The sequence below is a fragment of the Anarrhichthys ocellatus genome, unplaced genomic scaffold (assembly GCF_004355925.1).
Source record: "Anarrhichthys ocellatus isolate YVR2014 unplaced genomic scaffold, GSC_Weel_1.0 scaffold17, whole genome shotgun sequence".
Taxonomy (NCBI): domain Eukaryota; kingdom Metazoa; phylum Chordata; class Actinopteri; order Perciformes; family Anarhichadidae; genus Anarrhichthys; species Anarrhichthys ocellatus.
This window is the reverse complement of record NW_022280047.1, coordinates 2,654,936-2,724,103: the sequence shown is the minus strand read 5'-3', so window position 1 is coordinate 2,724,103 and position 69,168 is coordinate 2,654,936. Positions and strand designations below refer to the sequence as shown.

The following is a 69,168-nucleotide window of genomic DNA, read 5'->3' as shown; positions in this document are numbered from 1 at the left end:
GTTATACACACATATAATACATCTATCGATAGATTAAACTGCTTTGGTCATTTTAAAGAAAGAGAATGCTGATGTAATAATAATCTGGATACATTGCAGGGCAGAAAACTGAAACCTTGGACGTTGTGGGTTAGAACAGGCTTTGACAAAACTTTGGTTTGACGCTGTCTAATACTTGGTCTGTGAAGCACTGCCATTCACGCCAAGTTGGAGAAGTATGGATGAAAATGTGAGGTTGGATGTGTGTGTGTGTGTGTGTGTTCATTGTAGCATACTGTGGGGACCTAAAACAGGTAATACACACATGTTGTGGGGTCTGGGTACATTCTGGGGACCCTAAAGCTCCCCCCCCCAAAGTGTTATGTTGCAAGTACAGAAAGAGAGAGTAAGTTCTAGAAAGCACCAGAACAGAGTAGGGGCAGAGAGTTAGCTCTGCTTCTGTCAAATTCCTCGCAGCTGTCTAACGTCACCACAGACTCTTGATAGACAGCCCCAACTGAGGGCCCAAAATAACCCCTCAGGGCCCGGGCACCTACCAATTCATGGTTGGGGTGGGGGGAATTTCAGGACAAAAAGCTAAAAGTGTGACCACAAATTGAAATAAATGTAAGAATCTGAGAGAACGACAGTGCGTTTCAGTGGTGTTACTCTCAGACAAGGCTTTATTGACAGGACAAGACATTTTATTTCTCAGTGGACTACAGACACAAAACACCATCAACCCATGTTTCTGCGACTGTTGGTGCAGTTTAAGAGGACGGCTATTTTAGTACCTCGGGTGTGGAATGTGCAGTTGCCATTGAAGAACACAGAGGTCACAGATCGGTCTATGAGTACACCATCGCTGCATTTAGCTTCTCTCTACCACTGAAACACTCATCGGTTCACCACTGACTCACTGTTCATCAGCGCCTCAGGAACCAGTGCAGGATCCATGGAGAACGTGGCGATATTTGACGCACCTGGAAAGGGAAGGGGTCTGAAGGCGACCAAGGAGTTCTGGGCTGGAGACGTCATTTTTGCCGAGCCCAGTGTTGCAGCTGTTGTGTTTGACAGGTACAGTGTAAGGATGCCAATTGGGGATGTGGACGCTCAATAGTGAGGGTGCGCTCAGGTGTGGTCATTATGGGGATATTTGGGCTGATGAACAACACATTATCTTTAATTTCTTTCTGTAGATTCAAAATATATCCACAATATCTTTCAGTTTCATGTTTTGGATGTCCATAGAGCCTGGTTTTAATCTGGTTTGATACTGAAACAAGAGTGCTATATTCTCACAGTATGTCACTTCATCATCATCACCGTCATCATCATCATCATCATCATCATCATGATGATGTAATGGCATGTAGACAACATGCGCCTCCATTGTAGACAGCTCATACTCGGGAATATTGTGACATGACTGTAACTAAGGAAGTGCTGGTAACATGAAGGAACTTTATGGGATCTATTGGAATTATCTTTATTCAGTAGTTGTTCTGTATCAAGAAATTTGAGAAATTCAGCTAGACTTTACTGTCAGATGTGCACGTATTCCGAGTACAAATTTTGGTAAAGAAGACTAGGGACTTTGAGTTGAGAATTATTTGTGATAACATGATGTGATTTGAAAAATAATATAGAAAGAATTAAGTTTAATGCTCATCTGAAAGGTTGTCTTCAAACCGATAGAGATGTATATAAAAGGAGAAAAATATCTCACTTACAGAGCATTTGGGCACCAGTGAGGTAAAGCCAACCCGCGGAACTCTTCCATCCACGACTATCTCAACTATTATCTTTCCACACTTTTTCTGCAGTCTAGCGGAGCGTATTTGCCACAGCTGTTTCCGCACACAAGACAAGCTACAGAGGTGCGGCCAGTGCAAATTTGCTCATTATTGTGACCGGACTTGTCAGCGCGCCGGCTGGGCCGAACACAAGCAAGAATGTGGTGCCATCAAAGCTTATGGCAAAACACCGAACGAGAACATCCGGTAAGTGGAAGGAAAGGGAAATAAGTTGTTACATGATGCTTGATTGTTTTTTTAAATTTGTTTTTTAGTGTGTGTGTGTGTGTGTGTGTGTGTGTGTGTGTGTGTGTGTGTGGACAAAACACAAGTAAGGAACCCACACACTAACGCTGAGACATGTTTGCTACAGTGTACTATTGTTAGTCCGTCCTACCAAATTAGAAAAGAAGAGGCTGGTTTGGTGCAATGTGGATTTTGATCAAAACAACATGAATGCATAGAGCCACATTCAATCAAATGAGTTAAGTCCAGTCAATTCGATTTTTTATTTTTATTATGTCCGTAACTTAAATAACGTCAACAAACCCAGGCTACCTTTCTTACGCAGAACCAAGATGTTTTTACTAAACCTTTAGGCTAACCAAGTATGGCTAGTTTAGTTGCCGAAACATAACCAAGTTGTTTTTGCTTTGTTTCAATTTACAACCCTAATCATGTCTTTAAGAATATAATCCAAACAAAGATTCACATTTTCCACACAGTTTGATACATGTTACAATCCGACTGAGCACGTGCCTGTTTTCCTTTTCCTTTCTGTTTTGCTGCTCAATGGAGTGCCTGTATGCGCTCCAAGTAAACCCAGTTTCACAGCACTGTCCAGATGACTCCCGCTGCTGTGATGTTTCGCGATCCTCTCAGAAAGATGCTCCAAATCGTAATGACACAGATTCTATGCAATCTAGGAATATGCTATATTCCTAGATAATACATTATAGCAGATAGTAACCTTTGAGAGTCAATAATAACATGATTTGTATGCACAGTTCTCTCTCTATGCCCCGGCTGCCCCTAATGACCGGTGGCCACTTGTATCTGATTTTTTTGTAGTCACCTCTCTTATTCTTCTGTTGTTTTTGATTTTGTGGTCAGTTTGGTGGCCCGCATCATGTGGCGCCATGACAAAGAGGGGAGCGTGATGTCTGACACGCAGCTGACCACACTGGAGGAGCTGGAGGATCACATTGCTGACATGCAAGAGGACGAGTTGAAGGATGTAAAAGTGGACATCCACAACTTCCTGGACTACTGGCCCCGCACCAGCAAGCAGCACACGATTGACGACATTTCACATTTTTTTGGAGTGGTGTGTTTATATGCGTTATCACGTTATTGGCCATCCCTCATTTTCCCAAGTTGTATCCAAAATCAAGGGCTTTTTTTTTTTGAGACAGGGCAGCCTCTCAGAGACTAAAATGAATGCATTCAGACATCCTTGTTAACTCGCATTCACAAAACGTATATCTATCTGTGATATCCTGTGCTTAATAACAAGTAACAATAACACTTTATGCACCCTGCAGCTTAGATCGTGTAACGTATTGACCAGTGACTGACCTGATGGAAATGAAGTGTATCTGATAGACTTCATGAGTTGACAAAAAACTTCCTGAACAAACGTTTAAACAAGCCACCGGGGGTGGTAAAATTAAAGAGCTGCTGGCCCCAACAGGCCCCAGTTCTGGGGTACAATGAGACAATTTGTTGTTTCCAACCTTTTTTGTTTATATCTTACAACAAAGCTAAGATTCTTCAAATGTATCTCTATGAACATCAGTTGGAACAACATACTACCACAGCTGTAGTCTCCAATAACACTTAAGAGTAGATATTTTTTGAAATCCTCAACTTGCACAAGTTGCACAAACTCCTCCATTATTAGCTCTGTGTCCACATTAATATTTGCCCTCTTTCTCTCAGATTAACTGTAACGGTTTCACTGTGAGTGACCAGAGGGGCCTTCAGGCAGTGGGAGTTGGTCTTTTCCCAAATTTGTGTTTGGTGAATCATGACTGCTGGCCAAACTGCACCGTGATCCTCAACCACGGCAAGTAAGTACAACAAAATACCTCTTCAGTTTCTGTTTGTCCTTGAAAGAATTAGTTGTTTTTATTCAGCTGAACTTGACTTGATAAAAAATGTGAAACATTTTCAGAGTTGGTGTGCGTTTGCGTGCTGTTGTGTATTGTGTGTGAAATGTGTTTGTTAAGGTTGCATTTGGTGTAAAACTGCTTCCTGTTTGTCTTTCAGTCAATCGGCTGTGAATACTATGTTTCATTCTCAACGGAGGTGCGTTACCTCAACCTCAACCTTTTCAAAGTCTTATTTATTAGAGCACCATTGAGACCATGACATTATCAGCATATTACCGCCGTCATCCCTCCCACTCCGTCGATTATAGAAAATACAAGTTTTTGTCAGTAGTGACCTGTAGGTTTGATGTGACTCAGACTTCACATCAAAATGTCAACATGCATCTTGAATGCTCTAACCTTCACTTAAAGTCTGGTATGAGGTTTTTTTTGACCTGCTGAAAGCTCGTTTTTCAGTCACCGATATTTCTCTAACCGTTTGTCATGTCAACACATAGCTTCTTTCTCTTGCTACTGGTTTGTCACTTTGTGTGTTTTGTTGATGTGTGTTTGTAGCGTGCGTCTGTCCATCATCAAGAAAGTGTATTAGAAGCTTCTCTCATTTGTAACAACTTTCATTCCCATTAGTTCACTTCTAACACCATCTAACACCAGGCTAAAACATGGCAAAAATAACTTTTCCATGTAAATATCCCAAATCATTTCATTTCTAAGCCTTTTATTTTTCACACATTTTTTTAATAAATAAAGAAATCCCAAATTCAGTTTTACATCTTTGCAAAAAAAAAAAAATAAAAAAAAATGAATGAACTGAATTTTGCCTTAAGTGTGAAATAATCTTCATTAACATTAATTCCTTCAATCCTTCGACTGGATTGACTGAAAGCCACACTATGGAACTGAGTTTCACCATCAATCAAAAACTGTCAGTGAAAGAAACCTAAATGAAGTCACTTCTGCTTGCATTCAACTGCGTTCCTCTTCTTCAGGATTGAGCTGCGTTCTCTCGGTAAGATCGAGGAGGGAGAGGAGCTGACGGTCGCATACGTGGACTTCTTGAATTTGTCAGAGGAGAGGCGAAGACTGCTGAAAGCACAATACTTCTTTGACTGCACATGCGAGCACTGCAAGGGCCACATCAAAGATGACTTGAAGATGGCGGGCACGGAAGTGGACGGAGTCAAGGTGTGTGTCCGTCGATTTGAGTGAAGTGAGATAATGACTTGAATACTGCAGAAGGCAGAGAAGAGGCGAACCCTCTCTCTAGATTTAGTCCCACATGATAAGGACAGACGGGAAACATGAGGAGCAGAGCCGCAGTGACTATTTTAAGCAAAGATAACTCCTGATGTATTCACTGTGTGTAAGGGGGTGCATTTCTTCACGTGAGGTAGAGAAACAAAATACTTAATTCACTCAAAGGTAGAAACTGTATGTCAATGATCTACAACATACCATTACCTTACTATCTTATCCATGTACTATTTTATAGTCTACCACTATCAGAAGAGCAGTAAGATAAGAGTAAATCACTGCATTACACACCATAGCAAAGTGTGGCAATGAATGACAACACTTCACATGATCTGTCTAACATGAGACACACAAGCTTGTGTAGTGTAGATTGTATGTGTGGGTCCCAAGTTACATGTATGTATATATCATTCTGACACTCTGACCAGAGCTGTTATGTGTCTGATAATCACCATGATAACTATGAAGTGTCTTCTGATCATGTGTCAGAGGACATCTTGTTTGTTACTAGTAAGATAAACATTCACGTCTTGGACGTCCTTCAGCAGGTCAAAGGTCTTTTTAAGAAAAAAAAAAATAACAATCACTTCATGGGCCTAAAGACAAAGAAAACCTGTGATGTCTCTCATGTCTCTATATGACCCACCAGTGGCGGGCCGTGCATTTTACACCTGGGCCTTCTGTGCTGTCCTACTGCAGTTGAATAACCTAATTATGACACCACAGCGACGGTTATTATTTGTTTCTAGGTGTGTAACAATACACGTATTCGTATTATACCGTTCGGTACGAGGCTTACGAACCAAACAATACGTTTTAGTTATACTAGTGCATTTGGAAAATGTAGAAGCTTAAATTGTGGGAAATGTAATGTTTTCGGTGGACTGCGCTCACGTAGGAGACAACGGGCTGTGTGACCTCTCAACCCGGAACTAAAAAAACCAAAACAAAAAACAGCTGAGGCTACGCTAAACTAGCTAAACGGGAAAACAACAGCACACAAGCTACGAACTCTCCCCGCAGGTTTAGGTAGCTGTTGCCTACTGATTCAGACAAGAGCATGAGCCATTCAAATATTATTCACATCAGAGGGAACAATATTCACCATATCATAAAAACAACACCATAGAAAATCTAACAGTAGTAACGCTACTGTAGATGTAAAAACACAAAAGCAGTTCACTTATCACAGCTGCTGTTCACTTAAAGACAAAGTCCATCCTCCTTTCTTTGTTAACAAAGAGTTTAATACCGCGGTTGTACAGAACATCGGTTCAGTTCCAGCCAGAGCCAGAAAGATCTGATTGGTTGAAGACTACGACAATCAACAATAACTTCCCCATTTACTTAAACTGCAAAGTCTACATAGAGGACCTCGGGCCTCTCTTCTATAGAGACAGCATAGAGGTGAAATCTGATTGGATAAAAGCTCTCCTTAAAACAAGCTGTGCTGGAAGCAGCGCTGCAGGCTGGAAGCAGAGCAACAGAGGAAGACAGGAGCTGTGCAATGAGAAGATAAGCTAATGGGGAAAAAAATTGTAGTGTATTTATGAAAAATTATTAAATGATAAAATAGCTATAACTTTGTGATTCTGTCTAGGGCAGCAGAGAAGGCTTAGCTGGCCCTGACGGCCCACCACTGTGACCTACATAATTCAGCGAGAAGACTGTACATTTCTGTATAATTATTCTTAATGCTTTCATTGTCAGTGTGTTAATTCTTGATTTGTCTCCCATCTTCATCTCGTAGCCTACAGAGGAACAAGTGAAAGAGGCAACAGATTATTGCTATCAAATGCTGGAGAAGATGGACAACGCTCGACTAAGTGGCAACTACCATGAGGTATTGTTTTTAAATCACCAACAACACCAGATAAATGTTTGTTTTTTCTTCTTTTATCTTACTAGAGCTCAATCCTACTTTCCATGTTTTTTGAAAATGTATCTGTTTATTATTTTATTTAGGTGGTGAAAATCTGCAAGGACTGCATAGAGAAGACGGAGCCAGTTTTGGCTAACACTCACATCTACCAGGTGCGTATGTGGAGCACATTAAGTGAGGTGCAAGCTTACCTGCAGTTCTTCAATGATGCTGCAGACTACTCCCGCAAAATGGTGGAGGGATACATGTGAGTACAGAGATGTTGTGCAGTGTGTTGCGATATACATGCACATCTTTTTTTTTTTATCCAATAATAAGATTACGAAACACACTGACTGAAATATAATTTAAAAAAATAAATAAAACATCTTCCTCTGACAGGAAACTGTACCACCCTAACAATGCTGCTCTCGGTATGGCGGCCATGCGAGCAGGAGTGACTCACTGGCAAGGTGGGGAGATAGAGACTGCCCATGGGATGATCTGCAGGGCCTACGGCATTCTCATGGTCACCCACGGTCCAACACATCCCATCACCAAGGACCTGGAGGTAAGCTCCCCTTAAACCTGAAAGCTTTTCCCTGGTTCAGCTGAAATGCTTTTTTTAAGCAAAATGTAGGTTGTAGTTGGAAAATGACAAGCCCACAATTCTTTACTTATATAGTATAACTAACTCATTGGCAAACATTCAAAGCGCTGTGTCGTCCTTCCTGATATCTCTATAGTCGATGCGTATGCAGACGGAGATGGAGCTGAAGATGTTCAAGCAGAACGAGTACGTTTACCACAGTATGAGAGAGGCAGCTCTGAAGAACAAGCCAATGTCCATGATGCATGAACCCAGGTCTGTGGAGGAGGGAATCAAGAATCTCTTCCACCGGAGGAAGTAAAAAAAAAAAAAAAAAAAAAAAAAAAAAAAAAAATCAAGAATGAACCATCCCATTGTTTACTGTTGACAGTTTGAGTGTTGGTGTGTGAGTCTGCACATTTAGTCACAAGGTCATTTTGTTTATTAAAAAGATCTCACGTGGTACTTGTACACTTTATTTTCAATACTCCAAATCCAGTGGAAGCGCTGAAAGTAGCAGTATTATTTTTTTGAAAGTATGCAGTAGCTCTATTGCCATCAATAGTTTAGCTATACGCTCCTGAAGTCAGATACATTTTAACCAGGTAATTTATTACCAGCATGAAAGAAAGTTTAGAAGCCCAACCAGCTTTTGAATAATTGTTAGCTGCACACATGTAATGAAATGGGGATATTTCATTGAGAAAGTGGTTTTGTAATATACGTCTTGTGCCAAAGACGATTTAATCTCGTCAACCCAGTGGACTACAGGCATGTTCTTCAATCCCCGCTTTACTTTTTGCACCGTTTTCAATTCTGCAACACACTTACAAAACACCACACAAGGTTTCTCACATTAAACACTTTCAAGAACGAAATCTCATGCAATCTTTGGGGAAACAATTAAAAATGCTCCTTGAATTGGCAACACACAGATAAACAATTAATTGAACACAAGTCAATGTGACCCTCAGCACAAGAAAGACCTCAAGTTACCTCACGCGAACAACATTGCGTGTGCTGTGGAGGAGGCGATGCGGCCAGACCCCAACAGAAGGCAGGGTCCAAAACTAATTTCCATTGCAGGCATTTTACAATAAGCCATTAATTCTACTTCTGTCTGTTGTGAAAACATGCAATTGCAAAAATAAAACAAAAGCATTTTATTCAGATTTTCCTGAAATGCACCTGTGAGGAACAAAAATAAAAAGACTGTATGAAGTTAAGTCGGTGCATTTCTGCAAAATAATTCATACTGTACCATTGAATCATTTTGTTGCATAAGTGCCATTTTGAAAATGGGTGGTTTGATTGCAGCAGTTCATTTTGAAATAGGTTAAGATGCTCATCTCGTTGGCTTGTGTGTGAAGTGCTAAAACAATTTGTCATGTTCTGCAAGGAGTGGGGGAAAAAAAAAAAAAATAAAAAAAAAAAAATAAAAATTTGATTCGCAGCCCCCACCTACCTTGATGCACACTCATGTCATTAGCGCATGTCATCCTGCAGTCAAGTTTAAAGTGGCCTTTAGCCAATTCTAAACACGTCACCCTCACAAAAGGCATCCAGTCCCATGATCTTACAGCTCTCCTTTTGTTCCAGTACACAAAGCAAGCAATTTCAAGCAAAAACAAGCAATTTCTAAAAGTCCTCAGAAATCAAGATAGTGCTGCTTTTTATGTTACCGTTTTTATTATCCCATATTTACATGCGTTTGCTCGTCCTCTTGTACACAATGCTGCCAAGAGTCATAGTCTGGAGGGAGAAAAAAAAAGTCACATTAGAAATGTTTTAAGATTCATTCGATAAGTCACAAAATTCATGTTGTCTACTCACATTGACAATTGTGTTTCCATCCACCAGTTCTGTGACAGACTCAATTCCCTTCAGGCTAACCATCAGCTTGTTGCCATCACGCTGAACCACCGCCTTAAAGAGGCATAAAACAAGATCAATGTGCATGAGGATTAAGTAACATGCAATTTTACAACATTAGTTCAGGTTTCTGCATCCTTAAGTTTAGTGCACGCCTTACCTTGGCCTTCTCCCCAGTGAGCGTCTCCAGCTCCGCCTCTTCTCCTATCTTGAAGGTGTTGACGAGGACCTTTGAGCCGGTGGTGACGGTCACTTTGAAGTTGTCACCATCCTCCTCGATCTCAGAGATGCTCTTTATGTCTTTGCTTTTCTGGATGAGTTCGTCAGGGAGACCTCAAGACAGAAAAGCAACAGATTGAGAAACCACCCATTACAGTGATTACAAGATAAACATCACTAGACAAGTCAGCAAAACCATTTGATTGCATACATTTCTCATGTTCTGACTTTTTTTTGTTAAATAACCCAGTTCAAAATCCCAATGCAAACACTTTTAAAGCTTCCGGTCAAAAAACTGTGAGGAAAGAGAGTTGTAATCTCACCAATGGCCTTCATGAAAGACTCAAAGTTCTCCTGAGACTCCAGCTGGTACTTTCCAGAGAACGACATGGTTTCAGACAGTGAAGGTGAGAGAGAAGTGGTTGACTGCCTGTTTTATACTCTCAAACTCCAGGGCTGCAATCATTAACCACAGGTGTCTGAAATTAAGGCAACTCCCGCCCACTTCCGGATCCRCCCCTGCAGATGAGGACGGAGAGATAAAAGAGGTACTCAGTGACTTAGCTAAAGTTAAGTAGGTCTTCATGCAGAGGAGAGGACAAGTGCCCGTTACTTGGGGTTCACGCATAGAAAATAAATGTAATGATGTCATCCGAAGGCACATCTGATTACATGAGTCATACCCCAAAAGCTGCTGACTGGACATATCATTGCTGTCATATATTTGCAGCCTGGTAAAAAAACCTGCTGCAAGTTGTCACTGCTTTACACAGCGTGAACTGTTCTCTATATTTCATAACAAAGATACTTTACTCAGGTCACCAGGTTAAAGATAAGAAAACAGAGCTCTCACGGCTCAGACTAAAATGTGATAAAGTGATACAATCAAACACAATGTCAATCATCTGTCATCAGTGTTCCTGAAGGAAATTCGTCAACCTGCTGTGTTTCATTCATTTTTCAGCATTCACCTTTAAAAAAAAAAAACCCCAGAGCTTGTGGTCAAACCATAAATTTAAAAACAATGGATCAAAGGTGACTACCATACAAGATAACCGTCATAACTGTTGCAACAGTGATATTGTGTCACATGAGTTGTCACGATGTATTGTCACACATACACACACACACATCGTCATGTGAGGACCCTTTGGATTCACTCACAGTGGACTGTTACAGGATTATGAAAACATCTGAAAAGATAAAGACGGCTGTGGGCTTTGTACGTTTGGTGATAGTGGAATATAGTGTTACACTGCAGCCCGATAAGCTTTATGCTGATTTATCCTTTGCCACGTAGAGAAAACGATTCAGAGGTTTTGAAACTTCAGCCAAATTGTATTCAAGGTGCTCGTAATTAAAAGAAACAACGACATTTAATACTCTCTCAAAACTTTATTTCAACATGCAGATATCTGGATGACACTGTCAATATTCATCCCTTTTTTCATACATAAAAATATATTGACAAAGGCACTCTACAGAAGTACTCCAGGGAAACGAGCGAGGACAAACATGGGGGTACAACTATATGAACTACAACTACAAGTCCCACGTCGTCTCTACGGCTGAAGAGTTTCCCATGAGACCTCGCTGTCAGCAGCAGCTCATTGGCGAACTCGATGAGGAGAATTGAGGCCAGCCAGATGCAGGATCCTGAGGATGATGTCACTGGGGTCGCTTCCTTCGAATTGGCCGGTCTGGTCGTCTCCTTCCTCCTCGACGAGGCAGGATTGGTCTGTGGTGCAGCTTTCTGTGAAACAGTTCAGACAAAAACAAACAAAGTTATCACTGAGGACTTGGTCGTGTTATTGCAGACTTTACAATATTTTGTTATCAGGTTTTTTGACCCAGGGCCGTGAACTGTTTCAGAACAAGAGGGCAAACGATCGAAGAAAAGTTCACAGTGACGTCAACCGCAAAGACAGTGTGTTGCTTAGCTAATTGTACACACAGTGATTTGTTCCACTTAGCTGAAACAAAGCTTGTAATTCAAAATAACTACTAGAAAACCACATAAATCAATCCTGTATGGTGGAAAATAACAAAGTACATTTAGAATTTGAGATTCGTTTAATGTTACTTTATACTTTCCTCGACTGCGTTTCAGAAGGAAATATTGTACTCTTTACTCCACTACATAGTTAGTAGTTATAGATGCTTTACAGATTCAGATGTTAAATACCACTAATGAGCATATATATCCTAACACATTGTTGTGCAGTCTATTAAACCACCCAATAGTGTATGAAATAACTAGAATCAACTGTCAGCTACAACATTAAAATGCCATTTACATAGTAATGCAATGCAGTAACTACGATCTAATGGTATAATGAACAACTCTGATGGAGCCATTTTTGCCTTACTTTAATTAAGGTAATGTTGCTGATAATGACGCTGTAGTTTTACTCACTTCAGTAAAGTTTTAAATGCAGGACTTTTATTTTGACAGAGGGCTACTTTTACTCAAGTAAAAGTTCTAAATACTTCTTCCACCACTGCCCAAATATACTTCAGGACATCCTGACCTGCATCACAACAGAGTCCCGAAGCAGCGCAGCGTCCTCCCTCAGATCCACAGGGTCTCCCTCCTGCATGGCAGGGGGTGAGCAGGTAGTTCTCCTCCACGCAGTGAGCCGTTTCCGGGGAGCCCAGCAGGCAGCCGAGGCCCTCCCCGCAGCAGATACTGGGGCCGAAGCAGTGGCCTCTGTCTCCGGGGCCGCACGACATGCACTGGAGGAGGAATTGATTGATTATTATAGCTATTTAGAATTATGTGGATGCAGTTTAGCTCAGTGTAGAGCATTTAATGTGAGCTATGTGTCTCTACAGTGAAATTTTAGGTTTTTATTCCTTTTTTCTTGTTTGAGCATGACAGTTTCAGTCCAAACTCAGATTTTTTTTAGGTTTGATTCAAATAAAAGTGTTCTAAGAGGTACTTTGACATTTAACCAACAACAGCTTATTTAATCGTTGTTCCTTGTCTACATCAAAGGTGTAAGAATAGAGGGTGTTGTAGATCATAAAACCCTTTTGGGCTATATGAATAAAATGGACTTAACATGAAAAAAACCTCTTTGATTCTAGCAGACCTTTGTCAGTTTATGATATATTTACTATATATATTGGAAAAAGCAGCTCACCTTTCGCAGCGGTGCATCCATGATAGACCTCTTCCCACCGATAGGACAGTTAGAGATGTAACACGCTGAACATACAGACAGGAGAAAAAGTACGCACACGGACACAGCAGCTCCAGTCATTTCTGCTGAGAAAGTGGAAGAAAGAGGAAAAAAGAAACCAGTTACACTCAATATACCAAAACATCCACAGACCACAAAATCTAGACACTAATCTGCGGAAACAAAACTCACTTGTCGCTAAATCTCTTGATGTAGGTGCGGTTGATTTGAAGTGTTGCTTCCAGATGCTCCTAATGCTTCTTCTGTTCTTGGTGCCTCTCACATGTCTTATATACCTCCAGAGCTTCTTCTGAGAGTGACACAGAAACCCAAAAGCCACTTAGAGATCCTTAATGAGCCCGTTTTAGTTACTATCACCTCCGGAAATGAAGCTGACCACTAGGCCGCCCGGGTCAAAAGGGCCAGGCAGTTATGTGGCCTGGATCCCTTCTTGCTATTGAGAGTTATTACAGGAGGGCTCGTGGTGCGTGACTGTGCATGTTAGAGATGACAGGAAAGTCAGAGAGGTCAAGAAATGAATGGAGAGATGAAATTATTCGAAGCACGAGTGGATACGAGTGTAGTACAACTATCATTTTTTAAAAAGGAGATATATTATAAGGATTTTTTTTAAATCAAAGTGGCAATCTTAAAGATTTTCGTTTTAATAAATACCTGTTAAAGCACAATATCGCCAAAGGAGGTAACACAATGGTGATTGAGCCTATGGCCCACTGATGAAAGTGTAGCAATCAGTTCAATAAATCAAGTCATTAAAGGTCCCATATTGCCAAACGTGAGACTTACGTGTCTTTTTTTATCATAAAGCAGGTCTAAGTGCTATATAAATGATGTGAAAGCATTGAAACGCTCAGTCCATGTAGAAATACACAAAGCCAGTTTCCAGAAACTGTGTCTTCAAACGAGCCGTCAGGATTTCTGTACGGTTTTGATGTCACTCTATAATATATATCGACCATTTCACAGTTTTAAACTTAAACCTTCTAAATGTGGCCCGGTTTATTTACGGTTGCGGTTGAGATGAATGACATCAGCTGACAGGAAGTAAACATGGACCCAAGCTGTTGCCTAGCAACGCAATTCTGTTGAAACTCGCTAAAATGGCGCGTTTCAGACATACAGGTGTATTCAGACAGACAGTATGAGAAAAATAAAGAGTTTTTTGAACGTTAAAGCATATAAATGTGTTCCAGTAGAAACCAAAAATGCTCGTATGAACCTGGAAATGAGCGTGTTATGTCTCCTTTAAATTAATATTTAAGATGGGGGAAGTTGAAAAAAGCTGGTTTAAAAAAGGTCACGAGAAGAAGTTCATCTTTGCACCTCGGCCTAAACAATGATGAGGAAACACACACACACACACACACGCACACACACACACACACACACACACACACACTCGCACACACACACACACACACACACACACACACACACACTCACAAACACACACACACACACACACACTCACACACCTACAAATATTCCTTTCTATTGGTAAAGTCCTTAATTCCTCACAGGAATTGAGGCCCACATTGTCCAGGTCTGAGGTTAATTGGTCTTATGGGCTAATTAACACAGCTAATGATCGGCCACAGCCTATAAAAGACAGTTTCCCCGTTTCAATGATATGAGCTCAATTACTGCCGCTCCCTCCCGATCCACTAACTGCCACCTCATCTCAATTAAAAATTAATTCAAAACATTGTCTGTGTTTGCCAACTTCTCTGCCAAGAGAGGGGAGAGGGACATTGAGACGTGGACTGACATTACTTTCTTATTTGTTGTCATGTGTCACTCAGACAATGGGCCACTCTTGCCTCCTAGTGGTTGTGGTGACACATTTAACCTATCCATGCATTCATTTTCCTTCGTCTGTTACTGTTTTTATCTGTCATGCTTATGCTGGGGTGGACAATATAACAGGAACACCATACACAAGGTTCCAAAAAATTACCATATAGAGAGAAGAAAGAAAGAAGAACTTAACATCAAATGTTTCACGGAGGTGGTGTTTTCTCTACGTTATTGTGCAAAGCCCCTATGATAAACAATATGCACCACAACTGACTGACCATCAACTGTATCTGCTGCAACCTAAAATACCTGAAATACTTTCAGTGCTTTAAATCAATTCCATCTAAAACGAAAGATTTAATTCATCCTTACGTGTGAAATCAATCATTCCTAACATGCACTTCTTTAAGCTGTGTTAAGAGACAGACTGAGATCCTCTTCCATCGCTCCACTTCACAGCTGCTAAACATTCAAACTGCATTGTTTTCTTCTGCAACATCACATCTCGCCATTCCTCCGAAAGCTGTGCAAAAATCCCTATTTCATAGAGAAATGGAGATGTCTATCTAGTGTTTCCTTATTTTTCAGCAGGAAGGCACTAGGCTTGTTGACTTCCTCTCCCCTCCCTTCCTTCCTTCTCTCCGAAGGTACTCATCTGAAAAATGAGAACAAAGTGATTGTTCCTGTTCTCTTTCTTAAGTCACTTCAAATGCTATCCGTGAACGGGCGGCTCATTGTCAGGAGAGTTGCAGTGCGAGCAGGAGGGAGAGAAACGCAGGTACAGGTACAACAGCAGCACTTCAGCCAAACAGCATCACAGAAAACACACTCTGCTACACTCAACTGGTGAGTTCCACACACACACACACACACACACACACACACACACACACACCAAGACTTCGCTGCAGCCTCACACAAACACACACTTCCATGGCACTGGCTGGCATATGAGGAGGGGCTTCAGCTTTTAATGGATTGTTTGGAATGCACGGTGTGGCAAAGTGTAGCCCGGGGTCTCTGCACGCTTCACCTTCAGTGGGAGAAAGTGAAGAGGATAAAAGACCAGGTTCATATCTAGGGGAGCATTTGAAACAGACTGAAAGGGAATCATTGAAAATGTCAGTGTGCATCTGAAAGTGTTGCAGAATCTTTGGAAGAGGCAGAATAACATTCTTCTTGCATTCTATGTTTTCTGTATATCATTAATTTACATTCAAGTACTTGTGTCCCTGTAACTTGTATTTCCATTATTTATTGATATGGAGTGATATTCCTTGTTATAAGAGAGATGTTTTTTTGTTTTTGTGTGACACTGAACTATGTGAAATGCCAATTTATCTGTAATCTCTGCACTGATCTTCATCGCATGATTTCCCCAAACTTCATCATCCTCACTTGTTGTCATCATCATATTGTGAATCTGGATACATAGCTGAAATAGTCAATTAAGTGATCAGTCAATCGACAGAAAATGTACTATCCTGGTAATAGATCAATCGATTAAAGCATTTTTCAAGTGAAAAAAACTAAATATTAAATTTTTCAGCATCTAAATGAGAATCTGCAGCTTTCTTTGCATTTCTTTGAGGTTTTCGTCAGACAAAACAAGACATTAATGACAAGTTGTCTCTTTGGATTTTGAGAAATTGTAACTGGTATTTTCTGACCAAGCAATGAAACGATTATTTGAGATTGAATAATCTGCAGATTAATCGACATTGAAAATAATCCGTATTTTGTGTGCATTGTGGTATAGAGAGTGCAGTTGCAGCATTTGCATCAACCAACAGAGATACAACATGTAGCAGACAGTAAACTAGAACTATGCTTCAGTGCATTGATATGGATCTCAGTAGTTTCTCATTGATAAGCACTGAGCTATTTACAGGAAGAGAATAAATTGCTAAGCACATGTCAGATGTCATGCAGAAGTAAGACAGTTCCCTTCCGAGCGTCATCTTTTCACAGATGGCCATCATCTACACTAAAGTATGCACATACACATTGCAGTGGAGATGTTATTCATAGCTATGACATCTTAAACATTTCACAGTTTTAAAAGTATCAGTTATCTAATTGACCACTGACTTCAGGCTGCTCACAGAGATACAGATTAAAACATCACGTATAGCATTGTCAGTGGAGGAGAAAAGGGGAAGTTCTTCCTGGCTATCAGTGACAGAGACAAAAGACATGGAGAAGCGATAAGTGTGCGGGAGGTAGAGGTGAATGTTTCACAGATAACTTCCTACTTTCAGGAGAGGAGGAGATCTGTGAGAAAAAAAGAAGTGAAAGGTTTCAGGTTGAACACTGAAAGGTGTGGGTGCCCACACAAGACTGTGTGTGTGCTCAGTTACATACCTTCCGCTGAAACCTTCAGAGTTTCATATCAGAAAAAGAAGCCAGATACAGAATCTTTGGAGAAACCTCACTCTGTTTTGAGGCACTTGTACTTCACTTCTTCTTTTTTATGATACTTTACCCTTCCACTATATTGTACTTTTTATGTAACAAAAAGCTATAATTCATTTTCAGATTAAGTTTTTACATAACAAGACATGTGATGATCTTGAAATATACAATTGCTAAAGATTAAATCAGTGATTCCTAACTTTTGACCGAAAAAGGGATCAAAGAGGCATTTCCCTTATAAAATATCAGGAGGTTTACTTTAAATACATGTACAAGACCCAAAGGTAAAAGTATCCAATATTTCACATAAAAAAGGAAAGATATATCCCAAAGCAAAAAAAACTAAAAACGATAAAATGTCGTTTTTTGACCTATAAAACATCTAATCAACACCCATTCAAATGTAACTAGCTCGATCATCATTAGCGTCAACAGTAAATAATCTAATAATGTAATATATTATACTATATCAGCCTTGGAGCTCTTTTCCTGCAGAACGAGTACTTTTACTTACTCTACATTTACTATAGAGTACTTTTAGACATTGGTATTGCTACGTCTACTTAAGTAAAGGATCTGAATACTTCCTCCACCACTGTAACCACTTCTTGCACTCTTTCTAATGCAGAGAGAAGATGGAAACGGACAGAGTGAATTTCTCACCAGCAAGAAGGCCACTACTCAGAGATGAGCAAAGACAAGTATCTCAGCTGAGTTTCTACCTAAGCCCACCTCCACTCTACATTAAGCCCCCCAAATGCTCCCCTCCCAGATACCCCAGCACATCACCAAGCAAAGACAACTATGGCGCGTTCAGCCCCCCCGCCTTCTTTCTTGGTCCGGGTTACACCCAAAGGGAAGGATCCCAAAAACGCAAAAGAACTCCTCTCAAAATGGACGGCCAAAGAGGTGAATCTCCCGACAGAGGAGTCGAGGAGGCAGACAAAAGCAGCAGTAAGAAGACGGTGCACCTCTCTCACATCCCCTTCTCCCTCCCACCTCGACCCATTCCCTCCCCATCTCCTAAGCCCATCCCCAGTATGATCGAGCTAAACACACTGCATCTTCATCACAGATCGCCAGGTATGAATCTACCTGTGCAGGTGAAACAGGAGCCTCTCAGTCCTTCCCCTGTTTGGCCTCCCTCTCCTCTCCTCCTCCACCCTCCCTACTTCCCACCTCTCCACCACAGCCTCTTCCCATACCCTTTCTTCATGCCCAGCCCCGTCATGCACCTCTCCCCTGGTTCTTTCTACCCAAGAGAGGACCTCCGCCCCGGGCATCGCGGCCGTGAAGGACCCCCTCGGGGTGGGACGACCAGTGCTGAAAAGCTCGGCCTCAACGTCCACGTGGATGACAGTTATTATGTAGACATGGGTGGAGGCCAGAAGAGATGGAAGTGTCGCATGTGTGAGAAGTCCTACACCTCCAAGTACAACCTGGTAACACACATCCTGGGGCACAACGGCATCAAGCCACATGGATGCCACCTGTGTGGGAAGCTGTTTAAGCAGCTGAGCCACCTGCACACACACCTGCTCACCCACCAGGGTATGAGGCCCCACAAGTGCCAGGTGTGCCACAAGGCCTTCACTCAGACCAGCCACCTGAAGAGACACATGATGCAGCACAGCGATGTGAAGCCATACAGGTAGATGTGTTACTGCAGCTGTTTTTGTTTATTTTCAACTGTCCTCTTTTGAAGCTGATCTTTCACTCACTTTGCCCGCCCCTCCAGCTGCAGTGTGTGCGGTAGAGGCTTTGCTTACCCCAGTGAGCTTCGCGCTCACGAGCTGAAGCACGACAAAGGACAGGAGAACGTTTGTGTGGAGTGTGGGCTGGATTTCCCCACGCTGACCCAGCTGAAGAGGCACCTGACCGCCCATCGCGGCCCCACCTTGTACAGGTGAGCACAAAACTGGTTCTTCCCTTTGCTGAAATATCATAATGGTTGTATTCGTAACACAATAGTTGGACATTTTGGAAACAAAATGTCCAACTATTGTAGACACCACTCATGTCTGTACAAGCTACAGCTGGCCGCTAGTTAGCTTAGCTTAGCATAAATATGGAAATGGTGAATTAAGTCGCCTGGCTCAGTCCAATGGTAACAAAATGTACCACATGATATCCTGTAAGACAACCATGTGTTAAATATACACTTTTATTACTACATGGATTAAACAAGTAACATTTAATATTTTAACTATAGATAATAATAATAATAATAATAATAATAATAATAATAATAATAATAGAGATGCTAGTAAGCAGATTTTGTGACATTTGTTTAGCTGTTTCTCCTTGTTTTCTGTCTTTGTGCTAAGCTAACAGGTTGCTAGCTGGAGCTTCATATTTGCCGTACAAACAGAGAGTGGTATCGATCTTCTCATCTATTTCAGAAAGCGAACACATGTTGAACGACTGCTTTAACAGTTAAGATCTGTATTTGTCTCAATAAAGAGGTTAACCGTATAGGCTACATGTTGTTCCTGCAGGTGTGCAGAGTGCCAGAAGACATTCCAGTACCCGAGCCAGCTTCAGAACCACATGATGAAACACAAAGACATCAGACCGTATATCTGCAGCGAGTGTGGGATGGAGTTCATCCAGTCACACCACCTGAAACAGCACACGCTCACTCACAAAGTAGGTTTCATTAGGAGGACAAATATAAACACAGCATTTTGTCATTTTTTGACAGCTGTTGGAGGCAATCGCATGGATTTTTGGCACCAAACAGAGATATCAATTTTGCTGTCAAATCAAGACATTTCCATTATTCCTTGTGCCCATTTTGGGTAGTGATGGCACCAATATTTTCGACGTTAGCCCAACAGGTTGTTTTGGCAACTGTCTCAAAACAATTTTCCCTTAAATTCTGGCTTCTGAAGCTATTTTTAACCCCTTCACATCCAATTTCCATCTTTATTTCCACATTAGGTGCATAAAAACGTGATTCCACACTGTTTGACGTATATCAAGTATGTTGTAGTATGTGAAGCAGTACGATGTTTACACTGAGTTACTTATTGAAACCCAATACTTCTGATGTCTAGTTGTCATTTTATACACATTTCACACACAAAACAAATGTTTGGTATCTTTGGAAACTTTGGGATCGCCACAAAAAAATGGAATAAAGATGTTAAAATAAAGATCAGTGGGGTTAAACTAAACTAAGATTTTAAGCAGCAGACGGACTGTTGACCACATTTCTCAAGCCGCTATCTCTACATTCTCTCGTTCTTTAGGGGGTGAAGGAGCACAAGTGTCGCATCTGTGGTCGTGAGTTCACCCTGTTGGCAAACATGAAGCGCCACGTCCTCATCCACACCAACATACGGGCCTATCAGTGCCAGATGTGCTTCAAGAGTTTTGTCCAAAAACAGACTCTGAAGGCTCACATGATCGTCCACTCGGACATCAAGCCCTATAAATGCAAGGTTGGTTTTGGTTGGCTCTTTGCGTCTTGTTTTGGCCTTCAATTCCTCTTTCACTCACCGAGGAAAGGAATAGTTAGCACACATAGTTAGCTTAGCTTAGCATAGATACTAGAAACAGGGGTAATCACCTAGCTTAGCTCCTTCCAAAGGCAACAAAACACACCTATTAGCACCTCAATTCGTTAAATTCATACAAAAATCCAACTGTAAACTTAATACTTGTGGTGTTACGGGGGTTATGTGGCAGATATTGTTACCTTTGGACAGAGCCAGGCTAGCTCTTTCCCCTTGTTTCCAGTCTTTCTGCTGGTTAATCTTAATGTGGTTAATCTTAATGTGTGAAAATATTTAGCTTGATGTTAAGCGTCTGACATAATAATGCTATTTATTTTTTTCATCTCACTCTCGGCAAGAAAGCAAATAAGTGTATTTCACAACATGCTACTCCTTTAATATTTAATGCTGTGAGGGGTTAGGATATCGGCATTGAGACTCCAGGTGCTACCTTTATTGGAAACATAATTAACCAATGTGTATTCATTGATAATCACAGCCAAGCACCTTTAATATTCAGTGGTAACTGCTATTTAAGGATTTCTCCACTTTTCTGGAGAGTCTGGACTGAGACGATGACCAGATAGCGGAGAGGCTTTTGGCAGGAGGAGCCTCCTTGTCCATAGGAAGGATATTGCCGCACAAAGTGCCTCTCTAACAATGGCCCCCCAGCCTCCCCGGAGAACAGGGCCCTCAAATAGATTTCATCTTGCTTTCTCTGCTGCTGGAGGGAGCTTCCTGTTTTCTCACGGTCCTCTTGGACAGTTTACAGTCCCTCTCTCCTCCTGAAGGAAAGGACCACCCTAATAAAAAAGAATGCAGAGGAAGGACAGCGCAGGACTTGCCCTTCCCTGTTCTCCTCCTGGCCCTGTCTCGATGTTGCTTCCTCTCTCTTTCTGTTTTTCTTGTGCGTGTGTGTGTGTGTGTGTCAGGGAGTGAGAGAGAGACAGGGAATACAAAGAGGAAAGGAGGAAAACAAGGATAGGAGGAGGGAGAAAGGGTGTGTGTCTTTGTATATCTGACTGCCTGCACATTCATTCATGATTGCGTAGCTCAGTCTGTGCAAATCTAACACAGGACATTTGACAGAGAAAGAAAAACAATAGGTGGATGGTGTTGGCCTATTGTTTTTATTTCCCCGAATAGTGTTTACGACAGGCAGTGGAGGAAAGTAATCAAGTACTGTGTTTGCATGCTATTTTGCTTGTGCTTCACTTGTGCATTACCATTTTGTGCTACTTTTTATTTCTACTCTACTGCATTTCAGAAGGAAAAAAATTAATTTTTATTCACTCAGCTACATTTATCCGCCAGCCAGAGTTACTAGTTACTTTATACTACTTTATATACAGATATAAGTTTGTTATACAAAACATATAATGAGCCTTAATATGATCATTTCTCATTGACTAAAATGGTATATAAAGTAGTCAAAATTAGCCGCACCACAACCAATCATCAATACGTAATAATGTGTTACGATAACACACTTTGAAAAGGGCAAGTCTGGAAACGCTTTCTGGGCGGTAGTTAGATGAATTTATACAACTCTCACGTCTGTATGGTAAATGTGTAGCTTGAACCAGCAGATAATTAGCTTCGCTTAGCATAAAGACTGGAAACGGGAAAAAATGCTATTACCAGCGGAGAACACAGGAAGCTGCTGCAGTGATCAGCTGAATTTTACGTGAGCCATGTAAAAATTTGAAGTTGCTTATATGGCTCCACATACTTTTCTCCCTTTGTCTCTCAGCTTTGTGGTAAGCAGTTCAACAGGATGCACAATCTAATGGGCCACATGCATCTCCATTCAGACAGCAAACCCTTCAAATGCCTTTACTGCCCGAGCAAGTTCACGCTGAAGGGAAACCTCACCAGACACATGAAGGTCAAACACGGCGTCATGGACAGGGGGCTGGATGAAAGATGTAAGGATACACATGCTGTAGATGGATTATTGATTCTCTTTTTTTGCCGCAAAAGTTGCTCGATGTAATCAATCATTTCTCTGACTTCAGTGTTTAGGCGAAGAGGGCGATTCTGCATGTCCACTCCCATGGGCCTCCTCACCCGCTTCAGCCAAGAGGAACCGTTTGACCTTTCCCAGAAGCCCCCGGGCCTGCCCGGCCTCCGTCTCTCCCAGTCGGATGGCGAGAGCGTCCCTGGAAGCTCGTGTCAGGAGGAGGATGAGGAGAGTTTGTACAGAAGGAGCCAGTACAGCCCCGAGGTGGACCAACATGAGCCAGCAGGCGAGGACCAGTACATGGCTGAGCTGGAGGAGAGAGGGCAGGTGTCTCCGGCTGAGCTAAGGCCGGAAGAGAAGCAGAAAGAAATGTGTCAGCAGAGTTTAGAGGAAAAGAGGGAGGCAGCAGCAGAGGGACACTCTGGAGATCCCAGAGGTGACCAGGCGCACCCCTTACAGTCAGAAGAGACATCCGAGATGGCAGAACTAGAAGTAGATCACCAAGAGCGAGACGAGCCAGAGCAAAGCAAACAGCAGGTGGACGGCTTTTGTGACGCAGCAAGCAGACAGGAACCAGAGTAGATCAGAGACAGGTGGAATAATGAATCGCTCGCGCATATGTGAATTAATTAGGAGTTACGGGTCCACGGAATGAAGAAGAGTAGTAACAGTTCGACAAAGAGTGAGAAGAAGATGCAGGTTTTAGGGAAGACTGTTTTTTTTTTTTTGACAGGAAAGTGAAGTAAAGTGTGTCTGTGTCTAACTGAAACTAGATTATGTGGTTTAGTAGCTTAGAACCAAAAAAGAAAGATGAACATATCATGGTTATTAACAGTGAAGCGACTGAAATACAAAGCTGTGAAGCGTAACGCATGTACAGAACATATTATACACTGATTAATAGTCACTGACAGAGGGTTAATGTGCATTTATGAGTGGATAAGTATGATTATTTTTTGAAAGTATTTTTTTTACAAATAATTTTGCAATATTGACTGAAATATGCAATTTTGCTTAACTTTTAAATTTATAAATCTATGATGTCAAAATCAAAAATTGGGCTTGTGTTGGGGTTATTTTGTTTTGTTTGTTTGTGGGATATTGTGGTTTTAACAGATACAGATATGACAAAACTTGATTTTCTCAAATCTTTGGTGTCTTTATGAAATAAACTGTGATTTAGTTTTTTATGTCTAATGTATAATTTTTTTTAATCTACATGTTTTAATTGTATGGCAGTGTAATGGTGAAATCATCTGGATGTGATACTGCTAATGCAAAAATAAAAGCTTGGACGCATGAACCGGTTAAATGAAATCTGCTGTTTGTGCTTTTAGACACCCTATAAACATGACCGTTTTTTAAAGAATATAAAAACGGCCGTTGAATGTCAACCTTCTCCGTCTGACACGTACTTTACCAAGCAAGAGGCTTGCCTTTCTCCTCCTGCTTCTCTTTCAAAGCAGAGGAAGAGGAAGAGAAAACACCTCTCCCGTTCTCTCTTTTAGGTTGTGATCAAACAGAAGTGACGGACACAGTGGGTGTCCCAGACAAAGGCTTCATATGTCTGTATGACTCCGAATAAAGCATTGTTTCTGCTCTTTGCAGAAGCCTCACTGAAAACAGAAAATTCTCCGAATGAAAGAATTTTTTTATGACAAAGAAGATACATTATCATACAGTGCATCTTTTGTTATATTTCATGAAGTAATTTAGCAAACTGTCATTTATTCGCTTTGTTTCAAAACAACACTGAGCTCACTGGGCTGTGGTGTCACATTATACCTCACCCTGCCAGTTCAGTTAAACACTGAGCCATTTCTTGTCAGATGAAATGCAGAACAGCAGCTTCTCCATTTCTACCAGTGAAGACCACCGCGTCCTGCAGGGCGAAACTGCAAACAGTTTGAGGAAGTCCTCACATCCTCCTCCCCTTTCCTTTCCTCACCTACACGTTTCAAATCCAGACCACTGGCTCGGAGAGGAGCCCCCAGTTTGTTATCAACTATCTGGAATCAGCTCCTCTCAGCAGCATCATGTTGTGCAATCACTGGGGAACAACATGTACATAAACGACCACACCACAGAGACTTCAGGAAGGATGGCGTGTCACAAGGTAATTCTATCCCTCCTGTGTGTGTTTAACGAACCGAAACTTTGGAGATCACAAGAATGCAATAGACCCAGACACACAGGAGAACAGGTAGATACCGATGGGAACATGAATCCTGTGGTGAGAAGCAGTTGATTGTTCTGCTTTGCAAACACACAACAATCATAACCGTGACAAGATGGAAAGATAGTATCATTAGGAAAAAGACGAATTCAGATTTATGAATCAGTCATTTTAGGCACCGCACAGAGATTAATAAAATCATTTAAACTCAAACAAAGCTGTAAATAAAGTTCACGTGCTGTGGTTGGCCTTAAACACATCTAAAAAATACTTAAACCTCTGTTTTACAATTTTGTTTTGTAATTAAGGCCATAACCTTTATATGCATTTGCCATTATGTGTTTTTTTATACTACACTTAGAGGCGAAGAATAAGCATAATTTATATGCTGTTTGTTTTCAACTTATCTGCAAATATATAAAACTCCAAATCAACATGATTAGTCAGCGTAATACGGTTGATACTCTTATTTGATTGATTGGGGCGACATGTGATGTATCTCAAGCATAACAACACGGTCACAGGCAATAGAGTTCTTATTGCTGGAGAAAAGTACCCCAACAAAATGACTTGTTATCATGTGTTTTTGTGTCACATGCCTTTCTGTTTCACTCACCTATCCAGATACGCTATACTATGTTACCCTATGTGATGCTAAGACTGTGAAATAAAAAAGGAGCGCTTATTGTATTCATATTAGTTTGTTGCACTTGTATTCGTATTGGTTTGTTTCTACACTGTACTTTGGCTCTGGTTTATGCTCTTAGATGCTCGTTTAAAAAAGGAGATGCACTTCTGACTTCTGGTGACTAGTAGTTCTCTTGAATACCTATGTTGAATACACTTACTGTAAGTCGCTTTGGATAAAAGCGTCTGCTAGATGACTGTAATGTAATGTAATGTAATGTAACTGAGATACTGAAAACAAATACATCTGAATTCTTTGCATCACTGGACCACGTCCACAAACAAACACCTTTTCAGATGAGGAGAACAGTGTAGGAAGAAGTTTTAGATGGGATTTCTGATATACGTATTGGCTCCAACAATACCAACAAGAGGTCACAGCAGTGCACCAACGAATCACAACAATAGAACAGAATAGAGAATATTTCTGAAAAGATAGCTGTATCCCCACTTGTGCGTGTAGAAATGTTCATTTCCTGTCAATTCTCTGTAGTGCAGGTCGTGGAGGAGCTTCCTGTTTTGCTGGCAAATGAGAAAACGAGATGGTGCTGAAATTCTTCCACGTTTTGTTTGACAAAACTGTCCCACCCGAGTTTCAACCTGTCACCTCCTTTGACCCACAACCAAGAAGTCTTGCTGTAATTATAGCTGAGGGCCGTCATCATCAAAAACAAAAGCAATGAACGAGAGGTGAGAGGACAACAGGTCACAGGCCATGCTGGACACAGAGAAATGAATATACGTTAAAGGAATGTTGTGGAAAATAAAACAGCTCCACTCCCAATTTAGGGGGCCATCATCCCTCATGCTTTACTTTGAGGGTGTGATACTATTCCAAGGATTGTCTGCAGTCTTTTAAACATGACTGCATTCATCTAATGTCCTGATAAGCCTCGAGAAGCAGTGCTCCATGATGCTGAGTAACTAACAGTGGCTTTCAGGGCGAAGTGAAGCTGCTCTACTTCTTCCTCTCCTGTTTATATAAACAGCGCCCTCTACTGTTGCAACAGCTGTACTGTACTGTGTTGAGCTCTAATTTAATTTATATTCAAGAGATTTATCTTAATATAACACTTTATCCCCCCCAGCCAACCAATTTATGTAAGCATTTCACTGATGTCAATCAATCGGACAAAAACTGTTCCAAGAACACTGTTTGTAGAAAATTGAAAAAAGGATAAACGATTTGTAAAAAGAGTTCCTTCATCCCTTCAAGCCTTCTGAGTTGAAAAGATTTCGGCTAAATATAGACTATAACGTTCTTGTTATTTGAAAAGGGAAATACTAATGTGATGTTGGACCTTGTGGTCTGTGGGCTATGAGTATTTTATGCATATTTTCACATCCATAAAACAAAATAAACAGGCTCCAAAGCCAAAACCTTTCATCTGATGAGGCTTATTATTATCATTATCAAGAAATTAATTAAATAATTTGTGTCTTTACAACGTTATTCGTGAATAATCATCAACATACGTTTTCGTTGCAAATGATTAATACAAATATATAAGGTAAATAGGCTATTTCCGCTGTGTCTCACTTTTGGTATAACCCTCTTGTGCCAATTTGAGGGAACTATCAAATATCCCCCCGTCCCAGCTAACAAATGGTATCGTCCAAACATGGCAGCCTCCGTTTGGAAGCGATGTGTGACTGCAGCTGTCAAAGTTAAATGTTTATCTCCGTCTCTTTCAGGTAAACACGTCTTGCATCCGGGCACAATAAAACCATAGTTTAATATGATTGTATTTCTTTGTTCACCTTCTATTTCTATGGCTTTCATTGTCGTTGTTCTGATTATTTCGAAGCTAAATGTCTCCAGTTCACGTCGTTAGCTAAATGTAGCTAACGTTATAGTTAACAATCTGAGGCTTCAGCACGCGGTTTGCTGTTGTTGAGGTCTCCTAAAGTAATGTTAGCCAGCTTATAGACGTGTAGTGTTTGTATCTGCATGACCTGGTTGACTGCTTGTCTTCGCAGCCAGGAGATGGATGCTCTCGGCAGCTTACACAGATACCAAAGTGTGGGAGGCGCGAGAGAAGGATCCTCAGAACCTGGGTAAGAGAGAGAACCGGTCCAGACAACAATAACTAGAGGATAGAGGATAACGTGGATAGAGGTCAGGGTGTGTTGGGCAATATCCAGAAGAACCTAATTCATATACAGAATGTCATTAATTAACAATGTGATCCTCAATGCTCAGCACTATTCAATATAATAGTTATAATAATGATGAAGACAATAATAGTGTTAACTGCATTTAAAAAGCTATTTCAAAACAAGTTATAAAGTGTTTTACAATAAAACCAAGCAAGATATAAAGTACTCAAAATGGGTTCAAGTTAAGTTGCACTCGGTCTTCCAAATTCAGGCAAAAGGAGGACACGTTTCTCTCCTGCATGGGATGTTTTTTAGTCCTAAATTATGAATTGTAAAGGATGCAGAATGCTGAAATTTGACTTCGGTAGTTTTTGGGTGCAGACTGAAAGTATTGAAAACTCTCAAGTGCCAAAAGTTGGTATTTAATACCTGGTCACTCAGGTGAGATGACCTCATTGTCTATTCTGTGATTTTATTATGTTGCCCGCTGAGGATTGTGTGATTAGTGATATTTTATATAAATAAAATTGACTTGACTTTTGTTCTTGATCTGATATTTTCCAGATTTTCTAATCATAATTTTACCAATTCTAGGTTTTATTTTTAAGCAAAGTTCTAATGTAGTGTAGCTAAATATTGTTAGTTTATTTTGTGTTAAGACAAAATGAAACCCTGAAGTTGTCGTTGACTTGTTTAAGGGGTTTTATATTATCTGTATCTGGCTTAAACTCAAGTACTGTAACAGCACCAGTACACATGAAACGTGTAGCTGACATACATCCACATCCAGAAGTATTGTTGTAGGTTATTTCATCACAAAAAGATTGAAGACATGTTTGTCGCATGCAGCGGTCGAACACGAATCGTTACTGTGTGCACTCGATAAACACAGGGAGGCAGTGTAACACTGCACTGATTATAAACTGTTCAACAGTGTGGGTGTGATTAAACACAGCCATACAGTACAATACACTCTGATGAGATTGCATAGAACATGATGAACTTGTTGTTTGTTTGTTTTCCTTCCAGCTTTACTGGCCGCCACTATGGACAGGACATACGACAGAAATCTCCCAGTTAGTTCTCTAACTGTGTCTCGGGTAAGCTCTAGATTTACATCGCCTGTATTTCATTTGTCTGTGGTCAACCTGTCACAGATAAATCAACAAATACGTTTTCTGTAACTCCATATTTTCTGTTTGTGCATCAGTTTGTTGACAACATTTCATCTCGAGAGGAAGTGGATCAAGCGGAGTACTACCTTTACAAGTAAGAGGGATCATTTTACTCTTTCCGCATCCGTTTCTGCTGCTTCCTTGGTTTTGCGTGGTACTGATGTTGTGTGGGCTTTTCTTGGAATGAATTGTCTGTTTGGTTTTTCAGTTTTGGTTTACGTTCAGTCACATGCTTTTCTTTGTTCGGGGCAACCCCAGACCTTTCCTGTTTACTCCTTCCTCTGGAATCTGCACCCATTCTTGTGATTATAAGATTTAGTAAATTTCCCAATCGCACCCTTGTTTCCTGCACATTTATTTTCATTTAATCGGGTGAGAATTGAATAACTGCCTTTCCACTTTGGGAAGCTTGTGAATCATAATCATTATATTTAATAGATTAAACTGTCCTTCATGAGATTTGGCTCTTGTATTTTGGTTACTAGGGCTGAGTTTTTAGGATAAAGCTTTTTCTGTTTCAGCAAACAAAATAGTTTGTTATGACATTGAAATGTGGTCATTTTTTATCTTGCACATTAATAAAGCTGTGGTCGAAATATAAAAAAGAAAAACCTTCTGTTTTTTTTTCATCCCTCCAGGTTTCGCCACAGTCCAAACTGTTGGTACCTGAGGGACTGGACCGTTCACAGTTGGATCAGGCAGTGTCTAAAATACGGGGCCAGAGAGAAGGCGCTGCACACAGTTAAAAACAAGGTACACAACACATTATAATCCCTCCTCATATTTAAAACAATAAGCTGAACACAGAAGACTCTTTGGTCAGTGTAAAGGAGGCCCTTCTTTATAATCAGAGATGAAATCTGATCAGAGGCTTCTGATCGGGGCCGACAGCTGCAGTTATCTAGCAGTGTGAGCGATCACAGATCCAATCTTAACCACCCAGATGCATTTTCAAACTGATCTGAGCAGCACAAATGACGTCAAACATGTTTGACATTTTCAGCACAGCATGTGTACTGTTCCCGAATGAGTCTTAGTATCTGGGAATCACTGAATTATTCTAAAAGCAGAGACATATACTAGCCCATTACATGTTTGCAATGAGGTCAAACGGAGCATACTCGGTCAGTCTGGCCGCCTCTGATGTTGCTTTGATCGGTGTCGTGTTGCTGTGAGATAAGAGGTCTCGATGTCAGTGACGCATTCGAACCAGCAGTTGTGTTATTGTGTGATATACACTGCCTTTACCAAATCATCAATGGTAAACACAGTCAATGTTCTCGGATAAATAATGTAAAAGACCGTGTGTGTGTGTGTGTGTGTGCGTGTGCGTGCAGGTCCAGTATGGAATATTCCCAGATGACTTCACCTTCAACCTGCTCATAGATTCTTACATTAAGGATGGAGACTTTAAAAGTAAGGCTTTTTTAAAGCATGTTTTCAATCAAACATTTGGAAAGAATAGACGAACTGAAATAAAATACAATCCAAACAAACACATTCTTGTTGACATTGAATATTTGGAGGAGTGGGAACAGTCTGTCAAATCACTAGAATCCGATTTCAAACATGTCTTTCCTTGTTTGTAAAAGACAGAGGTGAAGGGAAGCCTGACTCTTTTTTTCTGCAATAACATGAGAAAGTAAACAGTATATAGGTTTTGGCGAATAGTGAATTCACATAGTCGGTATTACAGTGTTTTCAGTTGCATGTTGAAGTTGTGATTACATCAGATAAAATCATGAATTCACTGTTTATAATTGGAAAAGAAAAAAAAACAGCAATGAATTGATCCACTGTAGCTAAAGTCTGATTTATCTTAATTATCTTTGTCATAAAACTCCAAAACTATCAAACACACCTGTGAGTCACATTTAAGTCACTAAGTACTTTCTGAAAATGAAACTGTTTGTATGCACATTTTTATTTTGCGCTTAAAAAACCTGAGGAAATGTCAACAGATAGTGGCAGTTCTGTGTGGACCAATAGGGAGACTAACTTATCCTTTTTAACTTCGCAAAAGGTGACCCCACCGCGCACTGCAAGAACAGCGAGTTCAAAAGCATTACATTCAATCTCATTTTAATTTATAATAACTAAGAAGAACTCCCTGTAATATTTGATTTAAGGGAACAAAGGAATTACCTGAAAAATAACTTACGGTATAGAAAGAAAACAACAAAAGTGTCATGTGGAAATGACGTCATGTGTGTTGTTGTAAATGTACAGGTGCGTGCTCTGTGGTTGAGGAGGTGATGCTTCAGGAGGCCTTCGACCGTCCCTCCACACAGATCCTGTCTCTGTCCGCCTTGGCCAGTTACCGAGCAATGAGGCCACAGCTCACTGTGAGTGAAACGGCGGCAACTCATCAGCGTTTGAATGTCGCAGCGGAGCTATCGAACGTGTTCCCTGATAAGATGCTTACTCTTGTTCCTCGCTGTGTTCAGGTGTCAGAGGAGCGGGCGTTGGGGGCGTCGCTGCTCATCTGTGGACTGCAGCAAGACAACACTGTTGGCCTCAGCGCTCAGCTACTCGGCAATGCTCTGCTGGGTGTGTAGATGAATTTCTTCCCTCGCGGTGGTGGTGGTGTTTTTTATGTGATTCATCTCCTGTCCTTTCATTCTGCAGTTTGTTTCATTCATCCTCCTCCTCCTTCCCCATCCAGGCAAGGTGGAGATGTTAGAGGGCATACATGCCGTGTTCAGAGGGATGCCTCTCTTCTGGGGTCGTGGATATCTGGGCCGGACCCTGGGTGTCATGGAGAGAGTGGCCGCTGCTTCTGGTGACGTCAAGCTGTCCAAAGACACAGTAAGGGCTGAAAATCAAGTTCAAAGAGTGTGTGTGTGTGTGTGTGTGTGTTTACACAAAACAAATCATCAGAAAGAAGAAAATTTCCTGTCGAAAAATTGACGTTTTAATTAAGATCTTGTTGATTATTAAGCTATTTATCATTTGCTTCACACAATCTAGTGGGGTAAGCAGCTTTTAAATTTGGGGAGTAGAGAGCACTGGTTTCAGATCAGTTCCCGGTGTCAACAGAGACCGAGTTGAAGTAATTGGTATCAGGAGAAAATAAGATTGTTGATGCATCCTTAATTGATTCATATCACAAGTGGCTTTGGAGCAGGGACATACATATTTTTGTCTTTTATAATGAATATATTAGAAACTCTTCCTGGATTAGTCCTTGTTATCGATCTTCTCCTCTGACTGTGGGTTTGACATCAAACAAACATGTATTCCAAAGTGTTAGACTGTCCTCAACCTTCTTTCCAATAGGATCCTGTGTAGTCACACTTCTTAGCATTACACACACACACACACACACACACAGTAGAGACAGTTGTTACTCTCCAGGTGGGGTGTATAACACAGACAGTCTTTATCTGCTAAGATGAACCACACATGCTGTCATATTGTTATTTTTACATATTTGCACCAACGCACAGTCGGGTGTGGCGCCTCTAATCCGGCCTGTGCTCTCCAGTCCAATAGCCCAGCTTTGTCCACGTCTAATGAGATTTTGAAGAGCCTGGAGCACAGAAGATGTCTGTGAGAATCATTGCAACAGGAACTAAGCAGAGTGTGTCAGACATGGGCACCGCAATAATGTAGACAGAGCAGATAACACCGTAGGACAGAGAGGAAATATTACATCTCAAATGAAGGTGCGGCCGCCTCAGGTGACAGTTAATCTTACTTCTTCCCAAGATTAAGAGGTGAGGTGTTCGGCCTTGTTCGTCATGACTCCTTTTCTGCAATCTTTATATAACAAACTGCATCTTGCTAAAATATGTAATTTTTTATACAAGTAATTTAATTTAAATCAGATAAAGTCTTTTCAGGCAGTAACGGCTGTTTCAAAACTGCACTTTGCATTGATTTTGTGAAGATAAAAAAATGAAAAATAATGATCTTTCTGTATTCTCATCGTTCTTTTTCATTATTCTTCAGCTGGACTACGTGAATGACTTGCTACAGGAACTGTCCTCTACCTCAGACAGCGACTCCTCCGGAGCGGAGTCAGCAGGTGAGGAGGAGGAGGAGGAAGAGAATGCCAAAGATGAAGATGATCAGGCCGAGCAGGCTAAGCTAGCGCAGTATGTCAGCAGATTCAAGGTGGGTGTTTGTTGTGAACAGCAGGCGTGCTTTTGTTTTGTAGCTCCTGAATTTACATTAGTTTTCCTGGTCAAGGCGAGCCGGTAAACATGTGATAAACAGTGTTTCCTGACATGACTGAGGTTGTACGTGTGTGGGTAGCATACTAAGGTTGTTTTTAAATTTAATTTGAATGAAAACATATAATCAACATTCATAGTTAAATTACTGTGTGTAATGATAAAACAAAACAATGATCAGTGGTGTTTAAGATATTCACAGTGCGTCACTGTTACCTATTCTTGAGATGAGACTTTGTAGCCTAAAGCAATGTTCATGCCAGCAACAGCTGGTTGGGCCATCTCCATGTTTTTGATAATAAAACAATGGTTTAGCAGCATTCCCACTGATATTGTTTTGTCAGCTTAAGATTGTATCCTGCCCTGCTCTGTTGTCAAATGCAGAGGGAAATGTCTGGGTTTAAAAATACCCATGTAATGACTGAGGGATGGTTTCGTTGGTGGCTTTTTGGAATAACATTAGTGCATATTGTTAATAGCGGTCAAAAAAGTCAAAGCGTTAGGGTCTTTTAATATCGGACTGGCCAGGACTTAAAAAAAAGTCATATTCACAGATGCACAGGTCTTACAACATGTGCAGAACTGAATTATGCAGTTATGTTTATTTATTTAATATGCCACTCAAGTTATTTAGCTGAAGCAATGAGGTCCCCATTTGGTGCTTCAACGTCTCTTTGTTTCCCTGCCTCTTCAGGAACTGAGCAGCCAGCTGGAGTCTCAGGGCAAAGTGGACTCTGCCTCCTTCCAGGCCTCAGTGGCCGCTCTGGCCAAGCAGAACCTGACCGCTGCGGAGAAACCCGACTTGGAGCAGTACCTGAGCCGGGTGCAGGCCTGGGGGGCCGAGAATATGCAGCTGATCAGGAGAGAGAAAGAGATGAGGGAGAAGGCCGAGCAGGAGAAACAGGAGCGGTTAGCCGCCAAGGCTGCAGCCCAGCAGGCATAGAGACCAGACGTGGATGGGGCTGAATCAAGAGCTCTGAACTGTCCATCGCTTATGCACATTGAAATTATTTAAAAAGTTTTATGTGTATAAAATGGCAAAATATCTCTCTCATGTCACTTTTGTATATAACAACTACTGTGTGCTTATGCGATAATTATTGCTCTGTTTTTATAGTATTAAATGGGGCAAATATAAATATATTGTCAAAATAAAATTCATTTTTGTTTGAGTCAGTAATTGTCTCACATTTATTGTTCTTTCTGGGATGATATCATTATTGCAACGTATGCACACATCAATTGTTAAGCCTGATGGTCGGGTGACCTCATGTAAGCAAAAAGATCTCACCATCACATCCTCCAACTCCTTTTTCCTCCGTGTGTGTGTGTTTGTGTGCGTGTTTTCGATGTGTCCACGTGAGTTTTCTCACGGGATTGAAAGTATTGCACTGAAGAATTTGCTGATAGCCAATCTAGAGAGAAGCAGATTATTTGCATGGAAAGGAATGCATTAATGGCCCAAAACATTTTGTTCACAAAGGAAAACAAATCCTGCAGTCTAGCTCCTGATACCTGTAAGACAAGACACGAAGTGCGCATCTGTGAAAAAAACACGACGGTGCAGCATCAGCTAAAGCGCAACAATCTGTGCATATTAACCGGCAAGTAAAGCCTGAGTTGTGTATGGACTTTGCTGAGATAATAGATCTTTGGAGAAGAAAATGCTGTTGTGGTTGTGCACATAATGCATTCATTCCACATTATGTTTGAGCTATTCAGTATTCAGGACATGGTCTTGGGAAACAGCCTGGTATGCAGTTGGGGATGAATGAGCAGCACAAAATGCTGAAACAAGAATGCTCCTTACCGACTGCTTTGTTGAGAGCAGCTCTCCACCCATTGTCAATGTTTTCTTAAGTTTAATTTAGCCATTTAATATCATTACTCATATTGTGTCTCTTTTGGATAACATAATATGGAGGGGTCACTTCTATCCACCTTTTTTGTTTTCTACTTGACCTTAGAATCAGCACTAATCTCAACTCAGCGTCGACGTAGTTTACTCGCTTGGAGCCAGTTGTCTGTATTTTGGGCTGTAAATTACTAAATGGAGATTTACACATGACTAGATTGAAGCATAGTGTACGACCTTTTTAAATTATAGAGTTACGGAGGTTGTATGGAATATGGTCAAAGCATCTGACCTGCTTAATAACAACGAAACTGGCAATTTTATAAATCACATCTTACAAAACAACTACCTGACTCCCAAAATGCTAATAAATGGCTGAATGATCAAATAATGTCAGTTTATTTATTCTAAACTATATGGACAGCCTTACCACTAGCTCTGAAACATATTACCTAATGCATGTGAAGTCATTGCTCCATTCAAAAAGGGTCGGCAACAAGTTAAGTTAAATATATTTTGACCTGCTACAACTGTAATATTTGGAAGTTATGTTACAGCTTTTGATGCGACAGTGACTTCCTGTTTACATTGTTTACTGCTTTTTGCTACAGATGTTTCCTCGCATCCAATTTACACATTACTAATGTCTTTATGGCTTGACTGCAACCTAAAGTGTAATTATGAAAAAGAAAAAGCAGCACTATCTTCTCAGTCTCCTTACATGAATTCTTTCATCTTATACCAGCTTCACTCCACAGGCCATGTTTTGTGTCATGCTTATCTCCCACTGTTAAAGCTTTGACTGTGTAAAATCTGTGGACAATGAATTAGCTTTAATCCGCAGTAGATACAAAAAAAGAGTCCTTCTTCATCCTCCTTTGTCCTCAAAATCACTGGTTTAAAAGTAACACAAGTGGGTTTTTTTCGTCAGTGATTGCGGGTGTTTGAACAACAGTCAAACAGGTGTGCTAACACCACTGATGAAGTCAATCAGGTGGGAGGCGATGAAAGGAAAACAAGTCAGGAAGTTTGACATCCACATCAGTGGTTATCTGATGCCCAGAGCCTTTTAAGGGTTTTTAAAGACCCGTGTGTGTTTTCATGGAAGGGAGAGGAGTGGTTCGTAAGGGATATGTGTCATGGGTTATTTGACATATGTAAATATTAGAAAATGTGGAGGAGAAGAGGGGATGCATTAGACATGATCAGTGTTGAGCCTGGATACTGAACATCTGCTACTGTAGATAAAAAACAAAAAAGGTGTATCTCTACCAGGGAACCATATTTGTAGAATAAAGGCACTTCATCTGGTAAGAGAATTCATAATAAAACCAGCACATCCTCTAATTGTTTAGGTTCAGTACGTACTATCCTCTCTGAATAATACTTTGTACTAAATGCCTAATTTTACACATTTTTTATCTTTGTCATGTAAATACAAACTATCTTTTTTTCCTCTCATTTCCTCTCCCTTAAGTCAACATGATTCGGTTCCTATTTTTGATTGTGTAGATGTGATTTATATCTGAGTTTTCTCCGTCTGTCCTGTTCTGTAAAGCAGATTACAGGATTAGATGCTGCTGCTCGTGTTGCTCTCGGCTCCAGAGGAACGTGTTTATTAATCTTTCATTATTCCTCAATGTCAGCTGCTTCATGTTTAACATTTTAAAGAGATAAGTGAAAACAAATAATGTTTCATTTATCTGTCTGTTTGTTTTGAGGGTATCTGTGGCTTTTATGCTTCCTGACACATGGTGTATTTCTCACATATTAAACAGTTGTAAATTAGGCTGGTGAGCAGCGGTAATTAGAAATTTGATTTATTTGCTGTCTGATTCATTTGTTATTTTGTGATCATCAGCTGCTATATTAAAATATAATAATACCCAGTTTTTCAATTGAAAACAAAAGGCCAACTTATAAAACTTAAAACTTAAATAGTTTTTTACACCTTATCTCTACATTAATTAACCTTTTACTTTCTGTAACTTTGTAGTTTGTAGGGTTAAGCAAACAATGTTGAAATCCCTTCTCAGTCAGTAATAGTTATGATAAAACTGTAACTGTTATTTTCAGGTTTGTCGGTTCAGTGTTTCTGTGTTTGATATACAATATATGTATATCAAGACTGTAAGAGCCATATTATGTAATTGGTTGGGTTTACTACATAAATACTCCTTTGCATTTGTGATTATCTGCTGCATGAACTGCTAGTGCATCAGTTGCAAATAGTCACAAAGTATGTAGGGTCAGGGTGGCATGGGAAACATTCTCCTAAATCCTGGCCGCATAAGCCAAAGCTGTTAGTATGCTCAATGTGAACTGCTTGTTTAAATACATGCTCCTAATGGCCTCACTTAAAGGTGGGGTGAAAAGCCCAACCTCATAGGGAAGGGAAGGATGTAATGTTGCACTCAGTTACATGAAAAAAGGACAGAAGCAATTGTGTGAACATTTTCAACAGAGAGCTTGAGAGAGAAGTTCAAACCCTCCACACGTCTGGACAATTTTTGCACAAAGTGGGCCTGGATGTCAGACTGTCTGTTACAGAAAGTTACAGAAATAGACCATAGAACCATAGAAATAGAATAGGATGCAGCCCCCATTCTTGGGGAAAGTATGGGGGGGGGGGGGGGGTTTCAGATTAAGCATACTGATCCCTTTAGTAAAGACAAACAATGGTCTCAAGTAGATCATTACAAATGTCAAGTACAAAACATGTAATGGGATATTTGCTCAATAACTGACACTCATTTGTCATTTGGGAAATCTTTGACACAATTTAGGCCTACATCTGCACTTAGCAGTTACTGATAATGTAGAATTTGTAGTCTGTAACTGGAACTTTAGTTGTTTTCCTGTAACAAATACACGTTTTTCCAAAGACATATGGTGCTGCTTGACATTTCCAGTATCTCTCTCAACCTCTGCCCACTCAATGCCACGACGTGTGAAAGAGTATTGACCCAACGCTGAGGTGATGTGGCTTAAACACGTCTGAGTGTTTAGGGATGACGCAGCCGTCAGGCAAGACATATCACAGCTGTCCCACTGGAAGCAGCACTGCAGCTCTTGTGCATGACACTGATACTGTCATGATCAAAATGTTTTCATAAAAGTCAATCTTGTGGGAAAATACACCCACCCGAAAAAAGTAGTCCTCATTTTCTCTGACATGATGTGGAACATGTGGGGATCGCTGATGAGAAATTGCCAGCAGGAGTTTCATTGATGAAAGCCGGAGCAACCAGATAAAAGATAAGACTGAGTGCTTCAAGACAACAATGTGATTGCTTGGATTTGTCCTCAAAGAGAAATTATCTTCTAAGATATTAGCTGCATATGTATACGTGGTTAGGCAGCCAACAAGATGTATGATTAATCAGTTTAATTGTTCTGCACATTTTAGCTTGTGTTTTTAATCGTAGACATGAACAAGATTATTAACACTTAAAACATTTTCATTAGGAGCTTTACATGCATGAATGGAATTAAAAACAATTAAATATTTCAAGACTATACAAATGGTAAAAAATGATAGACGTAAAATCGGGCATTAATGAAATACTATTAAGTCTTCATAGGAATTACAACACAATAATTGATCTAGTAAATATAGTGCACAGAGGAGGCTTATCTATTGTAAAGCCGATGGGTTCCGAGATCGCTTAGAATGTTTGATAAGCAACATGTTAGCTTCAAACAGCTAATATAGGGGCTACACACAGAAAAACAATGGTTCCTAAATGGTTCTTTAAAAGGATTTGTGGTTCCCCGAAGAATCATCACATAACTAAAGAACCATTTTAACTATTGGATGGTTCTACATGCTTGTCATATGGTTCTTTGGGATAAGAAAGGGTTCTTAATTCATGTTTGTGTTATTGGATGGTGTGGAATGGTATACATTTGCAAAAAATACCTATACCTTGCCATGATCTGGGGGTGGGGTAGTTAGCTGGCAGACAATATTGTTTTATAAATATATATATTCCAGAAATCGGTTCCTTAAAGAACTATTTATTCCTTGTAAGAACCATATTTAGCTGAAGAACCATTTGAAAAGGGTTATGGACCCATAAAGTACTTTTTCGAAAAAAGTGCCTCAAAGAACCACTTTCTGAAGGTTATTTTACGCACCTTTGTGGGTTCTTAAAAGACCAGTTTAAGGAAATGGTTAGAACCTTGGTCTGAAAGGTTCTTTGCGGTTCTTCTATGGCATCCCTCATTTTTGGTTCCAGATGGCACCTTTATTTTTCTCTGTGTAGCCTCAATGAGCAGTGATCTGGCAGAAAAAGTAAATGAACAAGTTAACAATCACAATTAACAAACAGTGCACCTACAGATAATGCTACAACAAGGATAAAAGATGTCTGTCAACATTTGCTTGCTCACAGATCCGACCAAAGTCACAGTTAAACTGTAACTGATTTTGACCTTTGCCAGTAGCGGTTGCTACAGCAACAGAACGTTACACTGAAACCAACTGCTGGCCGCAGAACAGATGTAAACAGATGTTACTGAGGCTGCAGGTCATGACATGTAATCTATGTCAGTAATCTGGAGTTGTTGGTTTCCTTGCATATCGATGAGTTGGCACATTCACAAACAGGATCCAGTGTGTCCAAAACTAATTCACAAACTCAATCGTTAGAATATAAATGAGCTGATTAAATGAGATGAGATTAAATGAGATGTGTTCTGCTCACATGCTTTGGTTTTTGGCTCTTTGGAAATAGGTTTGCAACATTTTCCTTAATTTATTCATCATCAGCAATATAACATCCTTCCTGCTTTTTTCCATTGTGCTCTAATGGGCAGCGAGGGTCATCTGGTCATGTACAGATTAGCAGTAAATGTCCTTAATTTGGCTTTGAGTTTCTGCTACCTGTTAATGATTGCCACAATAATGTCTGCAACCAAATGGTCCACTTGTATACAGCGGTGAAGGGGTTCACAGTTTGTCCAAGGAGTCTGAACAGTTTGGATGGATTAACATGTTTGAAGCAACTTTCCATTATGCTGCTGTTTGACTGTTGCTATGATATGCATCATACCCTCTTTAGGGATAAACCGTCCTGGTGAAAGGTCGTTAATATTAAATGCAAAGTGCGTAATAGTGCCCTTTGTCATTTTGACTTGAATGAGCTTGAGCCTGCTTCTGTACTGTGCCAGGCTTTGCAGTCCTGAAGCCTCAAGGGTAAACCTCTCTGGGTTTGATGACTTTGTGTGAACAGAGATGTTGACATTAGAGGGATGTTTTACGCTCAGGTCATTCAAGACATTTACAGCGGTTGTATGCGGTGAATCTATATCTTCAAGGAGTTAGAGATCAGATATGATTACATTTGATGATTTAGACTCAGCAGCCCAAACTAATTAATGACAGTTTAATGAGATGCTTGCCGTGAATAATTTCAAAAAGCAGACAAAGCGTTTCTGTTGTCATCATGTTGGCATCACATGTCATACTCTGTGCCAGTTCAAACAGTTTACATCTGATTCTCTTTGTTATGCTGAGTGAGATCACATACGGATGTTATCTACAAATCTACCAGACCCCAGAATAAACACGTCCAAACTCTCTCTAAACTTTCCACTTACAAAAAGGCTGCCGGCAGAGTGTCAAGGACAACAACTTTGGGGTTATTCTCCAAAATGTTGGGAATCCCAGACTCAAGTCAAGAGGGATGATAGTAAGTAAAGTAACTGTCAAGTGCTTCATTGAAAAGTACCAGTTTAACGCCTGAGAGAGCCTTGAGAGCCTTGAGAGCCTCTGTGTTGCATGTCTTGTTCGTACTTGACAATGTATAAGAGTCTCCTGAGTGAAGATACTACATATATTAATATTCTCACTTTTTTTCATTGTTTGTGCACGCATTAAAGCGTCAATATTTTATAACCTTTTAAGTTGAATCTTACATTCAGTTTTTCGGTTTATTTTGTAACATCTGCCTCTTGGGACTACAGATGAAAAATAGCCTTTTAGCTAACTCTGGCGCATTTACAGCAATGTTTTTATTAATGTGCACTGTCCCTTATCAAATAAACCAATAAATAAAAAAAAATAAAAAAATAAAGCTTGAAATAGCAATGTGGACAAAGGTGTTATCTATATTGATGATCAAGGTTCATAATAACAAGTGCTGTTGACATGCATTTGTATTTCACACACAAAGCAACCACCTTAAATAACCAGGCCAATGTTTTTGTATGTTTTAACCCACATCATTTACTGACAAACAATTTCTGAAGCAAGGTTGCTTTTATTTTATTTAATTTCTTAAAACATATATGTTTACACATTCGTGAATGAGTGTTTTTTGCAACTTTCCAGGTATTTGCTTTGTTTGTTTTTACCACAACATGAAAAAAGATTGATTTCTATTATTTTTGGCTTTGGAAGCAACTCACCTTTTAAATGACGAGTTTGACATTTTGGCAAAGCTCAATATTGAAGCCGCACTCTGTGTAAATATGTCGCTGGAGCCAGCAGCTTAGCTTAGCATAAACGCTGGACCAGCAGATTTTTTTACAGATTATAGAAAAGATGTAAGATGTTTGTTAGTGAGCTTTAGAGGTGCTGGTATATGTGACTTAGTTCCTTTAGAAAAGAGCCAGACTAACTCTTTCCCCTCAACAACGTGGAAACATTATCAAAGTGAGACTGTTGGAACTAGACCGCTCATATCATGTCTGCTTTTATTGTTGTGAAAGTTTAAATCATCAGCATGTATACAAGTCAGTTGAAATGCAAATTGTGCTTGTACAGAGTCCGTTATGTCAGTTATTAAATATGTGGGTGTGTACAGTAAAGCTGGAATGAAGACAGTTTTCTTTATCCCACAAGCTACCGAATGTGTCCGTACCCGTCCGCAGACATCATGTTCGACTCTGCAGGTAGCTGTTGTTTTTTTAAACAAAAAGGTCTGTGGCACACCGTGATCTCAGGCAATAAACCATGGGCTCAACCCAGATGTTAAACCGAAACACAGACGCATTGTTGCAAGGGAAACTGTCTAGAGGCACACCTAAATATTGTGGCAAATCCAGTATGCCACATTCCTGTAATTGCATTTCTAGTGTTCCTGCCTTGGTTTAATTGTCTCTTGGTTGTAAGAAATAAAGTCAAATCCATAACAGCTATCACGAGGATATAAGAATCAATAGAGCCAACAAAAAAAACTTTCCAGGAATGTAGTCATGGTCCACAATGTAGCAATTGTTTGGCACAGGAATTACAGCCATGGAAGAAAAAGTGTGTTTTGGAAGTTGTTTTTTCTTTTCTTTCTTTAAACTACAAAGTATTACCAGAAAAACAAATGCCCAAACAGGCTGTGCGATTGTCTGTTCACAAAACATAGACTTGAATTGTATTTGCGATTCTTTTAGCAGTTGGTGGGGGTCATTGCAGTTTCACCACGCTGCAGGTTATCTGACTTCAACAAACAAATCCAGGAAAAGCACATTCATGTGAACCCTAATCTTTCAAATCTACTTACAGAACATTCTGCGAGGATTGAAACCAAACACACACATACAGAACAACTCAAGAGGAGGCTGAAATCATATTTCATTCATACGCACAGGGTGGTAAACACATTACATAATGGCTGTTTTTCAAAGGGTTGACACGTTAAGGCCAATCATGGTATATTCAGTCGACACTCTGGCATGCTTAAGAAAATATTGTTTCATTATTTTTCCAAGGCTATACTACGCCCGTAATCACAGGGAGTTTCCTCCTTTTCTATGTTTAAATAAATGCCAGAAAGTGGCAACAAAGAAAACAACAAGTGTGTTTTCCAAGAGCACAGGGTCAGCCTGGTGGGCTGATGTCACGCAGCAGGGCTCAGGGTCTCGGTTCCTCAGAGTTCAACGGGAAAGCAGTCGCAGTCTACGTTGAGGAAACTGTCTGAAGTGGTGTGAGTGTTCTTACTGATGCAGATCTGAACTTATTGGAGTTATTCAAAGTGTTGAAATCCTACTGATTTGACAACAAAACAAAACATGCTTTTTCGCAATACAACCGACAGTTGGCTCGGGGTTGATTACATCACACACAGACGACAGACGAGCTCCAGCCACAAGTGTCCCTCGCCCACTGCTGACATCACCAGCACAGATAAACCCCACCCACCTGAGTTTGGTGATGTTGGTGGTTTTGTTTTTCAAAGCAAGTCTCCTGAGCGGGAACTGTCATTCTAACAATCGTGGAAATCAATCACAAGGGAAACAAACAACAAAAAACCAAGAATGGAGGTGGTAGACGAGCTAACAAGCTAATCTGCGTGCATGTTTGCTGCTTGCTAACTACTATTGCAAGAGCTTCTTGGTGTTTTTCACTCTTTTTAAAAAAATATTTCATTTTAAACAACAAGTCAAATGTCAGTTTTAGCAGCATGGTGTTTTATGAATAATTTATGAAAACATGCAAACCCTATGGTCATTAGAATCAGACATGATCAAAATAAATAGCTCACTGTTAAAAACATGTTTAAAGAAGCATCAATCTAAATGGTGCTCTCAACCTCACAGCTTCTTTCTGATCATTCTGTGGAAGAAATCAGGTCCGAATGTCTGGACGAAGAAATATCTGATTCCAGGAGCTTTTTATAAAGAGATCTATGCCACACAGAGTGAATAATCACATGTTTTGTTTTTCAGTTAAAGTCACAGAGACACTGGTGTCATCGCCCTCTCAGCAGGACAGCGTGTTTATTTTCTCTCCCATAAATGATCGGCACCAATTTCATTATGTTGTTGTCATTTACATGAGCTTTTACTGAGACAAAATGTGTTAGAGGACTGGATTTTAATGGCCTGATTAAATGTTCTTTTAACAACATGTTCATAGAAACAGGCTCTTCAATTTTGTTTTTCTTAGAAAAAATAAATTCTGAGCAGAATAGCTGACAGGTTTATGAATATATTTGCATGACATTTGGTGAACAAATCCGAATAAGAGAATAACCGGGAACAAATGATAAGTGGTTTGACTTTTTGTTGATTTTTAACCATAATTATGGAGAAAACAAAGATCCCAAATCAATCCTATACCAATGAGTTTCATAGTCAGGAAATCATTTTAGAACAACTATACCTACATTTTTCTCTTTGGGTTTTACAGCAAGTTTTAGTCGTGTCTTTTATATGAATCATATTTTAATATCATATTTCTATTTCCTACATTTTCTTCTTTATTGTAATTTATTTCACCTTGCTTCTGCAAAGATTATTCTTCATATATTTTAGTTTTATCCTGCTTTTTTGTGCCACTTTTAAGATTACAGGAATGTTTGGTTCTAACAAAGAACACATTTTCGATCTGTGGAATTATCAAACTGTTGATCATTATTGCTCCAGAAGCCTAAACTAGTTGCCTAAAATATAATGCAAACATAATGTTAATTTGACAATATGGTCATTTTAAAAGCACACATACACTTGTAAGATTTTTAATTGTCTTTTGTGAGATTTTTTTATTTCAAAATGTTGTGTTGTCATGTTGTGTTTTGTTGTGTGTTTAGGTTAACTTCTGTGTGATGGTGTTGCAAAATGTTTCCAAGGCCTTCCCTGCAGCAGCTTACGAGGGTTGTGGAGAGAAGTGAAGGGGAGGGACTGAACCCTGCAGGAAACTTGAAGGCAGAGCCTAATTTCAATGAAGCCACCGGTGTCTGTTGGCCGCCTTTATCTCTCCGACCTGGTGAGTGAAATGTGCTTCTGTCTCGCACAGCTGAGGATCTGTTGCCGTAGGTAACGACAGCAGCAGCCACGATGCTCTGCCGGGAGGAGATCTTTTTTTAGAAGTTGGTTTTAAGAAAAGGTGCAATCTGTTCCCCCCTGATATTTAAAATGTTGCCACGGTTTGTTTCACGTGCAAATAAGTTTCCTGGTCTGGACTGGACATACTGGCGTTAAGAAAAATAGTTTCACTAGTCTTGAACTGCATTTGAAGGACATAACGATGAGTAATCAGTCGATGACAGGGAGGACCATGGTCCCGACCATTCCGTCTATTATGTTCATTTTCGGGGTGGTTGGGAATGTCATCGCCATCGTGGTTCTTTGTAAATCTCGCAAGGAACAGAAGGAAACCACGTTTTACACGCTGGTGTGTGGACTGGCAGTCACGGACCTCCTGGGCACACTGCTGGCCAGTCCGGTCACCATCGCCACTTACGTGAAAGGATCGTGGCCAGGAGAGGACCCGCTGTGCCAGTACTTCGGATTCACCTTGCTTTTCTTCTCCCTGTCGGGGCTCAGTATCATCTGTGCCATGTCGGTGGAGAGATACATCGCTATAAACCATGCCTACTTCTACAATGACTATGTGGACCAGAAACTTGCGGGTTTGACCCTCCTGGCGATCTACATCTCCAACGCGCTTTTCTGCGCCCTGCCGATTGTCGGCTTTGGACAGGTGAAGAAACAATACCCGCAAACTTGGTGTTTTCTAGAGTGGAGGAGCAACAAGACAAGCGATGCCGCCTACTCATATACGTATGCGGGTTTCAGCTCTCTTCTCATTCTCGCCACTGTTGTCTGTAACGTGCTGGTGTGCGCGGCTTTGATCCGGATGCACCGGCGCTTCGTGCGCAGGACGTCGCTGGGAACCGATCTAGGGCGCAACGTGGAGCCGCCAAAGAGAGGACGCAGCTTTGGACGTCTGGCCGGTGCAGAGATTCAGATGGTCATTCTGCTTATAGGCACTTCGGTAGTGGTGCTTATCTGCTCCATACCACTAGTCGTAAGTTCTCCGTGCCCTGTGGGCTATTTCTGTCCTTTACGCACTGATCTTTTACTCACTTTTTGTGTGGACAAAACACTGTGGTCATGCTTTTTGACCTAAGTTCAAGTGGATGATTAGAAAGCAAAGTTAGAAGATATTAGTGTTGTACTTAACAGCCTTTTCTTTACCCTTTTTTAAGCCACTACTCCCATACTCTTTTGTCCCTTCTATCCATTATGCACCTTTTACGCAAGGCTTTTTTAAGCAGAAAGGTTTTTATTTTTTTAACATTGAATTTGATCCAAATTCCAGTGGGTAAAACGTTCAAACATATTTCTATTTGTAATTGTTTAACTTTTACCCACTCTTTCTCTTTTAGTGCTCCATGTTTTCATTATGCTTTTCGCTCTTCCTCTAATCTATTCAATCTGTATTCTCTCTTCCTCTGCAGGCTCAGGTGTTTCTCAACCAGCTGTATAAGACTCCAGTGGAGCTGAGGCTGGACAAGAACCCTGATCTACGAGCGATACGTTTCGCCTCCTTCAACCCCATTCTTGACCCCTGGATCTACATCCTGCTCCGCAAGGCTGTTCTCCTCAAGCTCATTGAGAAAATCAAGTACTTATTTTGCAAGATGGGAGCACAGAGGCAACAGAAGCCGGGGAACTTCCACTGTGTAGACACAGTAGACACTCGGCTCTCCTCGGCCATCTTGAACCGGGACTCGCACTCCCTGGTTTCCCACGACCTGCGAGACTTCACCAGCACCTCCCAGACCTTCCTCTACCTGCCAGAGGGAAGTGAAGTGTACAAAGGAACCTGCCACAAAGCAGACGGACTCTCTGGTTCACGACCTTCATCCGTCAGAAACTCACAAGCTTCCTATTCGTTCAAGCAGGGCAGCGTTGAGGTTCAGAGTAGAGAAGGGACAACTCTAATGAGGGAGTTTTCAGCTCTGCCATGCCCAAACGACCCGGCACTCCAGGTGTCATTGAGCGCTGACACAGAGGAGGAGAAATGCATCTGACTTAACTCTGAACAAGGAGAAAGGTTTGCTCTGAGGTAGATTGTCTTCTGAACGACTCCTCCAAGAGTGAGCTCTTCAACCTCTGAAAAATTGGGGAAGGCACATAAAAATAATAACTGACTCCTCTTGTGAAGTCGGGCACATGAGGCGAGAAAGAAAGAAAAAACTTGAAGTGCTGTGACCCTCCTGTTGTTCTCTGTTTCAGCACACAGCTACCTCAAGTGATGACTGACTCTGACCGTGTGAGCAGACTTTGTCATTTTGCCCAAAACAGATGTTCTAACAGAGACGAGCCACTTCTCCGTGACTCAAGTGTCAGCGATGGAAAAGCTATCCTTCCTAATTTCAGCTACTTTCTTCAGTCTTGCGTAAAAACCTTGACTGTAAAGGAGATGGGGCCAGAAATTTTGAATAATCGAGTCACACGCTTTGTGGTCACTATGGTAAATGAAAACAGTATTGAATGTGATCCTTATGAGTAACACTGGCATGTGTGCTGCCATTGTAAGGATTGCTTTTGTTTGAAAAAAAACTCTGGTGTACAGCTCTTTTTGAAGAACATGTTGTGTTAGTTCCATGACTAATGTACAGTGCAGTATTATTATGTGGTGAACACCGCGTTTTTGTTCCTGGGCCCTGGAATACACACACACACACACACACGTCATCTCAAATTATAAGAACTTTGCTTCCATAGTCATTAACACTAGCTCCAGAAAATCAGTTGGAGTACTAATATGAAGACATTTCACCTGTCGGCTTGAGAAAAATGGTGTTCCAGGTGGTCGATGTTGTGTAAAATGTTGTTAGTAAAAAAATGATTCTTCTCTAGGAGAAGGTTGTTATCGATTAATCACAGCTCTAAAAGGGATTATCCTAAGTATTTGTTTGATCAGAATGCAAGCTCATGAATCGCAATCTTCCAGCACTAACATCCAGAAAATCAGGACTTTACAGAATGTTTTGTATCAGTTAGGCCAGTTATTTTCATGTGCAGTTATTCTGCTGATTATTCTCACGCAATCGTTTTATTGTCAAGTCAAAATCACAGAAAAGGTCAGAGAGGACCTTGGCGTTTTGTGATCCTATTCTGTGCCACATTTTTTCCAATGACAGAGTTCCCCTTTTTCATGTCTCGTTAGTCAATTGACACCTTGAGCTGCTGTCTTACCACTATATATATAATAGACTGAACTTTTGAACCCACGTTTGTTTGAGCTTTTCCACTCAAATGAGCTTCATGTCTTAGTTTCAGCAGCTTTGAAGCCCACAGTCTGCTTCCTTTTCCCTGTTATTAACTTGGCTCCAGATTGTTGCTTCATGTCGCGGATCACATTCTTGCCTTTCTTGTTTCTCTTGTTGCTGTTAATTCTAGACAATCTTGTTCGTGTGGATAAATGGTGGGTATCGCGCTCCTCAAGATTTTACGGTATAATGAGATTTGGTTAAAGTTTGACAAACAAGCGGCCTATTAAACAAGGTCTTTTAATTTATTTTCTAATACGGTCTTGAAATTATGCACTTTATTTTGTATTCCTTTTATATTGTGATGTGGAATTAAACATGTGGACATATAGTTGTTGTTGTATCACTTTTCATATCTGTAAACATGAAAAGATATGTGGTCTATATCGTGAAGCTGTAAATTCAAGTCCATGCCATTGTTTCACGCAAACATGACCTTTTGCATGTCATCATATATTATCAACATAAAGCGGAAGTTCATAACATGAGCACCGTTTCCCACACTCTCTTTTTCCTGCTATGGTTCGGTGAGATCATCTCATGACCCCCATTAGCACAGAAGAACAGGCTTCTCCACAGTTTCTAGACAAATAACCACAAGTTTAACACTCTGGGGTAAGGTTACGTCAAATTTAGATTTTTCTAAATGTAAAAGCCTCTGGATCTTGATTGTGTGTCAAACAGCTAATGCCAGACACACAAAAAATCTGAGTCTTAGTCTGAGGAGGAACAAAATCTGGGTCTCAGGAAGTAGACCTGGCCCGAGAGAGCTTCTCTCCTCAAACAATAAACACAACCTAGGCTCCAATTCATTGCAATTAAGCTTAAACAAGCAATGCAGTGGCTTAGACAAACACATTGCAAGAGCAGTGTCAGAGTGTCCTCCAGACTCTGTGAACAACACACATTAATTGAATGAAAATGTGATTGTACAGTAGCGGGGACCCAATGATCCGTGGAACAAGCCCTCCACTGACCTCAGCTCTTAGAAGCAAGTCTTTTCTTTCAATCAGCGATAAATTAGGATTATTTCTGTTGGAAATGTTAAGGATAGAGGTGGCGATGCAGAGAATCCTGAATCATAAACAAGTTGACAGGAACGTCGTCACGACGCTGGAGGAAACCTGTGAAGCTGCTCTCCATCGTCAGGGTCTTTCAGTGACTCCCTGCACCCTGTCCCCTCATGTGCTCACTGACAAACAGCAGAAAACACCTGCTGCTCCTCCACGTCTGCTGTCACACTCGGTTGAAGAGAACACTAGACAATCCCAGTCTGGAAATGCGCTAGAACCAAAGCAGAACTGATGCAGGAGCTGATAAATGGCATGCTAAACGGTGGTAGACAAGTCATGTGCGTCTTCCATCAGGTGATAAAAAAAAGGAAATGTGACTAGGAGAAAACATGATTCTCTGGTGTGTGTTTGTCTCACATTAGTGCCAAGATCCTTCTTTGTCTGCACTACGATCATGGAGCAATATGATCGGAGTGATCTAATCAAAACAACAAGGCCTTGTTTCGTGAGAGCTTAACTGGTCATTTCACCCTCACACACCAAGTAGATGGTTCTGTTTTAACTTTCCCAGGATCTGACATTTATTCTGACAGTTTTGATTGGGACTATTTTTTCTGTTGAAAGTAGAACGGTAAAGGACACTGGTTCTGAGGTGTATCAAAATATCACCTGTCAACATTGAGAGTTTGGGCCATTTTGCTTCCAGAAGACATCTTCTTAGTTAGACTAGTGGAGAGAAAACATCCAAAATACACATTTAGGTGTTTATTTTACTATCCAATTGCGTCTGTACATTTCTCCCAATTTCACCAACAGTTAGCATTAGATAATATTTGCATATTTAAAGAGAAAATGTTGACCATTCTTATTTTTTGTCTCTTTTAAGCGACTTAAAGAAAACACACTAAATTGCTGGAGTGCAAGTAACCTCGGAGCAGGTACGGTTGTGTCTTTCCTGTGTGTATAATACTCTTTTGTTGCCATGTCTTATGATACACTTTATAGTTTCCATATTTTATTTTAATATCTAACTAACCAGGTGAGTCTAACTGTAGCTGGAAACCTGTTCTGCAAGGGAGGCCTTGCCAAGCTGCAGCAACAAATTACAAAAACACAGTCAAACACAACACTTTTTTTAATGTTAAAATCTCTGCTTTATAATCACATTTGAATCTATTCACATCTTTACTTATCATTAGTTATCTGTAGCTCAGTGCAGCCTGGCCGTGTGTTCGGTCTGGTACGGGACGGCAATGCGAACAGCTCCAGGCAAGGAATTAGTCACCCTGCTGACATCGTTAAATCCTACACAAATATACAGTGTGTAGAGCGACTTATTTCAAAGGTTTTAAAGCAGAATTTTGCACCAGCAAGTTCCCATGAAATCAGCAGCCAATGTGTGACTTTGATCTCCGCTGTTACATAACACCCAAGCAACTAGGAAAAACTTAACCACATGAGTTGACCTGTAAGACAGCAAGCCAATCAGACACAGATATATGGATCTTTAAACAAACTTATTGTACATGTATAAGCCTAATGTTTTTTTTTGCTTTGAGAGATTGTTGTAGGAGATAAAAGCGTTACTCTGATTTCATGAAAAGCATTGTAGCATATGGTGGTGGTTGAATTCAATATGTGTGTGGTTGTATTCATGAGGGCCACATCTATCAAAGTGTTCAGTCCACAGTAGGTCAAATCAGTTCACTGAATCAGTAAATTCATATCAGGTACATAACTCTCTCTCTTTTGTATTGTGTGTACAGACTATTACTTAGGAAAAAGGCCGTAGGAGTCCAAATGAAACAGTAACCATTGAAATCAATGGGCACTTGCTGTGCTCCTCCAATGCTTTCGGTTCAAATCTAACCAGTGATGTCAGTTATTTTTCATCCTGTTTATTTAATGTTTTCTGATGTTTTTCCTATGTGACAAACTTTATGAATACATTACACCTTGTTTTGTACAAAAAGTACAAGGAATTGTGTGCCAGACTGTTGTTTGGCCAAGCTCAGTAATTCCTGGAAGTTTCAGGAAATCGCAATTTATATTTTGGTATAAAGGTGCATAATATGAGTGTAGCGGCAATCTTCCGTCCGTCCGATAGTCCACATTACCACTACTGTTACAGTCTGGGTTTGGCAATAAGCTTGACGCGTAATGAATCTTCGTAGGCAGTAGCTTCATTTAAAAAGGTTTACTCAACAAAATAAGGTTACAATATACATTCTTTGCTCAACTTGTCACAGCGTTAGCACAACGGTCAAAAAACTATGTTGCTCCGCAGACTGAATAACCTCAACTGAGGGCTGTTGGCTGTGACGTAGTAAGTAATGCAACTAAAGGAGCATTTCCACATGTTTGTTACACAAATCACTTAAGACATCTTATCAAGTCTCATATGGCTCTTACAATGAGATTGTGAGCATTTCTATTGCCTTTCAATGGCTCTCAACATGGCAATGCATGCGCAGGCGGCTCACAGCGCTAACAATGCAAACTATGGCGAAAGTGCTGACAGAGCTAACAGTGCATCCCTGAGGGGGAACCGGAGGGTGGGTGGTACGCATCCACAACCATATCGTTAGTCAGGACAGTGTTAGCTGCTGTAACCGCCGTATGAGAGCAGTGCAGAGCAGCGGCCGTGAGCTAGCCAGCAGGGCACGCTCACACGCACGATACACTAAACGCATGCGCGCTGTTTCCTGTCTTTATGCAAAGCTAACTAGCTGCTGGCACTATAGCTCCAGACAGAAGAGATTTGTATTGATCTTCTCATCTAACTCACGGCAAGACAGTACCATTTCCCAAAATGTCAAGCTATTCCTTTAATATTCATTTAATGATGATGCAGCACAAATCGGTGAAAAAACAAAGACAGTCACTATAGTAATCATTCAATGCGGTCATAACAGCCACCTCATCAGACGGAGTAGAGTAGTTTTAAAGGTGTTGGTGTCAGCTTTGAGCAGTAAACATGATGGGAAATAGGGTAACCACATGGCTTCGGGTCCACAAGGAGATGTTCCAACGGTAAGTCACGTGCTCAAACATACGGGAATCCAGCAGCGTTTCCCAGCTTGCACCGCTGTCCCTGCCAACTCAGCTCCTTAGTAAGTAATTCTTGAAGCACTTAGCTTTTTTTTCTTTACAGCTGCCTAGTATAGGAATGTTTCTCCTTCTTTTTCTCTAATAATCATTATCCCCTGTGATCACCTAATACACAAAGGGTAGAATTCCCCCTCATCGCACTGATAATCATTCATTTAAACACAGGTTAATTTGTCGGCAGAGCTTCTCCAGATGCAGTCATTTGAGCTGCTGCTCTGCCTGGGAATCCGATTACTGCGCCTCACTCTGAGGTTTTCTAACAAATGGTTCACTGAAATAATGTTGATTTTATTAATGCTGCTTATAACCTGATTTGTTTTCAGATTTCAGCACCTCATAACTCAAACCCGGATGCTCTGCCAGGTGTGACTAATGTATGAAACCAATTCATTAATTACACGATGTACGAGCAGGGAAGCAAATATGGTTATGAATCATAGGGTATTTAAAAGCACGTGCTGCACTAAAATTATAATATACTACAAATCACTGGGTCAGAAAACGGCCGCAATGCTGGATTTACTTTACTCATTACTAATCAGTTTTTTAATCCAGTGTTAATGTCATTTTTTTACGACTGCTGGGTTTTGTTGTTTTTTTGAGCCAACAAACCTGAAAAACTTTCAAATGTATGTAAGTTGTGCAAAATGATGTGCCCATTAAAAACATAACATTGACATAACATTTAAAAAGAGTGTGGGAATGACCCAAAAGTAATCCAAAACACAACGCTAACACTGGGTCAAAGCCCATTGGTTCTGGATGGTTTTCTATGGGAACTGGGTAAAGCTATTGCTTTGCCTTGGTGCTATTGATTCAGAATGGGTCAATTTTGACTTTTTCCATCATACTGTGATTCATAAACCAAATTTGCCACAACTTTTAACCCTTGTAAGTGCACTCTTTTCCTGTCTGATACTGCTGCAAAGTTTTATGTGGGCTATTTGAAAACAGCCCGTATCTTGTCAGTTGGGCCTCTGAGCCGAGGGCATGCATGGGAACCTCTAGTCAACTAGAGAAACGTGATTTAGTGGAGGGGTCATTTAGGCTCCCAAGATAAAACTACAGGCTGTAAATCAGCTCTCTATGGCAACCTGAAATGTTTTATGAAGTCATTGACTTCAAACGAGCAAGGAATTAATGGGAACAGTATGTTTCAAAGCATTCAAATTAGCAGACTATTCTGAATATTAATCATAATTATTGTGTGTTGCATGTGTGTGTTTGCTTGTTTCCATCATAAAGAGGCCTTGCCTGCACAACTCAGGTTTCTCCCACGTGTGATGCTTGAGTTCAGTTCCTTGCACCTCACCAAAGGCTCATTCCCACCTGGACCGGGGCCACTAATTGTCGGTGGCGTGGATCCACATGAACGTAGGCGCTTTACCAGTGCTTTGCTGGGAACGGAGAACAAGTGCGCCTACATGCACACACTATACTGTATCAGATGTCGCCGCTGAGTGCACTTTCTGTAATCCAAAAAGTACCAAAAGACGTCACGATGTGAAGGAGAGCAGATGTGGAGCGAGGACATCTGTTTTGGATCCGTGTCTCTTTTGATGCCACCACCCCTGCAGCATTTGTGTTCTACACAGACTGACTGACATGCCCCAGGCTGGGCCGCGCTCTATGAAGAGGTACTAATTATCTCCCAGTTTTGAAATGACAACAAACAACTCCACTAATAAATCACCCTGAAAGTGTTCCATCAGATCGAAGTGTTTCTTCTATACTGTACATTTGCCAATTTAGATACTGCCCAGTGACGGATAACTGTATTCTGTTAACTGAAGCATTATTCTTGAGTAATATCTGAGATTTAAGTGTTGCTCCAACAGCTTGTGCAAATGTCCTACATATTGTTTTATCAGATTGTTTTGGGGAATAATGATCTGTTTATTCCACTTGCTTTATCACCTAAAGTGTCATTTCCAACCATTTAAGGTACACTGCAGGTGTTTAAAGAGCTAGTTTGGTTGAGATAGACCATGCTATTTGACTTTACTTGTGGAACAGTGTACAATACATTATTATTAGGATAGCAAAGACCTAATATATTTTTTTAATCAAAAGACAAAATCTTTTGTCTGGCTCATAAATAAAAAAAATCATCCGACAGAGTGAAAGAAAAATGTGAGGTTATCTGTTCTGACCCCACTTGGATTACAGTGGGACTGCAGGCATCTTGCTTTGAGAGAGTCATACCCTTGAAGTGCCCGTATCGTTCTCGGTCTAATTAGAAACTAAAACATAACAGGAAGTTCACACTGAGGGTTGAAAGATGGAGATGAAATAGCAGTTTGAAATAGATACTAAAGCTTATATAATTCTGCTCTGCTTCAAAGGCTGAGATATCATTCTAACTGGGGTTGAGCATGGAGGCAGACGTTTACAGTCTTTTATCTTTTCTTTTCATTGGTCAAATCATGAACTTTGCATCACAACCTGCTATATGCTCTGAGTGTGAAAAGCAAATTGTGATTCTTTGGATTCAGTTTTTAGCAACAATTTTCCATGAAAGTATAGTTGCTATAAGTGGCAATGATGGGAACCAAAATTGTTGGAGAAGATTATCTGCTATCCAAAAAGTGTTATCAACATTGTAAACCCAACAGTAATAATTAAAGCACAGAATTGCACTTACTCCATAAATGATAAGCAGGCCTTTTAATATATGGACTAGCACCAGACTCACTTGAAGTTATTGTTTTCTGATTGTTAAAAACTTCTGTTGAGATCGGTTGAGAAAAACACAAAACCTTTAAAGGCCCTACACTCCCACACAGGTGTGTTCAGTTACTTTGGCTGTCTCCTGTCGGGCCAGTGACAGAATTTACACTTTTTCCATCGATGTTGGAAGGAACAAGATCTGCTGGATGCAAAACAAGTTGTTGCTGTATAGAAACCATAAGTATAAAGTGGGGTCTTATAATGACATCCCGTACAAATCCCATGAAGGTGTGATATCATGTCTTTGTAACGCGATGTACAACTTCTGCAACTTCTTGTGTTCAATTTAGTGGTAAGATTTGAAAAAGATGTGTGTAGTTTTGTGGCCTTCAGTGCCCAGGGGACTCCCTTATTTCCAGCATAGCACCTTTAACTTGTGTTCTCACTGAGCATCACACTCACTTCTCACTATCACCTGTTGAACAGTAATCATACTATCACCACTAGCTGCGGCCTCTTTTTCTGTGTTGCATAACCACAAAGACAACTTACTGTGAGAAGGGACAAATCGCCTTGTCAAATAAATCTGTTTAGGTTTCACCACGATCTGATCCCTTGGTCATAACATTAGTTGACCACAATCGTGGACTCGGAGGCAGAGCAACACGGCAGAGACCGTGTTCCTCACGTATCCATGCTGTGTCAATCTATTTCCCCTTCATTTCCTTCTGTGCGTCCTTCGTGAACTCAACGACCCTTCCAGAGTGTTTGTTTGGAGAGTCTTTGCGGAGTGTCTTCCGTGTCGCCGAGCCACAGCTATGTTATCACAAAGTTCCTCGTGGACGGGATAGAAAATAAACATTTGCAGCTTTGGGAAATCAATTACGCTTATGATCTAAAGACTATGAAACGATCTGATGTCAATGTGGCATGCAGGAGACTTTTCAGACTCCCGTCCTGTTGGATTTGATATCGCTTCTTGATGTTTGTATCTCTATAATAAATCAACGATCATCTCATTTCTCAGAGTTTTAAATCACCAGAACTTCATGTGTAGTGTTGAAAAATGTTGCTCGGTTTCTCTCTTTTTCTAGACTCACAAGTCAAGTGTATCACAGACTCTGAATTGTTCATTAGGGTTTGCTTTTAGCATCATTGCAGCCGTCTACAATGGCCAAGTCCACAACTTGGACTTGGCCTTAAAAATTAGAAATAGGCCCAAGGATATCCAACACGCCAACTCAGCAAATTCCTTGGAGACCAATGTTAAGATTCACCTTCAGATAATTTATTTAAAATGGTGCCACCTATTGCAACCTTTATTGAAATTTCTTAGCGACATAAAATGAAGTGAAACTGGAAAAATGTGACGTGAAGTCATAACCTGTTTCATGTAATTTCAAGACACTTTTAGTTGCATTTTATGGCCAGTACCTTACAAATAAAGTTTATTGTTGTTATTTTATCTCTCTGTATGTGTAAAAGAAATGGCATGGGCTGAACAAAATAATAATTTCAACACAGGATTATGTATACTATGAACATTTTGGTAAATGTTTCCCAGATTTAACTTGAAAATGATTCTCGTGAACCAAAGAGAACAAGTGTTTGAGTGGTATCAGTGGCCTTTAGTTCTCTCCGATGTATATAATCTACATGATAATGGGTTGACCAACGACATGAGCTTTGGGATTCAAACCCTTTGAATCTACCTTCAAAGTAACTACAGATAAATGCAGCGTCAGAAGTCCAGTATCTGGCCCCTATGGACGTGTACACCCACGACAGGACAATCTGCTCCTCTGTAGTCTAAAATGCTTCCTTCGCTCTCCTTGAATCTGAAAGAGATGATTTGCTGCAGTCAGCTTGTTTAGGTTGTCAGGACAAACATCTTAAAAGACTTGATGGAACTCCTTGTTCCTGCATGCATCACTGATATGCATCTTACAAACATCTTATCAAACAGAAAGGTTACAGACCAGAGCAGTGGGTATCAGCCGTCTTGTTAGGAGGATACTATTTCTTAAACCGAGTTGGGATTCATTGCGTTGCTTAGCGTAACAGTTTTAGTCATGGTGATTCATTTTAATCTACTCTTGGAATCCACATACATCTGCAGAAGCAGTTAAAGGGTCGCTTTCTTGCGTGCGTTGTGATTGCATAGCTGAACGGGATTTTAAATGAATAAATTTAACTTGAGCGGAGGAATTTGACACATGCAATGACCCAAAACTGAGGTACCACACTCCCGACGTCATTCTGTAAATTGATCGAAATCAGAGTACAGTTCAAAGTTTGGATAAATATACTGTAGCACGCAGACAGAGAGACAGAGGGACTAGAAGGGTTGTTGGAAACAGAAGAAGGAAGATGAGGACAAGGAGGTGGATTGATTGTGACTGAACACATCATGCAGGGAAAATGTCTACTGTACAGCCAAAGGAAACATTGCAGAAAGTGGAGACAAAAAAAGCTTGGTCTGGCCAAGTTTTTAAATACCTTCAATATGTTGTTATTTATAAGTTGAATGTAATATTCACTTTCCATGTATGTAACAAGGCTTTACACGATGCAGAGTCCATTTAGATACACACAGCATTTTGATTTGCTGTTTCTATTGTTTTGTTTTGTGTGTAGAATATTGAGAATATTAAAGGGTTTCCATCAAATGTGTAACAACTGAGGAGGAATGGGCTTTAAGGGGAAATCCATGAAAAGGAGGAAACTATGCCTTTTGACTGTTACAATCGGAATGTGTCTGAATGAATGTGATGGTGCAAACAATAATACACTTTGAATCCAAATGCAAATGAAGGTGTCTCCCTCTGCTGGCTGCAATAAAGCTAACACAAAAAGCAAACAGCGCAGATATGTACAGTATCCCGTAGGCACTAAGAATTTGTAAACCTTCCTCTCTAGGAGAGTACGTTAAAGGTATATCCATTAATAGAGAGGCTATGTTTGAATATGTAATTACTTGGTAAACTCTGGACACACACACGCAATATTTTGCCATAATTATAACAAAAATGAGTGTGTAAAGACACAGAAACAAAAATGACAACAATTACACAATACATCTTAAAGCTGCAACTTTTAGAGGCAACAACTAAGAGGTCAATTTCCAGCTAATAAAAATACAGCAAGCTACCTTCCACTTACAGTGATTGACGTTGTATTTTTTACTGCACTATATTTATCTGACATCTTACTAGTTAATGTGCAATTTCAGATTGATAATACAAAAGGGGATGAGACGTTACTGATACCTGGGGGGAAATTCACAAGCTACCAAGCAGCACTTGTAACTGGAATGAGCCGTGCCTTTACTGGCTGCAACATTAAAGTGATGTACACATTTAGACATCAATAACTATAACACAATAATATAACATACATTGTTGTCATATGGGAGATTTTTTTGAGTGGCTATACTAATAATGTGCTTTTTACGAAAAATAAATGTCTACAGTGGCTCATTATAATGGCCACGAGGGGGCGGTGTAGTACACCAAATATGATCAAATCTCTACTCAAATAGTAGAGCCCACGTTAAATGACGAATAAACTAATGCTACTAATTACTTGAAGCCTGTGACTGTGTCGCTCGAAGTGTGAACACAGCATTATAGATAACTCTTTGCTCCCTCAACACCTGCTTGTAGCCGAGCCGTTAACTCCAGGTTAGCACCTATGGAGGGGGAATCAAGACTTTTTATGTACATACCCGTTTTCCAGCAACGGGTAACATATCTGAAGTTATTATTGTGATTCCACACATTTCAAACAGAACTGGTTTAACGTTACCCTGGGTAGTGAAGGGAAAAGTAACTCTAGTTAGCGTTAGAGCAAAGCCGTTAGCCGAGCGGCCAGCGGCCAACAGCCAGTGAGTGAGTACAAATGTTGCTGGGTGTAAAAGTTGTTTTCCAACCAGGCAAAATAAATTAAAAAAATATCATCCCCAGCGGACATTAGACATTTATGAAGTCACACAAAAATTACTTTGAAGTTTCGACTTTTCTCCTAGTGTTGGCATATGAGATGATTTCTGCAACATGCTGTAGGTCACAATAGGGCTAACGTTAGCTGCTAGCTAAAACCATCTCAGAGCAAATGTAGCTAAAGGTGAAGACAGTCAAGAAAAAAGAGCTGAAAGGTAAGGATGGTGGTTGGAAAAATGAATGTTACTTCTGTGTCAAATGCAGCTGGAAGACTTAACTAGCTAATCATTGAATATTTTTGTTGATTGACAGAAAATTAATGAGCAACTAGCGTTATTTTGATAGTTGTTAAAATGATTTTTAATGCTTAAACATGTCATGCTTCGAGTTTCATAAATGTGAGCATTTGTTGCTTTTCTATTTAATTAGTTGAATAATTTAAATTCATTTTGTGTCACTTTGGGCTCAAATTAATCAGATTTAAAGTAAATCAAAATAGTTGAACTGAACCAACCTCAACCAACTACAACAGGAAAATCTTGCTTTACATTAAAGCATGTAATAATAATATAATGATATAATATGTAATAGTATGAGAGTCCCGGGACAATTTCACTGCATGGACTACTTTAACTTTCAATACTTTATATACATTTTTTCTGATTATTCTTACATACTTATACTTAAGTAACATTTTAAATGCAGGACTTGTACTTGTAACCAATTATTTTATACAGTTTTGTGTTTTCTTTGTGTTTTTTCTGCAGTTGTCTCCACAGTGGCCAAAAATATCCCTCAATTCACCTTTTCCCTCATACAAAGTGTGATATAGTTAAAAATAGTACAAAAAATATAACATGGAAGCGTGAACTATGACAAAAATTTTGTTGAAGGACCGAAAGACATTTATTCTGTTTATTATCACCATACACATAAAAAAGTTTCTAATAAAGTCCCACTTTTAGGGAGATAGCTGTAAGCAGTTTAATTGTATAAAAGATGGATTACTGCAGTACTACTTAAGATATTCTAGCAGCTCTCCAGTCCTAGTGAGGGTTTTCTTTCTCTGGTCAGGTGACAACATACCAATTATCATTTTTAATGAGGTCAAAGAATCTGCTGCCATTGTAGGTCAGGACAACCAGCAGAGAAGGGCTTCCCCAGCAGACTGCCAAGCAGCACTCTGTGGGCTCTGACTCGGACGTGTCCTGCCAGCGGGTCACTCCTCCACAGGCTTGGGTCAGTTTAATCAAGTTTCACAAGAACACACAGGAATCGGTTACTGTTACAAGGTAGTAAATAAATTAAAGATGCCCACAAAAAACAAAAAAGCAAGACAGAGCGCAGAGAAGGAAACCAAAGATGTAGATGACGAGGACTCAGAGGATCAGGAACCAAAGCCCAAGAAGAAAAGTAAGCAAGTGCGTGAGTCAGAGGACGCTGGAAGATTAAAAAATAAGTTTAAAGACAGCAATGAAGACGGATACAATTGTGACACATCAGGGCCGGATGTGAGGAGCACCAAAGAAAAGGGGAGAGATAAAGAAAAGGTCCAGAAGAAAAAGAAAGCCAAAAAGGAGAGCCGGAATGAGTTGAGCAGTGACTCACAGGATTCGGATAATGAGGACAACAACAATGACTCCAAGAGTAAAAAGAGAGGAGATAAACTACCTGACGTGATTGAGACTACTAAGAAAGGCTCAAGGAAGTCCTCGGTCAAAGAGAAGATGGGGGCAAAGGATAAAAAAGCCAAGAAGAACTCGGAGAAAGAGGAAGAACATGCAGCTGGGGAGGAGGAGGAAGGGAAAAAGAAAAAGAAAGAAAAGAATAAGAAAGGGTCAGTTAAGGGAGATAGTGATGAAGACACCAAGAAGACAAAGGGGAAGAAGAAGAAGATTGAAAATTATGTTGAGATCTATGAGAATGAGCTTCGCAACTATGAGCCAGAAAAAGTGGAAAACTACGAGGATGAGTACCACAAAAAGAAAGGTAATTGAAAAGTTTTTATCTAGACCTGTAAAATGTACAAAAGGTTACGTGTGGAATTAAAATACTCTTTAGAGAGAACGTGTTATGTCATTAATTCAAGGAGAATTAGATGTAAGCTCTGTTTGAGGAAATACTCGGAGGGGATTTGAATCATTGATTGCAATTACGTGATTATGATTTGCCGTAGCTGTAATGGACCCATGCTTTGGTTTGATGTTCGTAGTAACATTACACTGAGTGAAGTGTATCGCCACTATGCTTTCTTCAACCTACAGCTATATGACACCTGCCACTTATTTTTAAACGTGGTGGTTTCACATGCTGATGAGGGGTTTCACAGTCCTCTAAAGTTTCTTTTTGGCTCTCACTCTTTAAATGTAGAAACCTTAATGTCGGGCCGCACTGAACATTTATCTGATTTCACCATATACCGACATTCTCTCACTAACACACAGAAACACACTGGCCACATGCACTCCTTACACTAACCCTAAATTAATCGTTAAATGTCAAATCCTTCATCACAATGGAATCATGGCAATTCAAACTAAACCTGTTGTATAGTAATTGTTATGTAATTAAACTATAACCATTCAAGATCCCTCTATGATTAGTTATATTTTCATTGGAAGAGAGAATGCATTTGTTTTTCAAAAAGATACTTAAAAAAACATTAATGTTTCACTCTTTCTACCATGAAAAATTCAAATTTGCTATTCAAAGTACATTGTTATAAATATCTCTTATTTAAGAGTTTGAGGGTTTATTCAGAGGATAATAGTGTTTGCCATTAAAGCAAGAAAAAAAGTATGTGTGTCGCCCCTATTATGTTTGAGTTAGAAATAATTGTAGAATTTGATGGTCAATTTGAGTCAAAAGTTTGTTTAATTTAAGGGAACTTTTCACATTACCTATCCATTAATAATCTGCACAAAAGACAAAAACTTTCGTTTTGATTCCCTCCAAACCATAAATACATTTCTATGATACTAGCTCTTGTACTTTATATTGTGCAGGGCCTTCAATTGACAAAGTCCTTTCCTGAGGAGTTTTAAAACATATAATTCATTCATAATTCATCATAATTCTCATAAGACTAGAAGTATTAATACAACAAACACATGACACTCAGATTATAGCTGTTCACTGTATATCACCCAATATGTTTACTACTGAATCTTACTATCCTGCTGCACGCCCTTTGTAAAACACTTTCTCCTGCTTTATTTGTATACTGTGCATCTGCTTTTGTAAAATGCACCTCCATGTGTATCATGTCACTAAACCCTCCAGTGTATGAGGTGGTGACCATAACTGGCGATGAGCGAGGAGCAGGCACTGATGCCAACGTGTTTGTCACTCTGTTCGGAGACTATGGCATCACTCCCAAAGTCCACCTGGCAAGCAAGTAAGTCCTCTTCAGAGATGACAACAAAGATTTAATTTGTATTTATCACATTTGCCTCAGACCCCATATTTGATTGAGTTAATTTTTGTGCCTGAACCAAAAATTGTCCTTTGTTTTTTCCCCCAACAGCACAGAAAAGAAGTATGTATTTCTAAATTCAGTGGTGGTTGTGAAAGAATGGCTGCTGACTGTGTGCTGTGATTTTGGTTTTTAATTTGCATTCGGTTTGCATAACAGGATTTCCCCAAATGTTTGCCAGGCTTTTGTGTTTCATTATTAGTGAATGTGGAATATTTTTATAATTTTTCTAAATTTATTTCACCCTTTTTCCTGTTTTATTCTTCTTTAAATTTTGTAGTTAAGCGCTTGATGAGTAAAAACATGCTGAAATTCAGGTGGGGTTTCACATTTTTACTATTTTGTGATTTCAGGAGTCGCACGGCATTCGAAAGGGGCAAAACTGATGTTTTCAGAATTAGAACTCACAATGTTGGACCTTTGAAAAAGATAAGGTATGTCACACTCAAGACGTTTCATCCATGACCAGGTCTGTTTTTCAGGATAGCACAGATCAGGTATGGACAGCTTTCAGTTAGACCTAGACTAAACACCGCTGGCCTTGGATCAGATTACATTTTTTCATTTCTTGCCCTGAATTTATTTAAAAGAAGAATGAGAATTATTTATCGAATTATTTGCCTCAGGATCGAGCATGACAACACGGGCCTGAGCTCCAACTGGTTCCTGGACAGAGTGGTGGTGACGGATGTGATCAGGCCTCACCTGAGGTTCTACTTTGCGTGTAACAACTGGTTCAGTAAAGTGGAGGGAGACTGCCTTTATATCAGAGACCTGCTGGGTAGTATGGACCCCATGGACATTCCCAAATGTATGTACTGTATACACAGATATGCGTATAAGTATATGTGTAACACCTTAAAATCTGAGTATTACATAATATATTCCCTTTTTTTGGAAGGTCAGTTATTTGTAGCATTTGTAAATCCTCCAGTGATTAATTAAGTGGATTTTTGGGGGGATTTTTACAGATAATAAGTATATAGTGAGTGTTTTCACTGCTGATGTAAAAGGCAGTGGAACGGATGCAGATGTCTTCATCAATATCTTTGGGGAGTTTGGAAACACAGGTAAGTTACAGCACAACAGCTAACGTGTGTTCTCACGTAACGAACTTACTGCCTAAGTGAATTTCAGCTGAAATGCAGTTGATTCTCTTCCAGTTTGACATTTATCTCATAGAATTTACAAGCTGTTTTGTTGTTTAAGGTGAAAGGCGACTTGACAATGACAAAAACAACTTTGAAAAGGGCACAGAGGACAAGTTCACCATGGAGGCACCAAACTTGGGTAAAGTGAGAAAGATCACCATCGGCCATAATAACAAAGGCTCTTCTGCAGGATGGTTTGTGGACAAGGTGAGAAACAGAAATTTAAAAATGCGTTGATCAATTGTTAAAACAGATAACTCAAGAATAACTCACTTTCACTGGTTACATCATGTGTAAGTGAAGGGATTTACAGAACATCTTGAAACAAAACTCTGTCATACTGTCTTACTGTACCTCATTCTGCTCAGCTCTGCAGAGGTCCTTAAGAAATGTGATCCGCTTATTTCCTCTCAGTTTTCTCATCTGAGTCTGGTGTCCATGCTCCTCCAACACATACAATATGCTCAACTGAGAGAGTTAAATGATTTAACTTATCTCTCAGTCTGTTGGATTTAACTTAAATCCAACAGAAACACACATGTCATCACTCTACCCTCTGTGTAAAGGGAGACCATGACCCATTAAGGGATTGCCTTACACCAAACAGTCAGATGAGTCACTAGATTTGTTGGTGACTGCAGCACACACTGACACCAAAGATCAGCGGTAATGACAACAGTAGTTAATCATATCCTATCGGCATAGCACATGTGCTGCCGTTGAAGTTCACATGGATTTGGGAGTAAATAATTGTCATTGCTGCTAAAACATGCTTCAGCCTATATACAATATGGTATGTAAGTAAATTATTTAAGTTGCTTACACTCTTACCTGAAAAGGCTTACAGGATACAAAGTATTAACAAAGTGAGCAAAAACATTTTTCAGAAGACAAAGCATCGATCAAATTATGTCAGTAATAAAGTATAATGATTATAAACTAAATTCTATAGTAGTAAAATGTAGATAAATAATAAAATGTAGATAAATATGCAAGCAGATTCAACCTTTGAATTTACTTATTATTATTATTATTATTATTATTATTATTATTTAGAAGGATCTATAAATTATAATTTCAACAAAGCAACCTCTTCTGTCTCTCAAAATGTTCTCTCTAAAAGAAGGTTGTCTTGCTTCACAGTAACATTTCATAACATTATCTACAACAGACCTCAATCACACGTTGGCTCTGATTACATTCTGATTTACTCTCTATACAGGTAGTTGTGGATGATATGGGAAACAAATTAGTGTATGAATTTCCAGTCAGTCGTTGGTTTGCCTTCGATGAGGATGATGGGAAGATTCAGAGAGACATGTTGGTGGGGGGGAGCCAGCCCACAGGTGAGAAATGTGTTCATGAGTCTGGAATAATAGCCTTATACACACTCCTCATGTCAGTTAATGCAATCATGGCAAGGATGGAAATGAACTCACCAATATTTCCTCCAAATTATTTGCCTAATTTTGATATAATGATCCGATTGCCTGGTCTAAAAAATATTGTATAAAGCATTGCAAGACAATAACATTACTGTTGGAACAGATCATATGCTGTTTCTCTTATTCAGTCCAAAAAGAACAACGTGTTTTCTGTGTGATCATAATTCTTGTTTCAGACTATCAATGTTTAGATGTAGTTGATCTGGGTCCTGCTCAGCCCGTAGGGAGTATGGTTGCCAAGAACCACAGTGACCCGCTGGCAGATCCTCTGATAGCCTGACATGTAACTCTACCCATCAGGTATTGTGTACAACGTCCAGATCGTGACAGGAAACATCCGAGGTGCCGGGACCAACTCCAAAATCCACATTGTGATGCATGGTTCGAAAGGCATGAAGAACAGTGGCAAGGTGATGAAAAGATAATGTAGACAACCTGTTATTCGTTTAAAAAAATAATGGCTGCAGCAGTTAGTTTCCATTTGAAAGAAACCGTAGATAAAGAAATTGAACTTAGCGTTGTAATGTTTGTTCTAGTAGTAATCTAGACTGTATTTTATTTTTTGCTTCAATGGCATTTTTGGTGCTTCATGGTCATCGCTTTTCTATTTTCAGACTGCATTACCCCAAACTATTGAATTGAGTATGAATGTGTATGGTACATAATGTCGTACAGTGGATGAACCGCTGTTTCCCTTCAATGTATTTGTATCCAGGTGTTTTTGGAGGGAGGACAGTTTGAGCGTGACCTGACAGACATCTTCAATGTTGAGATATCTGCACTCCTCAGTCCACTCAGCAGAGTCACCATTGGACACGACAATGACGGAGTCAGTGCTGGGTGGTACTGCGAGAAGGTAAATTGGAACATGCACACACACACGCACACATGCAAATATTACAATCTGGCAACTTTCTGTGAGATAATTCAGTTGAATCCATGTTTTCCCCGTAGGTGGTGGTGTACTGTCCGTTCACAGGGATAGAGCAGACCTTCCCATGCAGCAAATGGCTGGATGAGAAGGAAGGAGATGGGCTGATAGAGAGAGAGCTCTATGAGATGGTCTCACTCAGGCAGAAGAGACAGAAGAGTAAGTTGAATGTCAATAATTATGGCTCGTCTGCAGCAGCAGTAAATGCTGTCGTTTTTTCACCTTTATTTCCTGAAATACTGAGCGAACATTTTCAAAACTTTATTCAAAGCTCCATCGTATGTATCATACATTTGCATAATGACTCAGCGGGCGGTCTACCTTCATCTACTTTGTCATTTTAAATTGTTTTTACTATTGCTTGTGAAATTATTTTCTGTCCACACAAATGTATTTCTTCACTTATACTTATATTCATTCACATTTCACAAGCAAGAATGACATTTCTGGGGCTCCTCTGAAATGTTGGAAGAGTAGAAGTAGCCAAACTAGCAAGGCTCATGGCCCAAACTACTTCCATAGACTCAAAGTTACTGCGTCCATGTGTCGAGAAAACACTTATTAAACTGATTTGATGTGATTCTCCTCAGAGCACCCCTGGTCTTTGTGGATCTGGACATCAGACATGTCCGGTGCCGGATCCGATGCAGATATCTCCTTCCAGGTGTACGGAGAAAAGGGCAAGAGCGACGAGATCAGACTGGACAACAAAACAGACAATTTTGAACAGGGACAAGTGGACAGGTTCATGGTGAGTTCATACCATACACATTATTCTCAGCAATTAGATAATGAGGCTTCGTAGGAAACTTTTTATCCTGATGTGATCTTACAGGTTGAGCTGCCTGATTTGGGAAAATTGACCAAACTCCGCATCTGGCACGAGAAGAGAAATCCTTTTGCGGGATGGCATCTCAGTAAGGTGAAAATAAACACTTTTACTGTTAGTAATTCATTCACATGCATTCTAACTAATATTGATTCTGTATTAATTATATAATGCATAAATATGCACAGTTGTAGGTATGCTAGTGAACATGAAAGCAATGATAATAACATTTATTATCCTCTGTTTGTAACAGATATGGAAAGGCTTTAACAGAGTATCTCAGTTTTATATATTTTATTCAAACACAAGGCAGAAATAGATAATGTGCATACAAAAATGCTTTTTTACGTCTCTTATAAATGAAGAAGAGCGTTCAGAGGACTGTTCAGCTTTGAGAGTTCAGTGTTCCAACACTTGAATGAAATGATAATCCAGACACATACCCGAACATATATTGAAGCTTTGCATTTTTTTCAATTAGGCATCTTTGATGAAGACACTAACAAAGGACAAGTATAAGTTTCCATGTGAGCGCTGGCTGGACACAAATGAAGATGATAACGAGGTTGTGAGGGAGCTGCCTGCTACAGGAGACTCCATCGCTGAGCCGCTGCCCGGTATGTAAATGCACCAGTATTCACCATGAGCAACAGAAATCTGCTTTGCCAAACATAGAGAAGAATGTAAAACCTGATTGAATTATGTTGTCCTGTTCTGCAGTCATCAAATACCGAGTGACAGTCTGCACGGGGACTGTCGGCGGCAGCGGCACGGATGCATCTGCTTTTCTAAATTTGATTGGAGACCAGGGGGACACCGGGAATCGACAGCTGGTCAACTGCAAAAACAACGTCAACAAGTTTGAGAAAGGAAACGTGGGTACATTCAGTACTTCATTGTTAGACATGAAGCTTAGTGAAATTTTAGGAACGAAAACTTATTTGTTTGTCTTCTCCTTCTTCTTATGCTTCTTAGTTTTTGCTTCTTTCTATTTTAGAACCACATGACAAACGTCCACCCAATCCACAAGCTTTAAACTGATTATTTTCTCTTACACACACTGGAGCCAATCACTCATCTGTGTGCTCTTAATGAATCAAATTTGCTGCACCTGTAGCATGCTGCTTACTGTTTCTGGTGTGACAAATGTGGGGGGTAAGTTTCTGACTGATAGTGGCCTTCACACCAATAATCATTAGGCGTTAAACCTTGATGGATTCTGCCCTACCTACAGTATATTTCATCAAAACGTTTTATATGTATAAACTAGACTCTCCTGATGGGAATACAGTTATGTAAACTCTATAAAACCTCTATCTATAGCACGAAGACTGGTTACATATATTGAATAAATACAATGTTTTTTATCTGCTGAATGTGATGTGACTCTTATTCTTATTTTTTTTGTCCCTGCAGTTGGATGAGTTTATAGTGGAGGCAGTAGCCATTGGGCAGATTCGCAGGGTGAGGATTGGACATGATGGCAAAGGTGGAGGCTGCGGATGGTTCCTTGATAAAGTGATTGTTAGAGAGGAGGGACAGGCTGAGGCCAATGCTGTGGAGTTCCCTTGCAACAGGTGCATTAGTCTCAGTGTGACTACAGAGAAAATGTGTTGAACAGTTGTTACAACCACAGGTGTGTGTGTGTGTGTAATAGATGAGTGTTTGGTCATTGCAGGTGGCTTGACCGCAACGAGGATGACGGACAGATTGTCAGAGAGTTAGTGCCATTCTCAGATGGACAGCGTCTTTACAGTAAGTTAGAGGAATCTTGAATTTTATTTCAACATTTAAACTTAAACTCCCCTTGATTCTGTTTGTGTCTCTGCGTGTGTCAGACATTGACTATCACATCGCGGTGAAGACAGGTAGCATCCCTGGGAGCAGCTCAGACTCCAACGTGTTCGTCAAGCTCTATGGAGAGAAAGGCGACACCAGTACGATGATGCTGTTGGTCTCTGCCAACAACCTGGGGAACTACTTTGAGACGGGTCGCGTTGACATCTTCACAGTGGAAACTTTTGATATTGGACAGGTGACACAGTGGAGGCAAAAACATATGATTTGATGTTGATAGTACTTTGAGGAGCTTTAGAAATACTTAATTGAAGGCACACAGTCAAATATTTTGGGGTTCTTTCCATCATAGGGTCACTCGCGTGAACAATATATGCTGTCAAAGTGCTTTGGATGAACCACATGATAAATATCAGGTTATTTACATTCAAGGAATTATTTTACAGAAGGTACCATCATCAGATCCTAACTTTGTACGCTCCCTTTGTAGCCTTCTCTCATAGATATGGTTTAGTAGTATACAGATTTTTCATTAGACCGGGTCCAACCATGATGCTGCATTTGTTAAAGTAAGAGATGAAGAACTGTAGAAAAATGTATAAATGCTTTTGTCCCGTTTATAGTATTTTATTAGCATGTCTTTGTCTGACTGCGTGTAATCCTTTATTTAATAAATTTAGGTATTGTAATCCATTTAATCTTGTTCTATCTAGATCAACCGTCTGATGATTGGCCACACCAACGAAGGCATGCGTGCCGGCTGGTTCTTGGACAGTGTTCAGCTTATGGTTCCAGTCCATGGAAAGCAATACATGTTCCCCAGTCACCGCTGGCTGTCTAGGGATGAGGCTGATGGCAAGACAGAGGTGGAGATCTATCCAAGCGAGATCCTGGACATAGAACAGTGTAGGCAACATTCACACAATCTCACACCATAAGAAGAAACATATACGCACATTTTTTTAAATATTCTCCACTGCTTCAGTCACATTTTCTTCAAATTGCCAACATTTGTGCCATTATTCTTATATTGGTTTACCAATTTCCTCTCATTACCACTTCCTT

The 69,168-nt window shown here is 40.1% G+C and overlaps 7 protein-coding genes across 9 annotated transcripts in view; 5 read left to right on the top strand and 2 right to left on the bottom strand.

The window, feature by feature from the left end:
* The first annotated feature begins 809 nt into the window (after positions 1–809).
* Positions 810–8,767, top strand: smyd1b (SET and MYND domain containing 1b). 2 transcript variants are annotated; one of them, XM_031856853.1, is made up of 10 exons: positions 810–1,056; positions 1,806–1,982; positions 2,889–3,102; positions 3,717–3,847; positions 4,047–4,085; positions 4,879–5,074; positions 6,894–6,986; positions 7,109–7,272; positions 7,407–7,575; positions 7,751–8,767. In XM_031856853.1, exons 1-10 carry the CDS (start codon positions 935–937, stop codon positions 7,913–7,915), a joined length of 1,470 nt encoding a protein of 489 aa, XP_031712713.1. In that variant the 5' UTR covers positions 810–934; the 3' UTR covers positions 7,916–8,767. The 2 variants fall into 2 exon arrangements, with proteins under 2 accessions (XP_031712713.1, XP_031712714.1); XM_031856854.1 differs by lacking the exon at positions 4,047–4,085.
* Positions 8,018–10,358, bottom strand: LOC116388728 (fatty acid-binding protein, liver-type). The gene is made up of 4 exons (XM_031856855.1): positions 10,008–10,358; positions 9,626–9,798; positions 9,427–9,519; positions 8,018–9,345 (listed from the first exon to the last, which is right to left on the bottom strand). Exons 1-4 carry the CDS (start codon positions 10,072–10,074, stop codon positions 9,295–9,297), a joined length of 384 nt encoding a protein of 127 aa, XP_031712715.1. The 5' UTR covers positions 10,075–10,358; the 3' UTR covers positions 8,018–9,294.
* An 844-nt stretch (positions 10,359–11,202) lies between these two features.
* oxt (oxytocin) lies at positions 11,203–13,167 on the bottom strand. Of its 2 annotated transcripts, none has more exons than XM_031856353.1 (4): positions 13,062–13,167; positions 12,831–12,952; positions 12,216–12,420; positions 11,203–11,437 (listed from the first exon to the last, which is right to left on the bottom strand). In XM_031856353.1, the coding sequence occupies exons 2-4, from the start codon at positions 12,948–12,950 to the stop codon at positions 11,292–11,294; spliced, it is 471 nt and encodes a 156-aa protein (XP_031712213.1). In that variant the 5' UTR covers positions 12,951–12,952; positions 13,062–13,167; the 3' UTR covers positions 11,203–11,291. The 2 variants fall into 2 exon arrangements, with proteins under 2 accessions (XP_031712213.1, XP_031712212.1); XM_031856352.1 differs by having other exon boundaries at positions 12,831–12,955; positions 13,062–13,160.
* Positions 13,168–15,418: 2,251 nt separating this feature from the next.
* Positions 15,419–23,977, top strand: znf366 (zinc finger protein 366). Its single transcript, XM_031856126.1, has 7 exons — positions 15,419–15,533; positions 17,731–18,753; positions 18,841–19,008; positions 19,601–19,751; positions 20,357–20,548; positions 22,356–22,530; positions 22,621–23,977. The coding sequence occupies exons 2-7, from the start codon at positions 17,738–17,740 to the stop codon at positions 23,145–23,147; spliced, it is 2,229 nt and encodes a 742-aa protein (XP_031711986.1). The 5' UTR covers positions 15,419–15,533; positions 17,731–17,737; the 3' UTR covers positions 23,148–23,977.
* Positions 23,978–27,038: 3,061 nt separating this feature from the next.
* On the top strand, positions 27,039–34,355 carry mrps27 (mitochondrial ribosomal protein S27). Its single transcript, XM_031856380.1, has 11 exons — positions 27,039–27,123; positions 27,409–27,486; positions 28,558–28,628; positions 28,739–28,797; positions 29,342–29,456; positions 30,041–30,119; positions 30,933–31,048; positions 31,151–31,253; positions 31,369–31,511; positions 32,658–32,822; positions 33,576–34,355. Exons 1-11 carry the CDS (start codon positions 27,051–27,053, stop codon positions 33,822–33,824), a joined length of 1,251 nt encoding a protein of 416 aa, XP_031712240.1. The 5' UTR covers positions 27,039–27,050; the 3' UTR covers positions 33,825–34,355.
* Positions 34,356–44,703: 10,348 nt separating this feature from the next.
* Positions 44,704–46,495, top strand: ptger4a (prostaglandin E receptor 4 (subtype EP4) a). The gene is made up of 2 exons (XM_031856537.1): positions 44,704–45,486; positions 45,920–46,495. The coding sequence occupies exons 1-2, from the start codon at positions 44,704–44,706 to the stop codon at positions 46,493–46,495; spliced, it is 1,359 nt and encodes a 452-aa protein (XP_031712397.1).
* A 13,290-nt stretch (positions 46,496–59,785) lies between these two features.
* The window catches only part of loxhd1b (lipoxygenase homology PLAT domains 1b), a 21,348-nt gene continuing 11,965 nt past the window's right edge, over positions 59,786–69,168 (top strand). The window contains exons 1-19 of the mRNA XM_031856793.1: positions 59,786–60,464; positions 61,758–61,872; positions 62,002–62,013; positions 62,304–62,384; positions 62,577–62,761; positions 62,922–63,020; positions 63,160–63,308; positions 64,324–64,447; positions 64,847–64,956; positions 65,262–65,402; positions 65,501–65,636; positions 66,068–66,228; positions 66,313–66,399; positions 66,788–66,923; positions 67,027–67,181; positions 67,723–67,883; positions 67,985–68,061; positions 68,145–68,341; positions 68,817–69,009. Of these exons, the coding sequence (XP_031712653.1) occupies positions 59,786–60,464; positions 61,758–61,872; positions 62,002–62,013; positions 62,304–62,384; positions 62,577–62,761; positions 62,922–63,020; positions 63,160–63,308; positions 64,324–64,447; positions 64,847–64,956; positions 65,262–65,402; positions 65,501–65,636; positions 66,068–66,228; positions 66,313–66,399; positions 66,788–66,923; positions 67,027–67,181; positions 67,723–67,883; positions 67,985–68,061; positions 68,145–68,341; positions 68,817–69,009 (2,998 nt within the window). The remainder of the gene's footprint in view (positions 60,465–61,757; positions 61,873–62,001; positions 62,014–62,303; positions 62,385–62,576; positions 62,762–62,921; positions 63,021–63,159; positions 63,309–64,323; positions 64,448–64,846; positions 64,957–65,261; positions 65,403–65,500; positions 65,637–66,067; positions 66,229–66,312; positions 66,400–66,787; positions 66,924–67,026; positions 67,182–67,722; positions 67,884–67,984; positions 68,062–68,144; positions 68,342–68,816; positions 69,010–69,168) is intronic.

Excerpts from the sequence above, each read along its gene's own strand:
- smyd1b (XM_031856853.1), top strand. The coding sequence starts at position 935 with ATGGAGAACGTGGCGATATTTGACGCACCTGGAAAGGGAAGGGGTCTG. Across the intron at positions 1,983-2,888 it reads ACACCGAACGAGAACATCCG|TTTGGTGGCCCGCATCATGT; the intron begins GTAAGTGGAAGG and ends TTTTGTGGTCAG. Across the intron at positions 7,576-7,750 it reads CCATCACCAAGGACCTGGAG|TCGATGCGTATGCAGACGGA; the intron begins GTAAGCTCCCCT and ends ATATCTCTATAG.
- LOC116388728 (XM_031856855.1), bottom strand. The coding sequence starts at position 10,074 with ATGTCGTTCTCTGGAAAGTACCAGCTGGAGTCTCAGGAGAACTTTGAG. Across the intron at positions 9,799-10,007 it reads GTCTTTCATGAAGGCCATTG|GTCTCCCTGACGAACTCATC; the intron begins GTGAGATTACAA and ends TTCTGTCTTGAG. Across the intron at positions 9,346-9,426 it reads ATGGAAACACAATTGTCAAT|ACTATGACTCTTGGCAGCAT; the intron begins GTGAGTAGACAA and ends TTCTCCCTCCAG.
- oxt (XM_031856353.1), bottom strand. The coding sequence starts at position 12,950 with ATGACTGGAGCTGCTGTGTCCGTGTGCGTACTTTTTCTCCTGTCTGTA. Across the intron at positions 12,421-12,830 it reads TGGATGCACCGCTGCGAAAG|TGCATGTCGTGCGGCCCCGG; the intron begins GTGAGCTGCTTT and ends TTCCTCCTCCAG. Across the intron at positions 11,438-12,215 it reads GGGACTCTGTTGTGATGCAG|AAAGCTGCACCACAGACCAA; the intron begins GTCAGGATGTCC and ends ACTGTTTCACAG.
- znf366 (XM_031856126.1), top strand. The coding sequence starts at position 17,738 with ATGGAAACGGACAGAGTGAATTTCTCACCAGCAAGAAGGCCACTACTC. Across the intron at positions 18,754-18,840 it reads AGCGATGTGAAGCCATACAG|CTGCAGTGTGTGCGGTAGAG; the intron begins GTAGATGTGTTA and ends CCGCCCCTCCAG. Across the intron at positions 19,752-20,356 it reads AGCACACGCTCACTCACAAA|GGGGTGAAGGAGCACAAGTG; the intron begins GTAGGTTTCATT and ends CTCGTTCTTTAG.
- mrps27 (XM_031856380.1), top strand. The coding sequence starts at position 27,051 with ATGGCAGCCTCCGTTTGGAAGCGATGTGTGACTGCAGCTGTCAAAGTT. Across the intron at positions 30,120-30,932 it reads TAAGGATGGAGACTTTAAAA|GTGCGTGCTCTGTGGTTGAG; the intron begins GTAAGGCTTTTT and ends GTAAATGTACAG. Across the intron at positions 31,512-32,657 it reads TCAAGCTGTCCAAAGACACA|CTGGACTACGTGAATGACTT; the intron begins GTAAGGGCTGAA and ends ATTATTCTTCAG.
- ptger4a (XM_031856537.1), top strand. The coding sequence starts at position 44,704 with ATGAGTAATCAGTCGATGACAGGGAGGACCATGGTCCCGACCATTCCG. Across the intron at positions 45,487-45,919 it reads TCTGCTCCATACCACTAGTC|GCTCAGGTGTTTCTCAACCA; the intron begins GTAAGTTCTCCG and ends CTTCCTCTGCAG.